The 55,000-nt window shown below is 40.5% G+C and overlaps 2 protein-coding genes across 2 annotated transcripts in view; both read left to right on the forward strand.

Moving 5' to 3' along the window:
• Positions 1-3,828: 3,828 nt before the first annotated feature.
• Positions 3,829-28,102, forward strand: LOC123515462 (TBC1 domain family member 16-like). The gene is given in 15 exon segments (XM_045274049.1): positions 3,829-3,965; positions 6,904-7,094; positions 7,794-7,974; positions 10,054-10,159; positions 10,343-10,965; positions 10,968-11,161; positions 12,322-12,486; positions 13,044-13,263; positions 13,656-13,743; positions 14,104-14,279; positions 15,006-15,191; positions 15,843-15,987; positions 20,481-20,587; positions 22,752-22,968; positions 23,582-28,102. Coding segments are annotated over 14 exon segments (2,712 nt in total). The 5' UTR covers positions 3,829-3,965; positions 6,904-6,994; the 3' UTR covers positions 23,786-28,102.
• Positions 28,103-52,817: 24,715 nt separating this feature from the next.
• LOC123515463 (serine-rich adhesin for platelets-like) overlaps positions 52,818-55,000 on the forward strand; it is a 3,144-nt gene continuing 961 nt past the window's right edge. The window contains exon 1 of the mRNA XM_045274050.1: positions 52,818-54,839. Within this exon, the coding sequence (XP_045129985.1) occupies positions 52,965-54,839 (1,875 nt within the window). The 5' untranslated portion in view covers positions 52,818-52,964. The remainder of the gene's footprint in view (positions 54,840-55,000) is intronic.

Consider the following 55,000-nt stretch of genomic DNA (forward strand, 5'->3'; position numbering starts at 1 on the left):
TGTCGCATCCTCCCTCCCTCCCTTCTTCCCTCCCTCCAGCCTCTTCATCCTTCTCCTTCCCTCCCATATAAGGTTGATTAAGGGCTATGGAAAATCTTACCTGCTCTCTCTCTCTCTCTCTCTCTCTCTCTCTCTCTCTCTCTCTCTCTCTCTCTCTCTCTCTCTCTCTCTCTCTCTCTCTCTCTCGTTCAATCTGAATACTGTACGTTATTTTCACACCACTCCCCAAAATATACACTGAACATAAGAAAACGAGAGAGAGAGAGAGAGAGAGAGAGAGAGAGAGAGAGAGAGAGAGAGAGACTCCAAATTTACTTTTCAGCGTAGCAAAGTGAAATAGAAAATGAGAAATCAAAGAAAACGAATATGAAAGGTCAACTATTCTACACCACATGAAAACAAATGAACCGCAAGGAAGAACAAGCAGACTGGGACAGGGTGTTAACTCTTCATTTATCTAATCTTAAGTACGAGGGATAATGATAAGAATTAATATCTTCCTCTGTGACACTAAGAACGAAGATTTAAAGTTTATAGTGGAAATGAAGTGATTTTAAGAGTATTTAGGATAAGTACGTTGTAAAGTTTTTTTTTTATCAATTCTTTTTTCTTTCCTCTTCTTTTCTTTCTTTTATTCACTCGTTCCACCCTTCTTTATTTTTTTTCTTTTTAATAATGTTGTCTCTCTCTCTCTCTCTCTCTCTCTCTCTCTCTCTCTCTCTCTCTCTCTCTCAGTACTGAAAGAAGAACTAAATCAGCTGAGGAAGGAGAAGGAGGGAGGGACGGGAAGAAGGAGTTGATGGGAGGAGATGGAGGGACAAGGAATGGAGACTGGAAGAGAAAAAAAAAAATGGAGGAAATATGAAGGATTAGGGGAAGATATGGATGGGTCAGAGGAAAAAAGAGAAGGAATAATGATAATAACAATAAGTAATTAGAGCTGAAGGTAGATGGGGAAAGAAATTGAGGAGTGGAGATAGAACAGATGTGGGCAAACTACGGCCCGCCAAAGACAGTTAATAAACAACGCCAAATATTATTGTGAGCACTTCATTTTCTTCCCGTAAGTGTGCACGTGAGTATGAGAATGGCTTTTTTCCTTAGAATCCTTTAATCATGTATTTCAAATATTAATGATTTGGGTTAATATAGTATCCAGCCCTATAAGATTCTGATTTTTTTTAATGTGGCCCTAGCACTGAAAAGTTTGCCCACCGCCGAGATAAAAACCTTTCCACCTCTTCCTTAAACCTGAATTTTTCTTGCTTGAACCCGATATTTCTGGTTCTTTCCTGGCTACTGATCCTTATAATTCTGCTTATGTCCCTTTTGTTTCAACGGTTCAGCTTGCACAGTGATGGTTCGAATATTCCTGCTCTTTGTAGTTTGTAAGCTTGTTCACCTTTTATTTACTGCTCGAGAGAGGCGATTATAGGATGAAGGAAGGACACTACAAACTGATTATTGCCTTCCAGCAGTGTTACTACAACTTCATTATTTAATTGTAAAAAGTATCGAGCAATTAATGTTAGCAATACTCTAAATAATTCCCTCCTAAAAGACGATCGCTAAGTCATACGTACATCTCTCTCTCTCTCTCTCTCTCTCTCTCTCTCTCTCTCTCTCTCTCTCTTGTCACTATTAATTATCGTACCTTGGTGATCATAATTCAGAGTCAAGGGGTATCACGGACTTATCGCGTTCACCGCACAATGCTGCAATCACGCGGTATCACTCCCTTGTAATCAGCAGCGAATCGTTATCTGTAATTAAATCATCTGATGGAAAGATAAACTGGTGCGGTGTTGACATTTCTGCGCCTTCTCTATCACCAGCACCACCACTACCGACACAGCCACAGCCAGCTCTCTTTCTCTCTCTTCTCTTGCATGTCCTCTTTCAAACTGTTTATTTTTCTTTTTACTTTATTCTATTACATTCTAGTGCGTTAGATAGTTCGTTGCTGAGTTTATTTGTTAGTTGGTTATGTAGGCAATCTCACTAAGAAAAGATTAAAACACGTGAGCTAAAACTACTTATTTCTTGATGCTGCCTAGTGCTCCGGGTTTATCCTTCAGAATTACCGTACATATAAACTTGCGCAAGAGAAAGGAAGCCGCATTAAACGGGTTAACCCATTCACCTTTACCAGACGGTTTTCAAGCTTCATAAAGAAGAAAAGAAAAAGAAAGATTAAGGAAAGTTTAAGAGATTAAATTATAGTGGTAAAGTAGTAGTAGTAGTAGTAGTAGTAGTAGTAGTAGTAGTAGTAGTAGACTAGTAATATTAGTAGTAGTAGTAGTAATAGTAGTAGTAATAGCAATAGTAGTAGTAGTAGTAGTAGTAGTAGTAGTAGTAACAATAGTAATAGTAGTGGTGGTAGTAGTAGTAGTAGTAGTAGTAGTAGTAGTAGTAGAGTAGTAGTAGTAGTAGTAGTTGTTGTTGTTATTGTTGTTGTTGTTGTTGTTGTAGTAGTAGTAGCAGTAGTAGTAGCAGTAGTAGTAGTAGTAGTAGTAGTAGTAGTAGTAGTAGTAGTAGTAGAAGTAGTAGCAAGGAAGGCTACATAACTCAGCTTAAAGTTACACAAACTTACCTGATAAAAACATTCACAATCTATAAAAAATAAACATAATGAATCTTAATCTTATCCCCCACTCCAAGTTGATGGCTTCCTATTCATTTGCAACCCTCAGCCAAGCAGTTCAATGAAAATCAAGACCATCACCACCACCAGTACTAGTATACTTGTGCAGCTGGTGAGATAGAGACGTTGTGAGACTAAACATAGCGTGTAAATATGCTGAGGTGTTTATAGGAAGATAAATGTTTACTGCTGTGTGTGTGTGTGTGTGTGTGTGTGTGTGTGTACGCGCGTGTAGTATTCTGTTTCTTTTTCCTCTTCTTCCTCCTCTTCTTACTCATTATTTTCTATAGTTTTACTCTTTTCTTTCTTTATTTTTTTTTCTTTCTTCTTCTTCTTCTTCTTCTTCTTCTTCTTCTTCTTATCTTCACCACCTCATGCTTTCTTTCTTAATTCTTTCCTGTTTCATTTTCCTTCTTTATCTTCATTTTTTTTCTTCATTTCTCTCTCTCTCTCTCTCTCTCTCTCTCTCTCTCTCTCTCTCTCTCTCTCTCTCTCTCTCTCTCTCGTGTTCACTTCTTTTGCATTTCTTGTCTTTCTTTTTTCATATGTTTTGTCCTCTTCTTTCTCCTCCTCATTATTATTAACATTCATATGCACCATCATCTCTCACTCACCGCAACACGCACACAGTGATTTACCACAATCTTCTAACATTTGTCTAGTCTGCGCGTCGCCAGCGTAAAGTTGTGCTTACAGTTATATATCACGGGTTTTTACCACTCCTTACCAGAAGCAGTAAAGCTTTCAGAGAACCTCGATAGTATCTCCGTTGGAAATTTGAGTTTTTATGAAATATATCTTATGCAACTGTAAATAAACAACCTAGGTCGGAAAATTTACGTGGTATAGGAAAACGTGGTATAGGAAATATCTTTGAGGTTCCCCCAGGGATAATGAAATGAGGAAGATCGAGTTCAAAATGTACTGGAAACATGATTAATAGAGGATAAGATGTAGGTACTTAATAAGAAGACACAAATGAATAAAATAACAAAAATAATTAACTGAAATCCTTGACATATTAAGAACAAAAAAAGTTTTCCCTCCTCAAAAATAATACGAAGAAACATTTTAACGTACTGGAAACATGACTGTTACATGATATTACTTAAACATTTGACAAGAACACGGAGATAAGTGATAAAAAGCATGAAAAAAGAGAAAAAATAAAAATGAAAACTGAGAGTGGCGCGGGTAGAGAGTCGGACGGAGAATGTTTTGATGTGACGTCAGGAGTGTGGTGACGCAGGCAGGCAGGAGGCGGTGTGTGGTGGTGCTGGTGGTGGTGTGTGTGTGAGATTGAGTGGCTGCCAGCACGTAGGTGAGTGTTCCTTGCATTCTTACTCCTGAGGGTGAGGGAGAAGAGCGTTGGGGTGTGAAGGAGTGTGGGCGGTGGAGCGTGGTGGCGGTGGTGGGCGGGTCTGTAATACCGCTGTGCCACTTGTCATCTCCACCAGCTGTCATGCCTGGCGTTTAGTAGACATGAGTGGGTGGCTCTCAGGGTATGTCTACACTTACATGCGGGGTATTTGTCTCCTGCGGGATTTAAATAGGGTACTTTGGTTTTATAAGATGAGATTTATGTATTTGGATTTATGCGTAGTATGCAAGTTCATGCCTCGCTGGCTGTCACTTCGGCGTGTTGCGGCCAGCCTCGCTCATAACGGTGTGCTTACCTAACTACGCATCCCTGCCAGTGTGTGCGTGTATATGTATGTGTGTACCATAATATTGGAGGCTTGTTGTGTGTTACATATGTTAGAGTTTTTGTTTACCTAAGTGATTTTTTATAATGCAAGATAGGTTAATTTGAGTTGATCTTAGGGAATTTTGTGAAATGTCTTTTTTATGTTTATTGTAGGCGCTATATATTATTATTATTTTTTTTTTTATCTATCTATTTTATGTATCTGTTATTTCTCCTTGCCAATCCCAAAGCCCAGTCTTCCACCAGTCCTTCAGATTTGTTGGTTAGGATAGGTTAGACAATGTCTCACTGTAAACTCAACTAAAGTAATGGACATGCATGAACTTGTCAGATATTAAGTTCAGTAAGTATCACATGTAATAATGAAATAATGCATAGCTTGTTATAGAGGCATAATTGTGTAGATTTATTTACTCTCAGAACTTAACACATTTTGCACACACACACACACACACACACACACACACACACACACACACACACACACACACACACACATATCATTATCACATATATATCAGCAATAAATTTTGTATGAGGGAAGAACATCAGCCTCATGTGTTCTTTTTTATTTCAAAATATTGCAGATAGATAGACAAAAGTGTTTGCATCAACCAATTATTGTTCATTGTGGTGCACCTCAATGCAGAACTTATGATAAAAAAGCCATTAGTGGAGCCATAACAAAACCACAGCAGGTTTAAAGACACAGACTGTGAAATTATCTTGAGTGAATCCCAGGAAATTATAAAGTGGAGCAAATTTAAGGGTTTTATAGTGCAAGATGAGACCACAGCATTGGACTGAGAGTCACTGAGGAGGAATGAACTCAACACAGAATCTGCCACGCTCCAAACAAGCTGTAATGTGAGACAGCTCAGAGAACGTGTGCTGTAGTGCTTTGGCTCCCACACTAGTAATCAATAAGCTGGTCACTATTTTCTCAAAAGTAAAAATGTTGGATTGTTATGTTCTTCATGTGAACTAAACTGAATTTCCTACATGCTTTTGAGACTCTTACACTGCACTTTATTTTAAGAACAGTTAGTTATTTAGTATGTCTTCCTGTGTGCATGCAAGTATGTGTGTGTAAAAGAGAGAGTGTGCAAATAATCATAATGTATTGCCCACCACACCATGAAAGTACATTAACTTTAAACTTCCAGAGATGTAGACAGACAGCATTGTATACATTGCTTAAAATCTTCACAAGCTTTCATGGTAACTTCATTCTCATGGCAGGCTGAGATTCATGCAGTGGTCAGGTTACCAAGGTTTTTACTGAGCAGTGAGCAATCAGTGTCCTATTGATCACAAGGCTGGAGTATGTGGTGTGTGAAAGGTCACACAGATAAGATTAGATAAACTCATCTCACTGGGAAGATACAGCATCTGATCACAAGTCTGGCACATGATAGGAATTCATAGATTGTCTCATTGCCTGAATGAAGATATAGAGGAGGAAATTCCCTCTCCACTTGCTCTGAGAACTTTAAAAAAAAATGATACTTTTCTTTTTATCTAGGTATGAAGCCAACAATTCCACACAAGGCAGCCCAACCAAACCACAACACACTCACACACATATTATTCACACTCTTAATTAAACAATGATAATGATAGAAATAACAGTAATAATAATAATAATGATAGTAATAGTAATAATAATAGTAATCATAGAAATTAAATTGAAAAGATGATAGATAAATTAATTAAATAAAAGAAAATAAACCATACTACATTTCTTGACAGTTGTGTAGTCTCTCAGTGTATCTTCTTGGACAATCATGTGATCAAGAATCTCAAGTATTAAAAATTTTGACATATTGAAAAATACATGTAATAATTAGTTTAGACCAGTGCACATATACATTTTTTTCATTCTCTGTACCTTTCCTCTCTTTTATTTATCACTGTTAATTTTTCAGTTTTCATTCTTGCTTTTCTTTCTCACTTCTCTTTGTCATCCGTGTAACCTTTTTTTCTCTCACTGTATCTTTAACACTTCTTTTTATCTTTGAATTTCTGAATTTCCCTTCTGCCTTGTCAGCCTTCCTGTGCCCTCCATCCTATCTAACCTTGTTTCCTCTTGCTCTTTTCTCCCTCTTCTCTTTTTACTCAACATTATAAATTTTGTTCTATGTCCAATCCTCACTTTCCTTTATTATTTCCTTCTATCTCTCTTTTTACCACATCCTCTCTTTCTTCCTTTGTTCTGCTTGCATTTTGCATTGTGCTTCTTTTCATCCCTTCATTGTCTCTTTATTCATTGTTTTCATTTATTTCATTGTCATTTACTCTCTCTCTCTCTCTCTCTCTCTCTCTCTCTCTCTCTCTCTCTCTCTCTCTCTCTCTCTCTCTCTCTCTCTCTCTCTCTCTCTGTTACATCATATCTTTTTCAGTATTTCTTTTCAAATCCTTCCTTTCCTTTCCACAAAATACATCCTTTTCCTTCCTGTCCTGGCTTTATCCTTAACCTTTTTCTCTCTCATCATTTCCTCTTACGTTCTTCCTTACCCACTCACTCACTCACCCTCATTCTGTTCAACAGCCGAGGTAAGGATGGCCACAAGGCACTGAGCTCCTGAAGTCACTGATCTGGTCTGCTTCGTGGTCTCTCATCCTAACTCAACTCCTTCAGAATGTCCCTCAATGGCATTATCCGAAGGGCCTCCAGCTTTCTTGGCCTCAGTGGATCCGAGAATTCCAAGCCGACTTATGAAGATGGGGATATTGTGTTCTGTGAGTGTATTATTGTTTGTTTCTTGTCTTGGGTGTTGTATCTGTGTCTGGTTGTGTCTTTTCTCGTGGTTTTTCTCTGGAAGATTTTGTGTGTACATTGTGTTTGTGATTTGTTGTTATGGTACCTTCAAGGAAGTTCACATGTATAGGTTTGTTGTAATTTAATTTGAATCTAATTGTTGTTATTATTATTATTATTATTATTATTATTATTATTATTATTATTATTATTATTATTATTACTAATATTATTATTATTGTTATTAAGTCTAATTGTTATTATTATTTTTTTTATTATTTTGATGTATGTATTCATTTATTCATTTATTTATTTTTTCTTCTTCTTTTTAAGATTGTATTTGTTGTGACTGATTTTGTCACATGTTTCCTGTTATCTGCCATTTATTTATGATGGTTCTTGTGTCTGTTCCTTTGAAGCACAATGCTCCTTAAACTGTAAATTGGAATCTTTGTCACCATGGTTTTTTCCTAATTTCATTTAGATTTCCAGAAATCCAGTGGATTTAGGTCTGCGATATTGAGGGCTCATTGTATATTTATCTACAAATTTGGATGCAGCAGTTCCAAAACTTGCTGCAATAAGCAGTTGTAGCTATAATTAAACATTACTACAACCCACTCAGCTGAATCCAGTACAGCTTTACCTAACTATGCCAAACCTCCCAACCTTACCCACAGGCAAGAACAATGTGTGCGTGCATCCACCATGGCGGTGCCGAGGTGATGGGGAGAAGGTGCATCACCCAGGCTATCTGGTGATCAAGTGCCAGGCAGACCCTTCTTACGGCACTACACTGCACCTCAGCTGGATACCCAATGAGAGGCTCAAGAGGAACCATGACCTTATTTCACAGATCAAGTGAGTGAATGAGTGAATCTATGTGTGTGTGTGTGTGTGTGTGTGTGTGTGTGTGTGTGTGTGTGTGTGTGTGTGTGTGTGTGTGTGTGTGTGTGTGTGTGTGTGTGTGTGTGTGTGTGTGTGTGTGTGTGTGTGTGTGTGTGTGTGTATAATTCACCACAGTCGCCTACTGGCCACCCAGCTAACCTTCCCCATTATGGAGCGAGCTCAGAGCTCATAGTGTGTGTGTGTGTGTGTGTGTGTGTGTGTGTATTAACACTTGTGTATACTTTAGAATCTACAGGGTGCGGCAGAAATAACTCCCATATTTCAAAAAATCTGGGTGCGGTGACCGTTGCAGGCAGAGAGTTGCCGATGGTTCCATTAGCTCGATTATAAAGTATAGTTTTCAGTCGACACTATGCCGGGGTCGGGAGAGCATCGCGGCTTTGCTGTGGAGCACTTCTTAAAAAATAGTGAATCTGTCATTTCAATACAGAGAGCTTTTCACAGGCGGTTTCTACCTTTCTTGCACAGTGAACAAACAAAATTTCCGCTACTGGGCTGCCGAAAACCCTCGAGAACTCCATGCATGACCTCTTCACAGCCCAAAGGTGACTTGTCTGGTGTGCTGTGTCGTCTATAGGCATCATTGGGCCCTACTTTTTTGAAGAAGGTGGAGTCACAGTTACTGTCAATTCCAACCGATACTGTGACATGTTGGAGAATTTTCTATGGCCGAAAATCGAAGAGTATAGGGAGGAACACAACCTAGAGGACTTCTGGTTCCAACAGGACGGAGCCACGGCCCATACAGCACATCATCTTCGCGGAATTTTGCAGGAAATGTTCCCAGGTCAAGTGGTGTCCTTACATGAGGCAGTTCTGTGGCCACCACGCTCGCCAGATTTAAGTCCCTGTGACTTTTTTCTGTGGGGGTACCTCAAAGCGGAGGTTTTCAAACAATGTCCTTGGTCTTTGGACCAACTGAAAGAGACCATTCAAGATGCAATTGAAGGAATCTCGCACGACATGCTAGTGAGAGTGATGGAAAACCTTAAAGAACGGCTCCAAATGTGTATCGCACATCAAGGTCACCACTTGGACAATATGATTTACAAAACCTAATGCAAAAAAATGTTTGTATGTATACATTTGGGAAATGCAATGTCTTTGGTGATAACCCAAACAGTTTTTTTTCGATCATCCTTTGAAATGTGGGAGTTATTTCTGCCGCACCCTGTATTATCATATATTATCCATAGTTAGTTATCAGATTTAACAGTACAGGCAAACCCCGCTTAACGAAGGGGTTACATTTCTAAAAACCTTTGTTAAGCGAAACTTCGTTAATCGAACTGATTGTAACAAGTTTAACCCCTGACTTGAACTTCCATTGAGGGTAAACAAAGCGAGAGTGCATCATAGTACAGTGAAAGGTTTAATGAAAGTAAAAATTATGAAGTTAAACATTTAGGCAGTTTGATTTAAGTCATTATAATGTACACTAATGTATGTATGTACGTAACTTTATAATGTTAATGATCTTAAATTTATGAAGGGAGGGAGGGTGAAACGGGAATGACACTAACCGGCAACCTGTGGAATGTAAACAAAGGGTGCATCATTGTACCGCATACAAAACTTATGTACCACATTTCCACAAGACTTTCCATTTTATCCATTGTAGAGTCACGAGTTCAGGTGGTTCTTTTAGCTTGCAAGGAAGATACGGTCTTACCAGCCTTCTTGATAGAGTCTGCTGACTTGAAAATAGTAGAGACAGTAGATGGAGTCAAGATGGTGGCGAGCAATGCTATTAGTTTTCTCGCCTCTCTCGTATCTGTGAATAATATTTAAAGCGAGTTTGGTGTTCGTTAAATGAGCAGATGGTAGTAAAATGAAACTGTTATAGCGAAATTTCGTTGTGTGAACCTTCGTAAAGCGGGGGTTGCCTGTACTGTTAATTTTTTTGTAATTATCCATTTTGCAGTATGTATAGTGTATTTGCTAGTTATAGATTTGTGTGTGTGTGTGTGTGTGTGTATGGCATGCAGTCACCATTTGAGGAGCATATAGCTTGTGCTTGTGTCTTTGCAGTGGTGAGGGGAACAGCCGCAGCAACTCCCCATATCCTACCTCAGATTCTGAGTCCCTCTCCATGTCCTCACTGGCACTTCATGACAGCAGTGGCACAGTGAGGAAGGTGGGGTGCCACTTACATGATGCACACTTGCCTAAATAACACTGCCTCACGTTTACTAACACAAATTCTGTACATGTCAGAATCAAAATTTGCTTGATGATTTTAAACAACTTATATGAAGAGTATTGTTTAAAGATCAACTCAGTATCTTAACTCCTGATTCTTTCCCTCTCTCCATGACAGACTTCCTTGGACGATGCAGCAATGTCCACTTCTGGCATATCCACCTTGGACACCTCAAGTGATGCAACACATTCCAAGGAGGAGGTGAGCCCTAACAGTGATGGAGGCAGCAGTCACAGTCCTCCCAAGGCAAGCATGGAAGCTGGTAGGGTCACCATAGAGGCAGGCAGTGAAGAGACAGGCAGCAGCGGTGGGTATCTGGTAGAGGGGCAGGATGTAGAAGATGGTGCAAGTACCACAAAGAACACTCCAGTTGGAAGTGTTAGTGAACAGAACTCAGAGGAAAGTGGGAGTTCAGCTGAGGACAGTAAGGAACAGAGTGAGGAACAGAATAATAGTTGTGAGAGTTCAGCAGACAGTGTTGTGAAGGACATGGAGACAGAGAGCCCAGATCTGAACCTTGGCAAAGGCACTACAACGGATGACAGCAGAGAGCACAGTCTGGAGGACCTCAAGGACACCTCACAGGAAAGCAGCAGTGGCTCCAGTAACCAGAACACGGAGGCGAAGGAGAGCATCCCTGTGGTGGAGACTGAGACATCTGACGACACCACTCAACAAGCAGCTTCCCAGGAAACCGCCAGGACAATACACATAGCACTTCAAATACCCAGGCAGAGAGAGTGAAACAAAGACACATATCCTCTTCTGGCAGCAGTAGCTCAGATGAAGACAAGCTGGCAGAAACCCTCACCATCACAGAGACACCAGAGATCTCAGGTACAGGTGGCCACCTCACGAGCGAGGGCGACGAGAGTCTTGAGTCTTCTCCTGAACCTCATGTATGTCCCCCACCTCACTACCTCACTTCCACGAATGGTATGTTGTTGCCTTAATGCATGAGAGAGAGAGAGAGAGAGAGAGAGAGAGAGAGAGAGAGAGAGAGAGAGAGAGAGAGAGAGAGAGAGAGAGAGAGAGAGAGAGAGAGAGATTGTGATTAGAAGAATGCATGAGTATTGAGAGAGCAGGTAGTGGAATGCAGAGAGAGGAGGATACTGCACAATAGGAAAATATTGGATGCACAAAAATTAAAGTCCAATAGAATAGAAATTTTTGAAAGCTGTATATGAAGTGGATATTTATGTTCAGATATTCTCAGCACTGGATAAAGGAGTGGATGAATGATATATGAAAGATGGATCGCTTGGGATTGAGAGCTAACTAATTGAAGGAATGCTGGAAGACAGAAGTGGATGGAATGCATAGACTATAATGAAGGATAGAAATAAAAAGTTTACTTTTCTTCTATATTTCTTTTTTATTTTTTATGTTAAGAAGCTTTCATAGAAGATTGGTAGGTAATTGCAGCATATAGCCGACATACAAAGATGGATGTAAGTGAGGAAGAATATGCTTTGTAGTGTTGCTGTGTTTCCTGCATTTCCCATCCCTATAAAGTTGATTTGATGAAGTATTTTCTTGTGTAATTCCCGTGTTGCATTTGTTGTTTTATTCCTTTGTGTCGCATGAAGTCATTGTTTTGTCCCATATGTTGCTGATCCTCTCCTTTTATTTTGTTCTTTGGCATGAAGGAATAATTTCTGCTTCCCTCCCTTGGGATATTCATATTCAAACTTATGTTTTAATCTCAAATGAATACATACTGTTCTGGTGTGGGCATTTCTCGGTATGAACTTAATGGTGTATATATGCATTTCCAGAATCAGAAATCATAATACTTTAGATAGTGAAAAGCAAAAAATTATGTTCTTATTCCATTTGTGTCAAACTTTGAGGTTCATATTTTAATATATTTTTTTTTATTAATTTGCACAATGTTACATATGTTCATAACTCAACATTCCACTCTCAATATTTCCCCAAAGATGGCTTTCTCTCAATAGATTATGTTATGTTGGGCTTTGGAATATTTGTCCCTAGAGCACATTACTGGTACTATCACATTTAATTTCAGAGTTTTGAGTCCATCCTTTATGTTTGATTCCTTCCCTAATGTGGCTGTGTTTCTGGCATTACAGGGGAGCAGTATTGGTATGAACGCAGCGCTGAGTCAATGGCATACTCGGCCAACCTGGCATTCCCTGACACAGCTTCCCTTAACTCCTTCTGCCCAACTCCGGTTGATGGCGGCTCTTCCCCCATCAGGAGAGAGCACAAGTGTGGCATCTTCAGCATTGATGTCAGTAAGTACAAGCAGAAAACGAAAACATGGAGATAATAACTGGAAGACTTATAGAATTGAATATCTGAGAGAGAGAGGATGGGATATGAGGTCAAAAGTGATGTGCACAGATAGGAACTGATGGAGGCTTGTTGTGGCCATTCTCTTGAAGGAACTCCTAGGAATTGGCATTAGAGTACTTTATATTAGATCTACCATGGAAAACTTGATCAATTTTCTAATTGTATTCATTCTACTCTAAAATCTTTATTTTGAACCTGCAATTAGAGGGAAAGACATATGCTCTGATCTAGTTTTCATTATTTGACTTTGTGAATGGGAATAGTAAAGTTTGTGCTTTACATCATTTGGGTATCTTCACAGTAACTTTCATTGATGTGCCTACAACAACTGGTTCCTGTTAAGTGTGTGATTGAATTTTTATTTATCCTCTTTTACACAACCAAATTTTTAACTAGTGATGTTAGTGTATGCCTTCCCATCCCCCTTTATGTAACTCCATTACACAGAACTAATTACACATGCACTAATGCCACCCACCACTCCTCCCTCTACCAGAACAGAGCAAATCTCTGCGGCTGTTCTTCAGTGACAGGGACAACACGTGTGGCCAGCTAGTCATTGCCAGCCGGGAGAGTCAGTACAAGATCTTCCACTTCCACCACGGTGGCCTGGATAAGCTGGCAGCGGTGTTTGAGGACTGGAATTTCCTGGTAAAGCCGAGGGATGAGGAGAGTCCCACCGGCGACGTCTCCCTCAAGCAGTTCCTTGTCTGCAAGTGAGTCTTTGTGTCTTTGTTAGGCTTTGTATTTATATATATATATATATATATATATATATATATATATATATATATATATATATATATATATATATATATATATATATATATATAGATGAAGTGACTAGGTTTTTTGTTAGTGCACAGTTTCCATTTTCTGTTTGTTTTAATGGATTGTAAGTGTTTTGTTTCTCTTTCTCTGCACATGAACAAATTTTTGCTTTAGTTTTGCTTTAATGGATTGCAAGTTGTTTTGTTACTCCTTTCTTATAGTGCAAAGTTTTTATTTGTATTTACTTTAATGAATAAGATTAATGATGAAGGGAAGGAGAAACAGATAAAGGAAGATGAGAATAACAGATGAAACTATGTGTTCTTTTCTCATATAGGCCTGAAGTGAGTGAGTCTGAACTGCACCCTGAGGAGGGCCAGCATAGGTGTCTGGACGCTGATGCTTGGGTCACCTACTTCAATGAGGTGGGTGGTGGTGGTGGTGGTGGTGGTGGTGGTGGTGGTGGTGGTGGTTTCTCTATGGATTGTTGAGTTTACTGTATGATCATACTCTTAATGGAGCAAAAGATGTATAGTTGTATGTAAGTGACAAACATTGATATAATGAAAATTTGAAATAAAGGATGAGGACTTATGGAAGCATGTTATTAGATGTAATAATTCCTTAACTTGTATAGTTTACCAAAAAAAATCTTACATAAAAACTAAAAGATTAAAGGTGATCAATAGAATTTTGGGGTTCAGTTAGTAGGCAATACTCAAAGAATATCCAAGACCAGAAGAAAGAGTCATTAATCTCTTTGCTTCTACTTTGTTTCACCCCAGGATGGTCAGATTGAGGATGACTTAGCCCTGCGCCAGGCCATCTTCTTTGGAGGTGTGGAGCCTCAGCTGAGAGCCAATGTGTGGCCTTTCCTCCTCCACTATTATGACTTCCGCACCACCTTCCTGGAGCGGCAGGCTATCATGGAGGAGAAGCACCAACTCTACCACAAGATCAAGTGAGTGACTCGATACTAGATTTTGAAGCAGTTCTATACCACATCTACACTACATTCAAAAGCCTATACTTGAAGTTACACAGGTTTTCGTTGGTGCTTTTTGGTTGCAGTGACAGATTAGCAAGATATTTACATAATTAACTGGAGAAACATTGTTAAAACTTGGCATATTATCTCATGGGTTGTGATGATTGCTATGGTTGGAGAGCAAAGTGTTTCTGAATATATAGTGCTTTAAGGGTGAGCATGGCAGGAGTGGTGCTGGACTTAACATTTTAAATAGATACATAACATTATATTTATACTACTATGCCTTGCCATTATCAATTGATATTATCTTTTGTGTCCTGCAGTGCTTTGAGAGAATATGTCAGGAGAGGGTCTGTACTGACTTCATTCAAAATAAAAACTTATACACAAACAGGTACTTAACTTGATAATATCTACTTCAAATCATCCCTCTGTCCTGTGCCTTTGTCATTGCATTGAGGGAGAGTATGTCAGCTGTACTGACTTCATTCAAAACATGAACATACACACGAACATCTACATACCTTAATAATATCTACTTAAAATCATCCCTCTGTCTTGTGCCTCTGTCATTGTGTTGAGGGAGAGTACCTATGTCAGGGGAAGAATTGTATTGACTTCATTCAAAACATATACATATAAACATGCTAAAATCACGCTTCAAATCATATTCCTGTCTTCTTGTGCCTTCGTCAGTGCGTTGAGGGAGAGCATGTCGGGGGAGGAGCTTGACTGGTTCCGCCGCAATGTGCAGTGTACGGTGGAGAAGGATGTGGTACGTACTGACCGCTCCAACCCTTGCTTTGCCGGCAACGACAACCCCAACCTGGAGAAGATGAAAAGGATCCTACTCAACTTTGCCGTACACAATCCTGTCATGGGGTGAGTGGTGTGGTGGTGGTGGTGGTGTTGGTGGTGGTGGTGGTGGTGATGGTGGTGGTGGTGGTGAAGTGATGAGCAGGTGTTTTTCTAGTGATTACTCTTTTTGTACCTTGCTGTTATTTTTCCTTTTAATGTAGATCTCTCTTCATATTTTTCGTATTTGTTCTTATTTGTCTTTTTCTGATTAGTCTTTTGTGTTGTATTCTCTCTTTTCCTTTTCTTCTTTCTCCACCTCTTGTTCTTTCATATTCCTTCTTAGTTTCCATCTTTGTGCTTGTTACTCTTTCATAGATATTTTTCGTATTTGTCTCACTATTTTCTTACTTCTGTACTCATTTCTTCATATTTGTCATGCTTCTCTCTCTCTCTCTCTCTCTCTCTCTCTCTCTCTCTCTCTCTCTCTCTCTCTCTCTCTCTCTCTCTCTCTCTCTCTCTCTCTCTCTCTCTCTCTCTCTCTCTCTCTAGGTCCTCACTTCCTTGTACTATTCATTTACTTCTTTGTCTATATCATACTTTCGACCATTGTATTCTTTACATTTGTCTTTCTTATTGTTAATCTTGTCCTTGCATTTACTTTTTTTGTCTTTAACATATTTTTAGTTATTACATTCTTCATGTTTGTCTCTCTTATTGTTGATGTGTTCCCTGCAGGTACACACAAGGCATGTCGGACATCCTGGCACCCATCCTGGCTGAGGTGCGCAATGAGGCTGATGTGTTTTGGTGCTTCACAGGTCTCATGAGCAAGACCATCTTCGTCACTTCACCCAAGGATGAGGACATGGAGAAGAACCTGGTAATGAGGGGGTGGGCAGAGTAGAAGGCTGTGGAGATGAGGAAACAAGTGACCTGAAATGGAGATAGAATATGGAGTGCTGAGGAAATTGGAATACTAAAATGAATTGGGTATACCTTAGGCTTAGTGTTCTAAAGATACAGGATAGAGTCTTAAGAACATTGAAATGAAGCAAGTAGGAATAAATGTACACTAGTTTCAAGAAAATAAATGTTGACTCTGTATTGAAAGGTAGGCCATTAGAAAGTTAATTAATTCCCATAAGAATACAAATGAATACTACACACACACACACACACACACACACACACACACACACACACACACACACACACACACACACACACACACACACACACACACACACACACACACACGTATGTTTGTCCCGTCTCCATATAGTCATGTTAACTGTTGATTAGCAAAATAATGTCCAGTGAAGGTAAATATAAACTGTAGCCTGCGTTTGAGCCATCAGCTGGTTTGTTTACGTCTGCGCAACATGGCGGCCGTGAACTCGAAAGAGGAATCAGACTTCACAGGGTTTCAAGGAATAATGGAGAAGAGCGCTTATGTGAAGAAAATTCTGGAGTTAGAAGGTAAAATTGAAAAACTGTTTGAAAAGTATGAGGGCCTGGAAACGAGTTATGACAATGTAAAGAGAGACTGTGCCGATATGAAGAAGGAAAATGCAGCACTGAAAGAGGAAGTTAAGCTAATTAAAGTGAATTGCGAAAAATGTGGAGAATCTCTAGGAAAAGTGATGGAGAAGCAGGCTGAATGGAAAAAAAGTCAGGAAGTGGAAAGAAAGGAGGTAAATTACAAAGTTGCAAGTCTGGAAAAGGAAATCAAAGAGTCAGGGAGAAAACTTTGGGCCTTGCTGAAATTATAGATCAACAGATCATAGAAGAGAAGATAGCTGAGAAAGTGGTGAAGGTTATTAAGTCAAATGAGACATTGGTGAGGGAAACTGTAGACAAAAAGAGATGTGTGGTGATATTTGGTGTGGAGGAGGATAAGACACCGAGTAAAATGGAGAGAGAAAAACATAAAAAGGTGATAAATAATATCATTAATGTGGTGCAAGAGGAGGAAAAGACCTAGTACAAGAAATAGAGGACTTCCATAGAATTGGAAAGTTCACAAGAGAAGGTATGAGGCCAATAAGAATCAAACTTAAGTCACAAAAGGATGTAGATGAATTGGTGGAGAAGTCATGGAGGCTAGCCCAGCAGGAAACAACAAGGAAGATTTGGTTGAGAAGAGATCTCGGTGAAAAGGAAAGAGAAATGTTAAATGAGTTGAGAAAGGAGGCTTTGAAAAAAATGAAGAGAGGACAGAAGAAGAGAAGAAAGAGTTTTTCTGGAGAATCTTGGATATGAGACTGAGGAAGTGGTTCATAACCCAGAAAAGTACAGCAAGAAAGGACTAAAGAAACTTACATATGAGCGAAATGTAATGTATTCCAACATAAATGGAGTGATATCGGGATTTTAGAACTCAACGATTACTTGAGGGACAAGAACCCAGATATTGTGGGTCTTACTGAAACAAAACTGAGAGAGGGAGAAGACCTGATGAAGGTTGGAGAAGGGAAATATAACGTTTGGAAAAGAAATAGAGTAGGTAAGATGGGAGGAGGAGTGATGTTGCTGGTTAAAAAAGATATAAAGGTGGATCAAGTGAAAAAGGTATGGGAAAGGCAGAAGTGCTAAAGATCAGAGCAGAAACTAATGAAGGAAAAAAGAGGCACTACATAGTGGTGTACGTACCACCTAAGACAAATGCATGGTCAGTACAGGAATATGAAGAAATGATAAGTGATACAGGAACATGTCTGGAAGAAATGTTGGGTGGCTGTGAACGAACTATAATGATGGGAGATTTTAATTGTAAAGAGGTGTGTTGGGAGGACTGGTCAATGGAAGGATCAGAGACAACATGGGAAATACACTATTGACACTGGCAATGGAAAATGTGTTAACTCAGTGGGTCAAAGAAGATACTAGGTTTGGAGGAGAGGAGCATCGTCAAGACTGGACTTGGTCTTTAGTACAGAGCCAATGGTCATTGAGGAGATGAGGGTGGAGTGCCCTTTAGCAAAGAGTGATCATGCAGTTTTGGAGTTCAAGGTGATAGACGAAGAGAAATCTAGAAGAAATGAAGAATATAAAGTGGGAAGATGGAATTATGCCAAGACAGATTTTGGAAACCTAAAGAAATTCTTTCAAGAGACAAATTGGATGAAATTCAAGAGTGCTAAGGAGCAAATGAAAAGTGGAAGGAATTTATAAAAATATACAAAGAAGGTGAGAAAAATTTGTACCAATAAGACAACATAGAGAAGTTGGAAAGCAGGACTGGTTTAACGATAGATGTGAAAAGGCTAGAACAAGAAAAGAGGATGCATGGAAGAGGTGGAGAAGGAAAAGACGGATTAAGCAGTGGGAAAGTTACAAAAGAGCAAGAAATGAATATGTGTTGATTAGAAGAGAAGAAAGAAAGAAACAAGAAAAGGATATAATTGATAAATGTAAAGACCAACCAAGGCTTTTTTACAGACATGTGAACAACAACATCAAAAATAGAGAAAGTATTGAAAGTTTAGAAGTAAATGGAGTATACAGTGAAGATCCCAGGAAATGGCAGAGGCTATGAATGGATGCTTTCGGAAGGTATTCACAAAGGAGACTGCTTTTGACAAACCACTGGTAATGGAACAGAAAGGGATTATGAAGGAGTTTCAAGTAACGGTGGAGGAGATCAAGAACATGATGGGGAGTTTAGAAGTGAGAAAAGCTGTGGGACCTGATGGGGTATCAGGATGGATTTTAAGAGAATGCAGGGAGCAATTGGCAGAAAAAGTTTGTGAAGTAATTGATGCCTCATTAAGGGAAGGCGTAGTGCCCCAAGACTGGAAAAGAGCTAACATTGTCCCAATCTATAAATCAGGTAACAAGAGAGACCCATTGAACTATAGACCAGTGTCACTTACAAGTGTGGTAGCTAAGATGTGTGAGAGGGTGGTGAAGACTAGATGGACAGACTTCTTGGAGAAAAATGACATACTTTGTGAGTGTCAATTTGGTTTTAGGAAAGGGCGTTCATGCACGACAAACCTGATATGTTACTATTCGAGGGTGATAGATGTAATACAGGAAAGAGATGGTTGGGCTGATGGAATATATCTGGATTTAAAAAAGGCCTTTGATAAGGTACCACACCAGAGACTGATCTGGAAACTTGAAATGGTAGGAGGAGTGCATGGCAGTTTACTAAAATGGATGGAAGACTTTTGGTAGGAAGAGAAATGAGAACAATAATTAAGGACAGACCATCAGAATGGGGATTGGTGGAGAGTGGAGTTCCACAGGGATCAGTGTTGGCACCAGTAATGTTCGCAGTCTACATAAATGACATGGTGGATGGGGTGTCCAGTTATGTGAGCCTATTTGCAGACGATGCAAAATTGTTAAGAAAAGTGAGATGTGACAAAGATTGCGAACTACTCCAGGAAGACTTGGACAGAATATGGAAATGGAGCTGTACATGGCAAATGGAGTTCAACACGACAAAATGCAAGAAAATAGAGTTTGGCAAGAGTGAAAGAAGAATCAGGAGTATGTACAAGATAGGAAATGAAGACATAAAACCAGTCATGAAGAAAAAGACCTTGGGGTGACAATTACCAATGACCTATCGCCAGAGAGACATATAAACAAAATAATTGGAGAAGTATTGAACTTATTGAGGAACATAAGAGTGGCGTTCGTATATCTAGATGAAGAAATGATGAAGAAAATAATTACTGCAATGATAAGACCGAGGCTTGAATATGCAACAATACAGTGGGCTCGAACTTAAAGAAACACATAAGGAAACTAGAGAAAGTACAGAGGGCTGCAACGAAAATGGTGCCTGACTTAAGAGATTTGACTTATGAAGACAGACTGAAAAGAATGCAACTTCCAACCCTGGAAAACAGAAGAGAAAGGGGAGACCTGATAGCAATATACAGAGTGATGATTGGCATGGAAAAATGGATAGGGAAGATCTGTGTATGTGGAATGGAAGAATGTCGAGAGGGCATGGGAAAAACTAAAATGGCCACTTATAGGAGAGATGTGAAAAATATAGCTTCCCTCATAGAAGGGTGGAAGCATGGAATAGTTTAGACGTGGAAGTGGTCAACGCAAGGAATATTCATGATTTTAAGAAAAAGCTGGACATTAATAGATATGGAGACGGGACAACACGAGCATAGCTCTTTTCCCGTATGTTACAATTAGGTAAATACAATTAGGTAAATACACACACACACACACACACACACACACACACACACACACACACACACACACACACACACACACACACACACACACACACACACACACACACATTATTAAACATATATCTATAGTTACATAACCAAGCAAGCCCCAACACAGTAGACACAAACATCAAAGGCCTCTCTCATTCTCTTCCCCCAGAGTTACCTTAGAGAGCTGCTGCGACTCATGAGTCCTCGGTTCTTCAATCACATGGACAACCAGCAGGATGGGATGGACTTGCTCTTCTGCCACCGATGGATCTTGTTGTGAGTCTGAGTTTGCTTCTTTTGTATTGTTTTCTTTATGCATCCTCCAGACTCCCTTTCCAGCTTGAGGATGATTTTATGTGTTGTTTTTATATATTTATACACAAAATGTTATTTCCACCAGCGGATGATACAAGTAAGATTGTGAATGATGTGTGTGTGTGTGTGTTTCACTGTTTGATCTGCTGCAGTCTCTGACGAGACAGCCAGACGTTACCCTATGGAACGAGCTCAGAGCTCATTATTTCCGATCTTCGGATAGGTCTGAGACCAGGCACACAACACACACCGGGACAACAAGGTCACAACTCCTCAATTTACATCCCGTACCTACTCACTGCTAGGTGAACAGGGGCTACACGTGAAAGGAGACACACCCAAATATCTCCACCCGGCCGGTGAATCGAACCCCGGTCATCTGGCTTGTGAAGCCAGCGCTCTAACCACTGAGCTACCGGGTGTGTGTGTGTGTGTGTGTGTGTGTGTGTGTGTGTGTGTGTGTGTGTGTGTGTGTGTGTGTGTGTGTGCTTAGACTGGGTCCCCCTGTATAGGATTGCCAGTTTGGTATTTTGACAGGTTATGTGTTGCCGGAGTGTCACTGCTTCTTGTCAGACTATGCATTGTCTTTCTTGTTGATTTCCATTCTCTTGGTTTGTTTTTTGTTTTTTTGCAGGGATATGTATACAGGGGATCCTCGTGATTTGACTGTTCGCAGTTCGAATTATCGCCAATTCGAACTCAGTTAATTGATACCCAATCCTCAAGGTTTGATTGACTGACTCGCCAATTCGACATTCATATCTTGCGTGCCACCCACCCGGTCAAATTCGCCACAAATCTGCCAGGCGGAAGTGTAAACTGATGCTACCCTGTGTGTCGCAGGTGGCGTCACACTAGCACTCTTCTGTCAACTTTTTCTGTCAACTTTCTGAAGACTGTCAACTTTTGTCGATGCTGGTCATCACACACAAGTTCGCTTCCGTCTTTGTCACGTTTCTCAACTGTAAACAAACATGGCGGCCCCTTCACCCCCAGCAAGCCGTTGCTATATTTTTTCGTTGTTATTTTTTTACCTTTAATGCTCCCTATGAGAAACTCTTCAAACAGCTTTGTCCACTCTTAAACAACAGAGCTGCTCATCTTGGCCAGTTGTTCCTTGGAAGAGAAGCCTTGGAACGTCACAGTGCCAGAGAAATGTAAGCAAACAACTGAACTACTTTTCACTGTTAGGCTAGGACAAAAAATATATATATACAAATATATTTACATCTACTTTTCAAGATTCTATTGATTTGAGATTATAGCATCATTCCAATCAACAGGAAAATTAATTTTATTATAAAAGTGTTAATTAGAATCTATAGATCTTAATTTAACTAAAATTTTTGTTTTGTCTGACTAAAGACAACGGAAAGCCACCTCCAGTCCCAGCCCTAAGAAGCACATTTACGTGCCTTTCAAAGATAAGCTTGAGCTTATAAGAAAGTGTGAGGCAGTTATGGCGCACAGTGTCGTTGTAGCGCAAATAAGTGTCCCTAGATCAACAGTATTAACAATTTGGAAGAACAGGCACGAGTACCGCAAGACCACTGCAAGTGTTTTTATTTCCAAAAATGTACTGTACAGCACCCTAATGTGTTTAATGAAAAAAAGTTTGATATAAGTGAAGCCTTTAATAGTACTGATTTAGTCTAAGTTAGTGTTTTTAGAGGTTATAGTGATGTATTGAGGGAGTCAAGGTTGGTCCCTATGCCCCCTAATTCTTAAATATCTTATGGGAAAAATTGCTTCATGATTAAATAAACGCTGATTCAACCGATGAAAAACTGCCTTAACCCCGTCGCATTGCGAGGATCCCCTGTACTGTACTTGTTCTTATTATGACATTTATTGGGTAATTTCTTTATATGAGGATTGATTATGTATGAAGTCTCATTCGCTGTTTCTCTTATTACCTGTAGAACTTGACAGTCTTTACAGCCATGGTTATAGTTTCCGAATTTTAGATTATTCTGTTTTATTTATGTTAAATTTACCTTAGTTTTGCTTTGCTTATTATGTTGTGTGCCTTTGCTCACTGCACAGAGAGTGGGAAGCATGCAGATGATGATGCTTCTTCTCTTCTCATTTATCATTTTGCCTCACCTCACCTCCCTTTCAACAGATGCTTCAAGCGAGAGTTTCCAGAGGATGAGGCGCTGGCAATGTGGGAGGCATGCTGGAGTAACTACCAAACCGATTACTTCCATCTCTTCCTGTCTGTGGCCATTGTTAGCATCTATGGGGCTGATGTGGTGGACCAGAATCTGCGGCCGGATGAGACTCTGCTTTACTTCACCTCCCTGGCTGGCCATATGCAAGGCCAGATGGTGCTCAAGAAGGTGTGTTGGGCTGTCCTGGTTTGGTGTGTTGTGTTATGTTGTGTGCAGGGAAAGAGTTTGGTTGTCTCGATTTAGTCTAGCTTTCATTCACTTTTCTCTAGTTTGTTTTTACTTATATTGTTTTTTATTCTTTAGTTGATGGATGTTTCTTGTTCTATTGTCTTTTTCTAGTCCAATTATATTTTTGTTGGTGTCATTTCTTGGTATCATTGAAGTGTTTCTCTCTCTGTTTTTGTTCTCTTTATCTAGTCTTTTGCACATGTGTGTGTGGATGTGTGAGTGTTTTATAATTGTTGTGTATGTATAATGTAAGTTACTCACATGCATACTTCAGACTTGTTGTTTTTCTGTCTCTAACCCAAAACATTCTCTTTTTTTGTAAGTATTTATATTGTGTTCTTTGTGATATATCCTGCACATTTCAGACTCATTGCTTCTTTATGTCTCCATTCAAATACTCCTTTTATCTTTCAATATCTGTTACATTCTTTATGATAAGCATTACTTTATCCTGCACACTTAGGATTTATTATTTCTTTCTGTAACCTCTTTTCCTTAAGTATTTAGGTTTTGTTCCTTATACTAAGCATTACTTTTGTCCCACTCACTCCAGGCTCGCGGTCTCCTGCACCAGTACCGCAGCATGAGTCACCTGCCGTGCACGCTGGTGGGACTGTGTGAGCTGTGTGGGCCAGGCATGTGGGACTCAGGGCATGTGCCGGTGGTGGCATGTGTGGGGCACCCAGATGACCAGGCCTGCCCCCTCACCCAGTCTTCCTCCACACAAGGCACCACCCCAGCCTCCTCCGCTTCTTGACACGCTACCAGGAAAGTTCTCCACCAGCTGGTTATGTGTAAGTAGGTGGAGCTAACAGGTGGTCACTTGGCAGGCTTGGAGTGTGCTGAGAGGTGGAGGAGAAGGAAAATAATCATGGTCAGTAGTGAAGTAACTGGCCTCATATTTCCATTGTGTTTTCCCTTATGTTTCTTTTGTCCTGAATCATCTAATGTGCTACCAGTTGTCAGGTTTTGTAAGATTCTTTGCACTTAAGAATTAAGATTGAGGGAAATGCAAACGTTGGAAGTGAGTATGGCGAGTCAGCTGACTTCTGACCTTGATTTTTACCTTTTGCATTGCAGTGTTGAAATGTGATGTGATGTGTTTCAGTCAGTGTGTTGGGAAGTGGTGTTATTCAGTCTTGAACACAGAGCCCAACGCCATGGTTATGTAATGTTGTGTTTTGTTTTTAATGATGCGCTGTGTGGATTGGAGTGATATTTTATTCATAAGTGAGAAGATTTCATGCATCCATCTTTTATAGTGATGTGTTGTATTGCAGTCATTATGTTTCACAATGATGCTGTTTAAATTGTAATCAAAGTGTTTTCTGTCATTTAATTGAGATTTATATCACTTGACTGAAGATCTTCATAACATAGAATGGTATAGCTTTCTACAGTTTGCCTTTGATGCACATTACTGTTGTAATACCATGTGAAGTTGATGTTTTCTGTGACACAATGAACATTTCACTCGACACAGTCAAGATGTGAAGGCTGTCTTTTTTAGGGTTATGATTGATGAGGCAGAGTTATGCTACTCTCCCCATACTGTTGTCTGAAGTGTCATATTATTGGATCAAGGCATCTTGTGTATGACAGCAAGGTTGGATCAGAAAATTGTCATAAATTTGACACTTGAAGAACACCATAACAAAGGTTCAGCATTATGTGAGGCATTGATTGTCACTGTGTTGTGCTCAGGTAGGAGATGGTGTGCCTGACAGAACACTACAGCAAAGAGGATTTTAATAGTTAAGCATTATGAGCAGCTGAACACTATAATTTTTAGACCAATATTGATATAAACAATTCAAACAAGAGTGAGATCATGCATGTACAGCATATGATAGGTTTTACCATATTCTCAGTTAGCATTAAGAGTGATGGAGTCATATCCTTGTCTGATGTGTGGTCATTGAATTCCCAAACTGCCATTCTTTTTTTTAGTTAGTTATACTTGACTTTGGAGTGGCTGGAGAACACTGAGAAATTGGTATGACGGCAAAATGGATTGGCCAAGAGAGCCCCTTGCAAAGAACTTGTGGCAAATATTTGGGTCACCTATTGGTCTGAAAGTGATCACCAAGACTGACGCTTTTGCTGTCCTTGACTGTCCCATCTTTGCACTGCCATCACTTCCCTCAGGCACAGCAGCTCAGGTGTGCTGCATCATTCTTTATAGGACAGCTTTATTTAAGGTGATAGAAGAAAATTATGATTATCCTCTCTGTTGTTATTTGAAATGTCAATTTGGGAATTTATTGAGCACATCTCATAAGGGAGAGTAAAAGAAAAGAATAGGAATTTGTATGGTGCTTTTGTGGCTTTGTTGTGTCAAGACTCTGTGGAATGTGATAATTGACATTAAGACAAAGGCTTTGTTCATTTTGATCATTAGGATGGGTTTGCCATGCATTTATTTATCTTTGTGATATTATGTAACATAAGAAGTGAAGGCATTTGAAGGGCATTAATTATCTGATGATTTATGTTTGTGAGTATGTGTGTGTGTGTGTGTGTGTGTGTGTGTGTGTGTGTGTGTGTGTGTGTGTGTGTGTGTGTGTGTGTTGATTAGTGATGACCATTCTAGCAATACTAAATGTTTGTGTGTGTGTGTGTGTGTGTGTGTGTGTGTGTGTGTGTGTGTGTGTGTGTTTGTGTGGTGGCCAGCAGCAGCATTGATTGCCATAAGTGTGATATGATAATGAAAGTTGTCTTCTTGTGCTTTGTGTAAGTTTTATTTTGTGATTTTACTCTCATTTGAGTTTATCTTTTATTCTCATTTGAGTTAATCTTTCACCTCTGTGCATTTTATTTATAAATGAGAGACAAATTATGTTCTTAGACAGACATTTGCATGCCTAAGCATTTAATTTTTTTTTTTTTTTTATTTATTTTTATTTTTAGATTGTAGAGATGAAGCAGCACCACATGTTTTTATATTCTAGACACCAGTACACAGTAGCTGCCAACCCATGGCAAACAAAACTATTTTAGGCTTTATATTCACCAAAGATTTGGAGATTTCTCATGACTTTTTTTTAGTGAGACACTAATGTGTATGTATCTATTTGTTTTAAGTCTTCCAAAGATCAAATACTATTGCATTTGCAGTTTATATAAGTATGTATAATTTTAAATAAGATAGTAAACTTCCACAATAATGCATGGAGAAAAGAGAGAGAAGGAGTGTAGGGAAACCTTACATAAAGAGTCTTTCATGGAGGCAATAACATTTAGAGCCTGTAACTTGCATTAGAGGTCTGCATTTATGGTTGTGTGTGTCACTGAACCTCCAGATGCCGTGGAGGCCTCAGCAGCTTCATGGCATCTGATAATCTCTTGGAGCAAAGTATGTATCATAAGATTGTTATCTCTGAAGTTGGGTTTCCAGTTGACTTGTGCAGGTCTTGCATCCTTTCTTGGATATCAATGAAAGTAGGTCTGTTCATGGTATCACATCCTGGATCCTCTTTCTTGCTTTCCTTCAGCAAGAACCATGAAGGCTGTTATGATTATTCCCTATTAGTCCTCTTCTCTGTTTCACCAAGAGTTGCTCCAACACCAGGGTAGTGGCAGCACCCACCATTCCCCTTGTTCCACAGTCCCACAGTGGCCAAGTTGTGATTATTGACTGCCCTTTACTACCCTTGACTTCCCCTGCTGAGTGATGCAGTGGCACTTAAGTTGGTGTAGGTCAGTGATGTAAATAAATATTTGTGATGCACTTGATGCAAAATTATTTACTCTATAGTCACTAAGTAAAGGCATGTGTGGAGTTTTGTGTGATGCTTACCATTTTCCAGTTTTTGGTGATGGTGGATGTAGGTTGAGGCCTCGTGTTGTTGTAGGTTTTGGGGATTTTTTTTTATAATCCCACCTGACAATAACATTTTCTTGATATTGTAGGATTTTGTTGGGATTAGGTTCCATTGATATGCTAGTCATGCCCTGTGTGTGTGTGTGTGTGTGTGTGTGTGTGTGTGTGTGTGAGGGGAGCATATGTGTGGGATGATTCAGAGACACTTGTTCCTTTGCATACAGTTAGCATCAGCATACAGGCATCTGTTAGAGAACAGAAAGAATGAATACTTTTAGGCTCCTCTTCTCTGTGCACAATAGTCATAATTTGTTTCCACACCACTGTATTGCACATTCTAGCCTTTCAACTTGTTTGCACCACTCAGCTGCACGTACTACCATATTAAATTAGAGTATCATCATTTACTCATTCTGCACTATTTCATCTCTAATTTCTTACTGTATTTTCCTTTATTCTTGTAGCTTTCATTATGTGCTGTTTTATCTCAAGTTCTGCTTTTTCCATCGCTGCAGTTCTTATACTGTATATACTGTTCTTTCACTGCTGTTTTCATTCTGTCTTAGCATTTTATTCACAGTAGTTCCTGAGTTTCCCTCATTACTGCAGCATTATTTTCTCAGTGTTAGCATTATTGCAATGGATCCATGTAATACAGTTGTGGATCAGTATTTTTTTTTTATAATTTACTCCTGTTAATCATTAATCTTACACAAAGAGAAGCACATGAGTAATGCTTCCTCATTTTTAGTTATTCAGCTTTTGCACCTCACCTGAATGTGACATCACTAGGACTGTTTTCCCATGAAGATGGACCACCTCTTTCCGTGTAGGGTTTAGCACACCGTAAGTTTCCATGAAAGATAGCAATGTATACTTGCACCACAACAGTCACTGAGTCTGTAGAGGCACTTTGTGTATAGGATTGGTGTTGTGGTTTGTCAGCATAATAGTAATTGTGGTGCTGGAGAGTATTGCTCCATATTATTTATGTTACCAAGCACAACAGTTGCACTAAGATCTGTTCTTCAGCTTGGCCATCCTCCATTCCACACTTTCTTCTACAGCCTATGTTACTCTCCTCTCAGTCTTCCAAACATGTGAAGAACAAGTTTCTGACAGTTTACCTTATCAAGGTTTTCATATAAGTAATGTTATTTTTCTTTCACTCTTTCATGTGTTATTTTCATATTTGTGTTGTGAGGCAGTTTTTGTCAAAGACATTTTTTTATTAAATACCAGAGAAGCTTTTCACTTTTCTTATTATCACGGCCCTTCATCCTTTCTGTCCTTGAAGTTGGATTCTGTGTCATGGTGTTATTACATCAGTAGGAGCAACTTCAGTCACTTTCCACAGTTATATGCAATGAAATAATATTAATTTTCCATAAGTTGCATATTGAAAAGTTATAATTGCAATAATGATGGATGAGGTGGTGGGTACATCATTACATGGTTGATGGGTTGAGTCCTGTGTTAAGTCACACAGTTGCTTGGCTATTATTTCCACATTACTATACAGTTTGTGGTGAATTTTGGTCATTAACTCAGCTTGAACTTACATAGAATACTAGTTGTTATTGCTAATCAGTCTTGGTATCAGTCTTTGTTTCTCATCAGGACCTTGAGGTGGTGATACTTGTCTTACTCTTTTCTGGCTGTGCTTCATCAGTTACTGCTGTCTGTGGTTTCATTCATTATTGTGAACAAAAGAAGCAGGTTTGAGATAACAGCACAAAGTATGGTGATAATCCACCTATCCATTAAGCACCAGCCTTTGGTCTAGTAACCTCTGTGTAAGTCTGCCTTGTATGTTATCTGTGGTTGTAGTGTAATAAGAGTACATGATTCCGTGATTTCTTAGGATATTCCAGTGCGTGTCACTGTTCATCCTAGTGAGTAAGAAGACAATCTTTATGGTGATGATAGACTACTGCCTTCCTGTATCAAACATGAGGACAGTATCACAGAACTGATTAAATGTTTCAGGGAAATATTGACAATAAGTTGATTTTTCTGTATAAATAGAATAAGATAATATTATTAATTGAAAACTCACATAATAGCTTCTTGTGAGACTACTTTTGCAAAAACTGACTAAACACATGTTAGGGTATGTGGAGCCATTGCACCAGAGTGGCCAAGGTGCCTGACACGGGGCAAGGGGCATGATGCTTGGTTTAGGAGTCATGGAGGTTAGTTAGATGCTACATGAATCAACATCTCTTTCTCCAAGTCATTAGTAATGCATTAAACTACAGAGACAAGGAAATTTGTCAACTATTTTCTAAATTACATGTATATTGTTTGAAGAATGAACATGCTACCAACAAGATTGAAGTCATGAATTGATAACTCTCTAAATTTGAATTCAAATAGATAGTAAATGATTTGCTAAGAATGTACTACATTTCATGAGCCAGGGGATTCTTGCAGTGTGTACAATGCAACACTAATTCAAGTCTTAGTGAACCTTTATGAGTCATAATTTAGTTCTAATCTCTTTCTATATCTAGTACAAGTGAAAGTTTACACAAAGGTTTCCCTTTTCTTTTGTACCAAATAATTGTATTGTGTTCATTTAATTGTGATATTTTGTGTTCTGTATGTACAAATGATGTGTACCAAGCTTGCACACAACTGTAATATTCGTTGTGAACTTTATAACAATGTAAGGTTTGATGAGATTGTTCCAGATGCTTTGTTTTCCTCTGTACCTGAGATGTTTTTGTTTTCAGTGTGAACTTGCTACAGACTTTTCCCTTCATGTGTTGTGATTGTATTTGTACCAGTTACCTGTAGCTTAAGTGTGCCCTGAGAGAGGAAGTAAGATATGGAAGGCTGGCAGCCACTGCACTGCCCTCCACCATATCAGCAGTACAAAGTGTCTCTAACATATCATGTGCTATCACTCCAACACACTTGCATACACAGGTGCTGAGCTCGCCACTGTTTGTGTAGCAGCTCATCTTGGAATTACTCATCACATTTAATATCACATCATAAGTATACTTGTTAGAGGAGAGTATAGTGCATTACAACATAAGACTCATGTAGCTTCATGAGTTAACCAGTCTTTGTATGTTAGATGCAGGAACAATCATCAACATCATGATACAAAGTAAGGTCATCTAAGGTCTCCAGTTGTGGGGTTGAATTATTTGAAAGTGTGGTGTTGATCTGTGAAGCCATATTGATGTGTCATGCAGTAGACTTTGTTACAAGTTTTCTTTTTCAACACTTAATACCAGCAGGCCCTTTTTGAATATCATTGTCTTAGAAAAAAATGTACTTTTACAAAAGCACATTTTCTCTGGAATCACTGTTACATTAATGATGATGCTGGCATTGTATAGAAAATGTTATGATGAAAGACTAGGACAAGGACTTGAGTGTCAGAAAGTGTACTTGTATCTCCTGACATGGTGAAGGAATAAGACCAGTATGTAAATGGCTTGCCATAAAACCCTGTTGTGGGCATTGTTCTCAGGAGTCACTGTTCACAACTGTTTCAGCACACACATGTAGCTTTGGAGAGGCACAGATCACTGCATAGCCACCTTTTCATAGATGCTTGCTTGTGCTATATGAATTTGGTATCAACCTTCATGTTTGTGGTATTTCCCCACATCAAAATCTTCAAGTGTGTAGAGGTAGAGTAGTGCAATCTTCTTTAAATGAAAGCATTGAGAAGTATAAATTTAGGATTGTATTTATGTGTGGAAAGTTTACCAGCTGTATTTTTTGGATGTGTGTGATTGAGTGTGTGTGTGTGTGTGTGTGTGTGTGTGTGTGTGTGTGTGTGTGTGTGTGTGTGTGTGTGTGTGTATTTACCTAGTTTACCTAGTTGTAGTTTTACAGGGCCTGGGCTTTATGCTCATGTGGCCCCGTCTCCATATCTACACTTATCCAATTTTACTTTAAAAGTATGCACACTCATTGCAGACACTACTTTTTCATTCAAACTGTTCCACGTCTCAATATATCTTTGCGGGAAACTATATTTTTAACGTCTCTCAGACATCTTCCCTTTCTCAGCTTTTTATTATGCAATCTTGTGCTTCGAATGTCATATTCTTCTCTCAGGATCAGTTTCTCATTATCCACTTGGTCCATTCTGTTGATCAATTTGTAAACTTGTGTCAGATCCCCTCTCTCCCTTCTTTGTTCTAGGGTTGGTAGATCCATAGCCTTTAGTCTCTCCTCATATGTCATCCATTCAAATTCTGGAACCATTCTTGTAGCCATTTTTTGTAGTCTCCAACTTTCTTATGTGTTTCTTTTTATGAGGGGTCCACACTACTCCTGCATATTCCAATCTGGGTCTTATTATAGTACTTATCAATTTCTTCATCATTTCTTTGTCCATGTAGTGAAATGCTACTCCAATATTCCTTAGCAAATTATATGTCTCTCTGAAAATTCTATCAGTATGGCTTACTGGTTGATTGTTTTCTTCCATCGTCACTCCTAAGTCCTTTTCCTTTTTTTACTTTCTCCAGTTCTACTCCATCTCCCATCTTATAGATTCCCATGGGTCGTCTTTCACTCTTTCCCATTTCCATGTATTTACCTAGTTTTACCTAGTTGTAGTTTTACATGTGTGTTTGTGTGTGTGTGTGTTTGCATATGCATGTGTATGTGTTGCTGGGCTTTTGGCTTCAATATTGTGCCTGTAGTCTGTATTTAAATCCCCAATTGTTCTTTAGGGAACATTTAGATTTGAAGACTTTGAAGGTTTAACACACACATACCCTGCCTCTGTGTGTAGCTACTGACAGAGTGCAGTCATCATGTGTTAGCTTTGCACACACTACTGGAATTGATTGCTGGTGGACAGTGGTCATCAACTCACTCCTCAGGGACACAAAAGATAGGTCATAGTCATCTGTAAAGAAACTGTCACATTATGTATCCATTTTGTCTTGTGTTATTGTTGTGTAAAGTCAGTGTAACTTGCCAGTCAGTCAAGCCAGTGTATCTTCAGCATTCAGGGATGCCAGCCAAGCCACATCCATATTAAGGTCAGGATTGGTAACAAGTGCCAGTAACTTTATCCTGTTCTTTTATATTAGCTCCACTCCCTATAAAATACAATGAAAAGACAAAACTGACATATAGAACAGTTCACGTTTCCTGAATGATGATGTGAACTGTATAGTATTTCTTACTCAGACAATCTTTAAAAGTTCCTCGAGATTCAAGTCTAGATGCTGCAGTGTCATTTCCTGCAGCAAGATTAGCATTCAGTGTGATTAAGTAGGTGTGTTTACCATGTGATTAGTGTTTTAACATTCCATGCATATAACATCCATTGTCTCTCTAAATAGCAAAAGAAAGTATAGAACATGTAAAGCCAGACTAACAAGGAAGAATTAAGGCTTTGTTTATAGTATATCATACTTCTTAGGTCTTAGCATACTCCTAGTCAGATTTGCCATGCCAGCTCCAGTCATCCTGGGACAGTGCAGCACTTACAGACTCAAACCATTCAGGATGTGCGTGCGTGCGTGTGTGTGTGTGTGTGTGTGTATTTACCTAATTGTTTACCTAATTGTAACATACGGGAAAAGAGCTATGCTCGTGTTGTCCCGTCTCCATATCTATTAATGTCCAGCTTTTTCTTAAAATCATGAATATTCCTTGCGTTGACCACTTCCACGTCTAAACTATTCCATGCTTCCACCCTTCTATGAGGAAGCTATATTTTTCACATCTCTCCTATAAGTGGCCATTTTAGTTTTTCCCATGCCCTCTCGACATTCTTCCATTCCACATACACAGATCTTCCCTATCCATTTTTCCATGCCAATCATCACTCTGTATATTGCTATCAGGTCTCCCCTTTCTCTTCTGTTTTCCAGGGTTGGAAGTTGCATTCTTTTCAGTCTGTCTTCATAAGTCAAATCTCTTAAGTCAGGCACCATTTTCGTTGCAGCCCTCTGTACTTTCTCTAGTTTCCTTATGTGTTTCTTTAAGTTCGGAGCCCACTGTATTGTTGCATATTCAAGCCTCGGTCTTATCATTGCAGTAATTATTTTCTTCATCATTTCTTCATCTAGATATCTGAACGCCACTCTTATGTTCCTCAATAAGTTCAATACTTCTCCAATTATTTTGTTTATATGTCTCTCTGGCGATAGGTCATTGGTAATTGTCACCCCAAGGTCTTTTTCTTCATGACTGGTTTTATGTCTTCATTTCCTATCTTGTACATACTCCTGATTCTTCTTTCACTCTTGCCAAACTCTATTTTCTTGCATTTTGTCGTGTTGAACTCCATTTGCCATGTACAGCTCCATTTCCATATTCTGTCCAAGTCTTCCTGGAGTAGTTCGCAATCTTTGTCACATCTCACTTTTCTTAACAATTTTGCATCGTCTGCAAATAGGCTCACATAACTGGACACCCCATCCACCATGTCATTTATGTAGACTGCGAACATTACTGGTGCCAACACTGATCCCTGTGGAACTCCACTCTCCACCAATCCCCATTCTGATGGTCTGTCCTTAATTATTGTTCTCATTTCTCTTCCTACCAAAAGTCTTCCATCCATTTTAGTAAACTGCCATGCACTCCTCCTACCATTTCAAGTTTCCAGATCAGTCTCTGGTGTGGTACCTTATCAAAGGCCTTTTTTAAATCCAGATATATTCCATCAGCCCAACCATCTCTTTCCTGTATTACATCTATCACCCTCGAATAGTAACATATCAGGTTTGTCGTGCATGAACGCCCTTTCTAAAACCAAATTGACACTCACAAAGTATGTCATTTTCTCCAAGAAGTCTGTCCATCTAGTCTTCACCACCCTCTCACACATCTTAGCTACCACACTTGTAAGTGACACTGGTCTATAGTTCAATGGGTCTCTCTTGTTACCTGATTTATAGATTGGGACAATGTTAGCTCTTTTCCAGTCTTGGGGCACTACACCTTCCCTTAATGAGGCATCAATTACTTCACAAACTTTTTCTGCCAATTGCTCCCTGCATTCTCTTAAAATCCATCCTGATACCCCATCAGGTCCCACAGCTTTTCTCACTTCTAAACTCCCCATCATGTTCTTGATCTCCTCCACAGTTACTTGAAACTCCTTCATAATCCCTTTCTGTTCCATTACCAGTGGTTTGTCAAAAGCAGTCTCCTTTGTGAATACCTTCCGAAAGCATCCATTCATAGCCTCTGCCATTTCCTGGGATCTTCACTGCATACTCCATTTACTTCTAAACTTTCAATACTTTCTCTATTTTTGATGTTGTTGTTCACATGTCTGTAAAAAGCCTTGGTTGGTCTTTACATTTATCAATTATATCCTTTTCTTGTTTCTTTCTTTCTTCTCTTCTAATCAACACATATTCATTTCTTGCTCTTTTGTAACTTTCCACTGCTTAATCCGTCTTTTCCTTCTCCACCTCTTCCATGCATCCTCTTTTCTTGTTCTAGCCTTTTCACATCTATCGTTAAACCAGTCCTGCTTTCCAACTTCTCTATGTTGTCTTATTGGTACAAATTTTTCTCACCTTCTTTGTATATTTTTATAAATTCCTTCCACTTTTCATTTGCTCCTTAGCACTCTTGAATTTCATCAATTTGTCTCTTGAAAGAATTTCTTTAGGTTTCCAAAATCTGTCTTGGCATAATTCCATCTTCCCACTTTATATTCTTCATTTCTTCTAGATTTCTCTTCGTCTATCACCTTGAACTCCAAAACTGCATGATCACTCTTTGCTAAAGGGCACTCCACCCTCATCTCCTCAATGACCATTGGCTCTGTACTAAAGACCAAGTCCAGTCTTGACGTTGCTCCCTCTCCTCCAAACCTAGTATCTTCTTTGACCCACTGAGTTAACACATTTTCCATTGCCAGTGTCAATAGTGTATTTCCCCATGTTGTCTCTGATCCTTCCATTGACCAGTCCTCCCAACACACCTCTTTACAATTAAAATCTCCCATCATTATAGTTCGTTCACAACCACCCAACATTTCTTCCAGACATGTTCCTGTATCACTTATCATTTCTTCATATTCCTGTACTGACCATGCATTTGTCTTAGGTGGTACGTACACCACTATGTAGTGCCTCTTTTTTCCTTCATTAGTTTCTGCTCTGATCTTTAGCACTTCTGCTGTGTGTGTGTGTGTGTGTGTGTGTGTGTGTGTGTGTGTATGTGTGTGTGTGTGTGTGTGTAAGTTAGGGCAAGCCTGGAGCAAACAGACAGCTAGGTGAAGGAACATAAGAGGATATGATATAATTTTCCTCCTTAAGTTTGTAAAGTTGGATTACCAAGTTTTGGCTCTAATGTTGTGACCCCAAATATGTTGATCAAGGATGATGATTATTTGCATTACCACTTCTTTCTTTAGAATAACAGTTTTAGATGGCTATTGGTATTGTGAAAGGTAACCAAAGAATGAACCAGTAAAACTAGTGATCTATTCCTCTTATCTTTAATCCAACATGTTTTTTATCTCATCTGAGTTTCTCCTTTATACGTATTGTTATTACATATTACATTCATTTATTTATCGCTGCATTTTACTGTTATATGAGTACTCTGGTATAATCTCTAGTATTTTCATGGGAATATTGCCAAACTTTCTATTACATCTTAACATGTGTAATCAACATACTAACATTTTATTGGACATATTTTTAATGTAGACACTTTCTAGACCCTAGGAATGTCTTGGAGTTGTCACGTAATCCGTGTAATTTCCATACTTAGTAATCTTTTGTGATGTTTTTGTGTATATTTCTCTCTCTCTCTCTCTCTCTCTCTCTCTCTCTCTCTCTCTCTCTCTCTCTCTCTCTCTCTCTCTCTCTCTCTCTCTCTCTCTCTCTCTCTCTCTCTCTCTCTCTCTCTCTCTCTCTCTCTCTCTCTCTCTCTCTCTCTCTCTCTCTCTCTCTCTTCCTTTCCTTTCCTTTTCTTTCCTTTGTAAAATGTTCCCAACTTTGTAACTTGAAGATGGGAGGCACTAATTCTCTCTCTCTCTCTCTCTCTCTCTCTCTCTCTCTCTCTCTCTCTCTCTCTCTCTCTCTCTCTCTCTCTCTCTCTCTCTCTCTCTCTCTCTCTCTTTTTGTGATTGTGTGATGGAAGTGTTGTGCAGAGCTCAGTCACCAGTGCTGGCGGTGGGTGGCTGGTGATCCATGACCTCTGGGGGCTGCTCCGTGTATAAGTCCTTCCTCAGTAGCTGCGCCAGGAAGGACAGAGGGTGGAAGGCATGCATGTGTAATTACTGCTATTCATGATGGCACTTGTGTTTTCTGCATAGCTTATCAGTATGTATTATTGTTATGTTCTCATTACTCTGCCACAAGTTTTCATGTTTTGATGCACTGTGTTTACCTGGTGATATTATTTTTTTCCAGTATCTATTTAGTGTTTACCTGGTGATATTATTGTTTTCCAGTATCTATCTAGTGTTTACCTGGTAATATTATTGTTTTTCAGTATTTACTAGTGTGTATTCAGTGCTTACAGTAATCTATATTATGTATACTGCACCATTTTGAGCTTTTCTGATGTTTTCCTGAAGCTGCATTGCAATGTGGTGCCATCCATATTCGAGTAATAAGCCCAATCATGTGCTATTCCTGTATATTTTGAATACTGCCTATGATTTAGCATTGATTTGATTGCATCATCTCTGTCTCTCATTCATGTCACCAAAAGGATTGACTGGTTGGTTGGTTGGTCTTCAGCACAACAATAGCAGGATTTTATGGAGTAACTAAGATTCATTTGCCTGAATGATACAGTATAATAATTTGTTTCTTGCAATTCTTTATTACAGTGTAACCAGTATGTTTCAAAGCTGTTATTGTGATGCTATAAATAAGTTATCTGATGTATGGAGTTACAGAACATTTTAAGTATCCACACACACAGTATTAATATTTAGGAGCCATTGTACTTCGTATCAATCATAATGCATTAGGATGTAGAAGGAAGTCATAATGTTTTCATAAGTTTATGAATCATGATTCATGACTTGAAATTTCACTCAGTAAAGGAAGGGAGGAGTAATGTTGTAGTTCATGAAGCTGTAATTCCTCTCCTGCCCTCTTTGATCAGAAAAGGATTGTCTAACGTAACTCAAAAGAAAAGGAAAAAGACTTGAATTACAGAGACCAGTACACTTGCACAGTTGGACTTGTTTCAAAATAAAGGGAGCTGTTCACTGGCCTGGATTCAGAGAAGCAACAAAAACAGCTTATTAAATCAGGGTACCTGGTACCCATAGTGCTATAGTACTAAGGTGTCTTGCCAGTTTCCAAAGCCAGTTGTGACACCTTGTTTGTGGTGATCATAAAACATACCTGCTTGAAAAGAATGTGAAAGCAGTGCCAAAGTTGTTTGATCTATACAAAACCTATGGAACAAATGATATAGCTGGAACACCTCCAGAGTAGACAATGTGATTTGATTTAAGTCACTTAACTGTTACTCAGTCTTGTGGCAACCAAAGGTGTACCATCAGATGCTGAGAATTGCATCTAGTAGTTCATCCCTTGATAGTAATGAAAATGAAAGAAGTAAAAGATAGAAGAGATAAATATTTCCCATGATATGCATGACAATAGAATTGTTCAAGCTGGTTCACAGCAAGGCAGCAGCTGTGAACCATATTGAATACATTTGGCTGCAGACTGACTTTTCTTGCTCACTTCCACACTATTCCTGATCCTCTTCTGGACTGCCACAGCAAGGCCAAGCAGCAAGTGAGAAAGATGCTGTCCCAAGGTGTCATCAAAACTGCTCACTGGCACTCTGATGTTCATGGTTCCCACTCCAGCAGTGGCAGCAACAAGAAGCTCAACTTGTATTCCTTCAAGACCAAAATATTTAGATCTGATATACATTAACCTTCAACACTTTTGATATATTACTGTAATTTCCTGATCACTGTGTGTTTTAAAATCTTGATTGTCACTATGGCTAACTTGTGCACCTCCCACGCCCCTCCCTTGCTGTCCCTGTAAAGTTGAAGTGTTAAGATCCTGCATGCCACTAGTTTCATTCCTGTTAATCACTCTTGGCTGACAGAGTACCCCATCCAATCCTCCATCCCCATCCCCATCCATGTGAAATGACTGCCACTGTAATTGTTTATTTTCCCAGTATGTTTGGCTGGAGGGTGTTTAGTGCACATGGCAGGACTCGCCATCCTGTCATGCACTACCAGCTTAAGGCCTTCCCTGGCTTATACTTGTCAAAAATACCTTACAGTCTCTCTAGCAAGGTGTATCAATAAATGTTTTACCAGCTGCATTATTAGAGGGATGGATGGGCTGTTCTTAGCACTGTATATAGTTTTAAGTATAGCTATTAGTCTTATTCAAGTAAATGTGTGGAGTGGAGAACATGCCACACATAAGTATAAACCATGTAAGAATCCACCACCCCAGGGAACCCACCTGTCAGTGTTTTTATATAGGGATTGTGTGGCATTCAGTGATCAAAGAGGTTTTCCAAGCTTTCATTTTCAATATCTTAGTGTGTAGGGTTGCCCTGATGAGGTTGGGCTATGTGATTAACAATAGATGTGTGTGTGTGTGTGTGTGTGTGTGTGTGTGTGTGTGTGTGTGTGTGTGTGTGTGTGTGTGTGTGTGTGTGTGTGTGTGTGTGTGTGTGTGTGTGTGTGTGCGTATGTCCAGCAGCAGTAGCAGCAGAAACAGAACTGTTTGCTATACATCAGTATTCAGACCCCATCTAGAATTTACAGGATCTTATGTTGATTCATGAACACTTATGCAAAATTTTTATTTTTTGCATATAGCAATGATTATAAAAAAATTAGAAATGTACACATGTATGAAGAAATTCCATGAATTATAAATGATTATCACATTTTAAGTGTTTGACGTTACAATGACACTGTTCTACAGAATGAAGACTTGTACTGAATACAGTAGTACTGTAAACAGTCGGCATTACAGTGTTGCATAATAAAGAAGGTGCAGTGTTGAGGAGGGCACTGCTGTATGAGTGTCTGTTTTGTTGTGCTGCTGGTGGGAGTGTGTGGTAGCGACTCTTTGTCGTTCACTTATGTATATATTATACATATCAATAAAAACGATGCGTGAAAAGAATATTTTGTAGTTCATCAACCTTAGTCTTTCTTGCATTTTCATTGGACAATCAGCTAGGTAAGTGTGGATTAATTAAATTAATTAAATTCACATTTCACAGATTCCTTCATCATATTGATCACAATTAAAAAAAATCATGATTTTGTTTGGAAATTTATAGTTACTGCCACAAAATTAGTGGGTGAAGGTTTCCTTCTTGAGCTTTATATTGTTTCAAGTCAACAAGTCTTACCGTATAAAAGATACTGTGATAAATATAGCTCCATGACTTGGGTAGAGAATGTTTGGGATCTCTCCCAGTCTATTTGTACAATCGGCTGATGAAGCAATTTTCCTACATAGAATTTTAACAAAAGGGACATATGTCAGTTTTTTTTCTCCGTGGTAGCAGTCACTGGTTAAAGCTAAGCTGCCTCTGATGTGAATCATAGGCCTCCCTTTACTCTTCCCTCCACAGCACCTTCCATGTCCCTTCATCCCCCCCCCCCTCCGTGCTTTTCATATGACATGAGAATGTAGGTGAAGAAGGTATGAGTCATACCTTTTTCACCTACATCTCTCTCTCTCTCTCTCTCTCTCTCTCTCTCTCTCTCTCTCTCTCAACCTTGACATCACAAAGATGGTGCCAGAACTAAAGGACCGAACATCTGAAGAACGACTAAGTCGACTAGAGGAAATGGGACTACCAACCTTACAAGATACAAGAGAACGTGGGGACGTAATAACAATGTACGTACAAGATAGTCAATGGCATTGAAAAGATAGACAAGGAAGACCTGGTGCTGGTGACAGAAGATGGAAGGACAAGAGAACATGTAAAGAAGATTAGGATGAGGCAGTGTGTAAAGGATATTGGAAAATACAGTTGTCCACACAGAACAGTGAAGTGGAATACGTTGAATAATGAAGTTGTTACAGCACATAATGTGCATAACTTTAAATATATTCTTATTTTCCTGTTCTTACGTGCAATAATTACAAGTATACAGATTAGCTAAACACTGCTTTGAAATCATGGCAGTCTACGACAGGGGCCGCCGTGGTACAGTAGAACCATGCGTGCTTTGGGATCCGAGGGGTCTCCAAGCGCACGGGTTCGAATCCTGTCCACGGTCCGAGTGTAGGTTGGGCTTACTCACTCGGGGCAACGGTTTCCTAGCGGGTGGGCTTTGAGATACGGGGTACCCAAAAAGTATCCCCTTTAGCCCATAAATTTCCGTGAAAAGCCCACATGGTATAAAAAAAAAAAAAAAACTGTTACTGTGGTCCGGCGTGTATCGCGATGATGATGCTGCGCCGCCTGCATGGTACTACGGAACTGCCTGCCAACTTCTCTATCTCGAACTCCTTATGTACTCTGGAACTCCCTGCCTACTTCTGTACCTACAACTCTCTATGTATTCTGGAACTCCCTGCCTGCTTCTGTGTCTACAACTTCCTGTGACTTAACTTCATTTAACCTCTGCAGTTCTGGGATGCATTTTTATCTTGAGTTTAACATGAGTTTTGGGTGTGATAAGACGGTTTTATTGACATTAGGAAACGTCTATGGAGGTCAGAAGATTAATGGCCATTGTCTTTACTATTCTAATCCCTACACAAGTTCCTGAAGCTGTATAAAATCACCAGATAGTAACTAGAATGAATATGAAAATGTGTCCTGGTACTGAAAGGATTAATAAGAGGAAAGTTTTAAGACTTCTATATATGTTATGGTATTGTGTATGAGAATCAGATACCAGTTACAAAATTGTATGTATTATTAGTGTTAAACTTTTAACATTCACCGTGTGTGTGTGTGTGTGTGTTTCACTGTTTCACTGTTTGATCTGGTGCACTGTGCAGTCTCTGACGAGACAGCCAGACGTTACCCTACGGAACGAGCTCAGAGCTCATTGTTTCCGATCTTCGGATAGGCCTGAGACCAGGCACACACCACACACCGCGACAACTAGGTCACAACTCCTCGATTTACATCCTGTACCTACTCACTGCTAGGTGAACAGCACCTACACGTGAAAGGAGACACACCCAAATATCTCCACCCGGCCGGGGAATCGAACCCCCGTCCTCTGGCTTGTGAAGCCAGCGCTCTAACCACTGAGCTACCGTGTGTGTGTGTGTGTGTGTGTGTGTGTGTGTGTGTGTGTGTGTAATAATAATAATAATTATAATTATAATTATAATAAAAGGTTTATTAAAATTGCAGTATAGACATACTGAAAATTTACATAGGAGATGGGGAAGGCTTACAATTACAATAAAAAAAGAAAAACACCAGGACGAGACAAATACTAACAACGCACGAAAAAAAAAAAAAAAAAAAAAAAATATATATATATATATATATATATATATATATATATATATATATATATATATATATATATATATATATATATATATATATATATAAGGGACGGGGAAAGGGCTGTTCGTGAGTCGAGTGCATGATATACGTATATATATATATATATATATATATATATATATATATATATATATATATATATATATATATATATATATATATATATATATATATATATATATATATATATATATAGAGAGAGAGAGAGAGAGAGAGAGAGAGAGAGAGAGATCACATCCTTCCCATGTATATACCTAGTTTACCTAGTTGTATTGTACAGGGTTCTAGCGGGGCTCATAGTGTCCTGTCTCCAAGTCTCCATTTATCTAACTTTTCCTAAAATCGTCTCACATTTATCTATTCATATTTATTATTATTATTATTATTATTATTATTATTATTATTATTATTATTATTATTATTATTATTATTATTATTATTATTATTATTATTATTATTATTATTATTACATCAAACCTTCAGCCATTTACATAAGAGTTTTGGCTACAATGAATGGAAGGACAGTGCAGCGAGTAAGTGAAGATTTGAGTGAGATAAGAGCAAAGGTAAAACTGCAATAAATAAAGAAGACAGAGCAGCGAGGGACGAGAGATAACGTGGATAGATTACCATTAACGAATGAAGAAAAAAGAAAACAATAAGATAAGGAGCTGCATCTAGGAAAATTGAAAACTAAAAGCATAAGAAAATCGAGAGAAATTTGAGAAAACAGATAAGAATTCTAGAGCAGAGAGCTCAGGAACACCAAGGCTCCAATGCACCAAGGCTCCAGTTAAGGCACCAAGGCTGTTAATCCAATTCACCAAGGCTCCAGTTAAGGCACCAAGGTTGATAATCCAGTTCACCAAGGCTCCAGTTAAGGCACCAAGGCTTTTAATCCAATTCACCAAGGCTCCAGTTAAGGCACCAAGGCTCTGATGATCCAATTCACCAAGGCTCCAGTTAAGGCACCAAGGCTGTTAATCCAATTCACCAAGGCTCCAGTTAAGGCACCAAGGCTCTGATCCAATTCACCAAGGCTCCAGTTAAGGCACCAAGGTTCTGATGATCCATTGCACCAAGGCTCCAGTTAAGGCACCAAGGTTCTGATGATCCAATGCACCAAGGCTCCAGTTAAGGCACCAAGGCTCTGATGATCCAATGCACCAAGGCTCCAGTTAAGGCACCAAGGTTCTGATAATCCAATGCACCAAGGCTCCAGTTAAGGCACCAAGGCTGTTAATCCAATTCACCAAGGCTCCAGTTAAGGCACCAAGGTTGATAATCCAGTTCACCAAGGCTCCAGTTAAGGCACCAAGGCTGATAATCCAATTCACCAAGGCTCCAGTTAATGCACCAAGGCTGTTAATCCAATGCACCAAGGCTCCAGTTAAGGCACCAAGGCTGTTAATCCAATTTACCAAGGCTCCAGTTAAGGCACCAAGGTTGATAATCCAGTTCACCAAGGCTCCAGTTAAGGCACCAAGGTTCTGATGATCCAATGCACCAAGGCTCCAGTTAAGGCACCAAGGCTGTTAATCCAGTTCACCAAGGCTCCAGTTAAGGCACCAAGGCTGATAATCCAGTTCACCAAGGCTCCAGTTAAGGCACCAAGGCTGTTAATCCAGTTCACCAAGGCTCCAGTTAAGGCACCAAGGCTTTTAATCCAGTTCACCAAGGCTCCAGTTAAGGCACCAAGGCTGATAATCCAGTTCACCAAGGCTCCAGTTAAGGCACCAAGGCTGTTAATCCAATTCACCAAGGCTCCAGTTAAGGCACCAAGGCTGATAATCCAGTTCACCAAGGCTCCAGTTAAGGCACCAAGGTTGATAATCCAGTTCACCAAGGCTCCAGTTAAGGCACCAAGGTTGATAATCCAGTTCACCAAGGCTCCAGTTAAGGCACCAAGGCTCCAATTCACCAAGGCTCCAGTTAAGGCACCAAGGCTGATAATCCAGTTCACCAAGGCTCCAGTTAAGGCACCAAGGTTGATAATCCAGTTCACCAAGGCTCCAGTTAAGGCACCAAGGCTCCAATTCACCAAGGCTCCAGTTAAGGCACCAAGGCTGTTAATCCAATTCACCAAGGCTCCAGTTAAGGCACCAAGGTTGATAATCCAGTTCACCAAGGCTCCAGTTAAGGCACCAAGGCTCCAATTCACCAAGGCTCCAGTTAAGGCACCAAGGTTGATAATCCAGTTCACCAAGGCTCCAGTTAAGGCACCAAGGCTTTTAATCCAATTCACCAAGGCTCCAGTTAAGGCACCAAGGCTCTGATGATCCAATTCACCAAGGCTCCAGTTAAGGCACCAAGGCTGTTAATCCAATTCACCAAGGCTCCAGTTAAGGCACCAAGGCTCTGATGATCCATTGCACCAAGGCTCCAGTTAAGGCACCAAGGCTGATAATCTAATTCACCAAGGCTCCAGTTAAGGCACCAAGGCTGTTAATCCAATTCACCAAGGCTCCAGTTAAGGCACCAAGGCTCTGATGATCCAATTCACCAAGGCTCCAGTTAAGGCACCAAGGCTGTTAATCCAGTTCACCAAGGCTCCAGTTAAGGCACCAAGGCTCTGATCCAATTCACCAAGGCTCCAGTTAAGGCACCAAGGCTGTTAATCCAGTTCACCAAGGCTCCAGTTAAGGCACCAAGGCTCTGATGATCCATTGCACCAAGGCTCCAGTTAAGGCACCAAGGCTCTGATGATCCATTGCACCAAGGCTCCAGTTAAGGCACCAAGGTTCTGATGATCCATTGCACCAAGGCTCCAGTTAAGGCACCAAGGTTCTGATGATCCAATGCACCAAGGCTCCAGTTAAGGCACCAAGGCTCTGATGATCCAATGCACCAAGGCTCCAGTTAAGGCACCAAGGCTGTTAATCCAATTCACCAAGGCTCCAGTTAAGGCACCAAGGTTGATAATCCAGTTCACCAAGGCTCCAGTTAAGGCACCAAGGGTCCAATTCACCAAGGCTCCAGTTAATGCACCAAGGCTGTTAATCCAATGCACCAAGGCTCCAGTTAAGGCACCAAGGTTGATAATCCAGTTCACCAAGGCTCCAGTTAAGGCACCAAGGTTCTGATGATCCAATGCACCAAGGCTCCAGTTAAGGCACCAAGGCTGTTAATCCAGTTCACCAAGGCTCCAGTTAAGGCACCAAGGCTGTTAATCCAATTCACCAAGGCTCCAGTTAAGGCACCAAGGTTGATAATCCAGTTCACCAAGGCTCCAGTTAAGGCACCAAGGCTCTGATGATCCAATGCACCAAGGCTCCAGTTAAGGCACCAAGGCTGTTAATCCAGTTCACCAAGGCTCCAGTTAAGGCACCAAGGCTGTTAATCCAGTTCACCAAGGCTCCAGTTAAGGCACCAAGGCTCTGATGATCCATTGCACCAAGGCTCCAGTTAAGGCACCAAGGCTCTGATGATCCAATGCACCAAGGCTCCAGTTAAGGCACCAAGGCTCTGATGATCCAATGCACCAAGGCTCCAGTTAAGGCACCAAGGTTCTGATGATCCAATGCACCAAGGCTCCAGTTAAGGCACCAAGGCTCTGATGATCCAATGCACCAAGGCTCCAGTTAAGGCACCAAGGCTCTGATGATCCAATGCACCAAGGCTCCAGTTAAGGCACCAAGGTTCTGATGATCCAATGCACCAAGGCTCCAGTTAAGGCACCAAGGCTCTGATGATCCAGTTAAAGCACCAAGGCTCCAGTTAAGGCACCAAGGCTCTGATGATCCAGTTAAAGCACCAAGGCTCCATGGGTCCAAGTTTCTAAGGCACTAAGTCTCCAAGGCTGATTGACAGTTGCCAAGGCTCCTGAGCTTTAAGGTTCCACTCAAGGTTCCTGAGCACCAAGGCTCCAAGGCTCTGAGGCACCACGCTCTGGGCTCCAAGGCACCTGGACACCATGCTTCCAAGACTCCTGGGCTCAAGGCTCCAATAAAGGCTCCTGAGCTCCAAGGCCAAGGCTCATATGCTCCAAGTCTCCAGGCTCCTGGGCTCCCAGGCTCGGCGCCTCAGTCGTCACTCAGCGATGGGCGCGGCGAATCAGCGCCATGGATCGCTCCAGGTACTGATCCACTCTAGTGAGGCACCAGCACACCCCACACGGTGACGCTCCTGCCACAGGGCGACCTCCGTCACCGGCAGCAGGGGTGACCGTCATCTCCTGCACGGACCCGCTGGAGCAGGATGGGCCTCTCGTCCTCCACCGAAGGAAAGTCCTCCTCGGGGTCCTCCAGAGCCACGTGCGGCCTCTTGGCTGCCGCCTCCCTGGTCTGCACCAGGCGCTTGTGGCAGGCGGTCAGGATCACACTCCCCTACACGAACTGCTCGCCATAAATCATCATCTTTGCAGTTCAAGTTCGGAACAGATTCCGAAATGTAATAAAAATCCTTGGTGCGACCAAAAGTCTGAATTCCTGCATCACAGCTGCTGCTGTCCCTGGTGTCTGTAGAGCGGCGCGCGCGCACACACACACACACACACACACACACACACACACACACACACACACACGCCCGGTAGCTCAGTGCTTAGAGCGCTGGCTTCACAAGCCAGAGGACCGGGGTTCGATTCCCCGGCTGGGTGGAGATATTTGGGTGTGTCTCCTTTCACGTGTAGGTGCTGTTCACCTAGCAGTGAGTAGGTACGGGATGTAAATCGAGGAGTTGTGACCTTGTTGTCCCGGTGTGTGGTCTATGCCTGGTCTCAGGCCTATCCGAAGACCGGAAATAATGAGCTCTGAGCTCGTTCCGTAGGGTAACGTCTGGCTGTCTCGTCAGAGACTGCAGTAGATCAAACAGTGAAACACACACACACACACACACACACACACACACACACACACACAGTTTATATACATTGTCATAATTGTAGATACTACTTATTATACCTGTATACATACATACATACACATACACAGAGATATACGTACACATAAACAGGAGCACACATGCAGCATACACTTAAGTATACATATACTATACGCTTATTTACATACTACCTATATAACACTTTAACGCAATTCACACACACACACACACACACACACACACACAGCGTGGAATATAATTCTCTATTAATTTTTAGGTGTTAAAACCAGAACTCGCAGAAATCCTGAAGTAATATTAGAGTTATATTTGTCGCTGGCCAGACGGCATCTAGATTATGGTGTGCGGTTCTGGCCCCCACATTATAGTAAGGAGATACTAACCAACGGCATCACCCATCCCTTGGCGCCCCGGTGGTGAGTCTCCTTGGCAGTCTTGACACCCAACCCAGCCCAGTGAACACCCACCAGCTTTTTCCTGCTTTTCTCTCCTAATTAAGGCAAATTTGATAGTTTTGCAAGTGTTTCCATGCAACTCAAAGGCCCACTGTGTTGGAGTAGGTGCCAGATGGAGGAGATGGGGATGGAAGGGAGAGGACTCAGAGGAGGAGTACGTGCGAACAGCAGGGGAGAGATGGACAAATTGTTAAAAGGTGCAAGAAATTTTTTTCTGCTTTATATCAGTTATTTTTTTCTTTTTCAATATTTGAGCTTGCATTGGTTTTGGTATTTAATTTATTGATAGAAATGCACATCAAGTTACAATCAGTAATAATATCTTATCTAGCTGTGTATTTCGTCTCTCATTAAAATAACACTTTCGTCATCCTATTATTTCAATGTTTTTAATTAACACATCTAGGATTGTTCTAGTGCTTGATATAAGACTTGGAAAATCTGAGAAACTTAAATAAAGCGATGATATCCAATGAAATTTTGTTGGATCATTTGATTTTGACTTTTTTTCTAATAAAGAAAAATTACGGCATCAAAATAGAAAATAAAAATCTTTGTAGGATGCGGAATCTGTGTTTTCGTTATTTGGCTAGAAAACAAAAATTTTTCGTATTCAGAAAATATAACTATGTGGTGTGGCTGTTTTTCTTCTCGAATTATGATGTTTGTGGCGCCGTTAGTGAGAAATAAAGGCAGTTTGGTGGACTTTGCTCTGTAAACATTAAACTCGCTGATGTTATCACATATTAGTTATTAATTAAAGTATTTATCATGTCTAAAAATGTAGCGTATTCCAGTCTGAGCGTCTTCTTTCTTCTCATGATTTTTTAAATGAATTGCGTATGTAAATATTGGGCCAAAGGGGACATCACCAGTGTCTTTCTCCCATGTCATTACATAAATGTTTATCTACACTCCCTTGTATTTTCAGACCCAGAGATTGAAGTAAAGGTCAGAATTAGCAACCAAAATATACAAATAACCCATAACCCCAGATGTCTTTAAATAAGGCAAATGGTTACATCTACTTCCAGACCACCGACCATTAAGGCAGCAAACCCAGACCAACACCCTTCCTTTCTTCTCTCCTTGTCAACTTGTAAATATTTCCTTCAGTTTTCAGTGTTTCCTTGAATTTTCAGGGGTTTTTTTCTGTCTGAAATGCACATATTACAGATGAAGGAGAAAGTAATGTGTAATGGAGTAATTATTGCGTGAGGGAGTGTTGTTGTAGTGGTGGGGGGATGGTGGTGGTGGTAGATGTAGTAACAGTAGTAACAGTAGCAGCACTATTATTATTACCATTAGTGTGTGTGTGTGTGTGTGTGTGTGTGTGTGTGTGTGTGTGTGTGTGTGTGTGTGTGTGTGTGTGTGCGATTCACTTATGGTTGTCTGGTGGTTAGCCAGTCGCTAACCTACGGAGGGCTCAGAGCTCGTAATTACCGATCTTTGTGTACAACAACAACAACAACAACAACAACAACAACAACTACTACTACTACTACTACTACTACTACTACTACTACTACTACTACTACTACCACCACTACTACGTACTACTATTACTACTGCTTCTGCTTCTGCTGCTGCTGTTGCTGCTGCTACTACTGCTGCCTTTTTTGCTGCTATTATTGCTGCTGCTGCTGGTGTTACTACTATTACTACTACTACTACTACTACTACTACTACTACTACTACTATTATTATTATTATTATTATTATTATTATTATTATTATTATTATTATTATCATTATTTTTACTATTATTATTATTACCATTATTATTATCATTATTATCATTATTATTATTATTATTATCATTGTTAATAATAATGATAATAATAATAATAATAATAATAATAATAATAACAATGATATTAGTAATGACAATAATCCGATCTTTGTGTGTGTGTGTGTGTGTGTGTGTGTGTGTGTGTGAGAGAGAGAGAGAGAGAGAGAGAGAGAGAGAGAGAGAGAGAGAGAGAGGTTATGACAAATGTAGAATGGAGAGTGGGGATGTGGAGGTGGACAGAAGTGAGGTTGAGAAAGGAGATGTGACAATAAATTATACGTCACGACTTTTGGTTAATAATATTTACGATGTTTAAGTTATCATATCGTTCACGGTAAAGGTAAAGGTAGGATAGCTGTTTCATGAAGAAGGGAGCCGTCTCACCTATTCCCCACTATCATCGTCGTCTTTGATCTTATGGTGTTACTCATACAACTTCAGGAAAATATTTACACCATTTGTTTCTCCTCGGTCACGCTCTGCACTGGATGAGTTCAGCCCGGGATAGGAAATGATTAGCGTCACTTCCCCACCCTACCGTCATCGTCCTCATTAACCTTGCGGTGTTACTCATACTACTTCAGGAAAATATTTAAACCATCTGCTACTCGTTCGCCACGCTCTGCACTGAATCCGCCCAGGGTAGGAAATAACTGGCGCCACTTCTCTATCACCATTTGAACACAGTGCTCCCGTAATGTCCGGATCGGTGTTTGGCTTCAGGAAAATTTACTGGCTACCGTAACTGACGACGCTGAACCAACACCCTCTTAATGGCGTCATTTCCACTTCTCATTTTATAGCCTTGTGTCCGGGAAAAGTTTTATCCTCCCTTCTTGCCAACATGCTCACGTTTTTTTTTTTTTTTCCTCACATCCAACGTCATGCTTGGGAAATGCTACAGTCATGTATTCTAAAACGTTGTGCGCCACACCTCCACTACTCTTATAATGTTCTAATTACAGTTGCACGGTTGTTTTGATGGTTTTAGTTACAGACCAACAAGATGTCTACATTATTAACAGAAAACACTCTTGAGGACACTGGTAACCATCTTTGTGGCCTTTGTAAATTGTAGGTGGGAGAGAAAAACCTTAAATCGAAAGAAGGAAATGTGATATCTAAATCAAACACATAACGCTAGAAAATAAAATCATGTAACGAATAGAAAGGAATGCTCCATTAAGATAATGTAAGAAAATTGTTTGTCCCTGAACCTCAATGGAGCTAATTAACCACTCAGCCTCATTAAGCCACAGGGGCGGACGGACACTATATGAACGAGAACGGGAAGAAAGACAGGGAAGAGAAGGGAGAGAGGGGATAAATGGATGCAAGGAAAAGGAATGGGAAGATATAAAATTATAAAAAAGGAAGGGAGAAGTGCGGAAAGAGAAGATAAGGAATAGAAGGGCGGGGTAAGAGGAAAGGGGGAAGAGAAAGACAGAGAGGGAAGGGAGGGAAGGCATAATGCAAACCAGATCTGTGACCGCCTCTCATTCTGATACGTGACCCAGCGGTGTTATATGACTGCGCGTGTATGTGCCCCGGCAATGATACACACACACACACACACACACACACACACACACACACACATACACACACACTATGTAGTCCTCTCGATGACTCCCAGCTAAACAAAAGCCTCGCGCCGTATCGTGTATGTCCACCAGTCAGTGTTTCATATCTCATCACAATCTGTAGCAAACTTGACTTGTTAAACTTACTAGTATACTAAAACCTAACAGAAACTCGTGTAAAAATGAAGAATAACAAGCTACACGCCAAACCATGATTATATAGTGGCTACAGTTAAATGACTCTGCATCTTCAACCCAATCAGGAAAGAGTTCAAAGCGCACCCTGCCACCACCACTACCACAACCACTGCCACCGCGAGCATAGGCCTGAGAGGTGGTGCTGTGCCTCGCCTCACCGGGAGATGCCACGGGATTGTTTCACGTGGAGGAGACATGACTTGCCTTCCCCTCAGTTGGCTCCTCCTCCTCATCGTCGCCTCGGAATCTCAGACAGCGGCCATTGCTGTCAAACCAGGCATGTATGGGGATGTGGAAATAGGTTATGGTGTGGAGGGGTATAGAGTATAGGGTAGGCAAGGTGTTGGCTGGTAGGAATGAACAGTGCTTGTGTGTGAAATACGATTGGTGTTTATGCAAAGAGAATGTGATAATCTATCGTATTTCAGCTAAGGATTAGAGTAGACAATTATGTAGCGTAGGGGAAAGACTGTTACAGATTTATCACTTATTGGTTGCTATAAGCTGTCATTCCACTGTATTGTTTCTTATTAATACAGGACCGTGTTAAACTCTCCGTGTAGTACTATTTCGATTATTCAATTTCTTACTTTTTTTTGTCTCTTTCAATCTAGCAGCGCAGTGAGCTCTCATATTTATGTAACATCTTTACTAATTCGCCCTTATTATGTCTGTCTCTCCGTCCGTCTATTGCAATGTCTCACTGCGTCCATTTATTTGTGTTCTTTCTATTCTTTCTGTCTGTCTGTTATTCTGTCTGTATCTCTGTTTGTGTGTGTGTGTGTGTGTGTGTGTGTGTGTGTGTGTGTGTGTGTGTGTGTGTGTGTGTGTGTGTGTATGTGTGTGTGTCTGTCTCACCCGCAGGCAATGGAAGTCTCAGCATCCTAGAGGACCTTGCTGTCGCTCTGCACCGCCTGGCAGCCTCCGTTGAAAGACTCACCAACTTTCTGGCCGCCCTCGCCTCCGTCACGCCCCCTTCCTCCTCCACGCCTTCTTCTTCCTCCTCCTCTATCTCCCCCACCGCCTCATCTTGTGACTGATAAGAGCGTTTACGCCACAAATACTACCACTTCTGCTGCCATTACTACTACTACTCCTGTTACTGCTGCTGCTACCACTACTACTACTACTGCTACTACTACTACTACTCCTACTACTACTGCTGCTGCTGCTACTACTACTACTACTGCTACTACTACTACCACTACTACTACTACCACTACTACTACCACAGCAACCACTACCACTACTGCTACTACTGCTACTACTACTGCTACTACTACCACTACTACTGCACTACTACTCACTACCACTACTCACTGCACTACCACTCCTCACCACCACTCACCACTACTGCCACTACACTGCTGCACTACCACCACTACCACCACACACTACCACCACAACACTGCTGCCACTACCACCACTGCACCACACCACAACCACTGCCACACTGCTCACCACAACACCACTCACTACCACCACCACTCACCACCACAACAACACTACTCACACCATACCACTGCTCACTACTGCTACTACCATCACCACCACCACCACTGCAACTACCACCACTGCCACTCACCACTACTACTACTACTACTACTGCACTACCACCACTGCTACTACCACTACTACTACTGACTGACCACTGCTACTACTACTCTGCTACTACAACTGCTGCTACCACTGCTCCTCCTACTACTACTATTATTACTACTACTAGTACTCCTACTACTACTACTACTACTACTACTACTACTGCTACTACTACTACAACTACTACTACTACTCCGCCTCCTACTACTACTACTATTACTACTACTACTCCTACTCCTACAACAACAACTACCGCTACTACTCACACTACTAATATTACCACTACTACTCCTCCTCCTCCTCCTCCTCCTCCTACTACTACTACTACTACTACTACTACCACTACTACTACTTCTACTCCTACTACTACTATTACTACTCCTACTACTACACCTACTTCAGTTTCTTCAACCTTCCCTACTTCAGTAACGGATATTCTTACTACTGCTACTGCTGCTGCTACTATTACTACTACCTCGTCATTATCCTCCTCTACTACAAGTACTATTGCAACAACTATTACTACAACTCTTCCTAAAGCGACTACAACAACTGATAGTACTCCATTCCCCACAACTGCTTCTACTTCTACTACTACCACTACTACTTCGATTCCTATCACCACCATCTCTACCTCTCCATCGACAGAAGCTACTACTACTACTACTATTACTACTACTACTACACCGGATACTACAGCCACCATTCCAGTAACTTCTAATACTACTGCCACAAATACTGCTACTATTATCACACCGTTCACTATTCCTACCACCCCCACCACTACTACTACTACTACTACTACTACTACTTCTACGCCTACTACTGCTACCACTATTGTTTTACCCACTACTACTCCCACACAATCTACAAGTATTTCTGCTACTACTAATGCCACTACTACTACTAGCATCCCCACTACCACCACCACTGCACTGCCAACCACCACCACCGCTACTACTACTACTTCTGTTGCTACCCCCACCGCCACAACTACTACTACACAACCCACTACCATACTACCCACCACCACCAACACCACTGCCACCTCGACTGTTGCTCCAACCTCATCTACCACCACCACCACTACTCCAGCTGCCACAGAACCACCCACCACCACCATCGCCACCGTCACACCCATTACTGTTACTACCATCTCCACCAACACTGCCCGTATGGATAATGTCACCACCACAAGTACATCCACTGCAATCACCACTCCATCTTCCACCACCACGACCACCACCACCAACAACAACAATCCATTCACCACTATTAGTATGCCCATCACTTCTACAACCACAATCTCGTCACATATTCCTACTACTACTACTGCCACTACTACCACAATTAATGAATCTCTACCTGTTACTTCCTTAACTGATTCTGCTTCCTTGAGACGTGAAACTACCACTACTACAAACATTACTGATTCAACTAGTGGTGAGCCAATCGAAACAACGACTACTACAACTATTACTTCACTAAACAGCACTACTTCTTTCTCTACCACAACTGCTACTACTGCTGATACCACCACGCCACTAACTGAAACTGCATCACCTAACACCACCAATACCACCACAACAATTGGTATTACGACTGACAATACAACACCGTTCTCTACCACGATTACTAATATCACGACTACACCATTTAATATCACTAACACCACACCCACGACCACCACACAAGCTTCTACCACGATTCCATTGCTCCACACCCATTTCACTATCACACCAACCACTACTAACACCATTAACACCACCGTCACTCCATCAACAACCTCTGAATTAATCTACAACACCACCATCATGCAAACCAACATTCTCACCACAAACACCACACCAACCACTATCACCAGTACTCCTATCATCACATCTACGACTGATACTACCACCACCACCTCCACCACCACACCTACTACTAATACCATACCAACCACTAGTCCTTCCATTATCACTACCAGCCCTGCACCTACTACTACCACTACTACTCCTACTACAACCACCACTGCTGCTACTACTACTTCCACTACCACCACAACTGAACCCAACTTCCACGCTGAAACCACAAGAAACACGAAAGAAGAGAGCGTAGAGACGAGAGATGAGTATGAGGGAGGATGGGAAGATACGAGAGGTGATGACTCCACGAAATTTGTCGATGACCACTACTTAAGAAGACGCAGAAGAGCTGACAATGTAGACGAGAAAGAGAAGATGTTAAAAGGACAGGGAACGGACTCAAGACGGAATGAGAACACGGCAACATTGAACTACCGCAATGCTAAGTCTTACAAACGCGACTTGAGATACAGACGAGCTAGCGAGACGGAAAAGGGAAAGTTTGAGAAGAGACAGGGAGAGGATTCGAGACGGAATGACAACACAGCGAAGGTAATCACTGCGAAGACCTACGAACATTACTTGAGGAGATACAAACGGACTGATGATGCAGAAAAGGAGAAAAAGAAGAAGAGAGTACTTGAGGAAAGACAGCGAGAGAATTCAAGACGCAATGAGAAGAGGATGAAGACTAACTATTTTCGAAGAACACAACGAACAAGTGATGAAGAAGGGAAAGAGAAGGATGAACGAGCATTTGAAGAACGCTTAGAAAATTCAACACCCAACAACAACACAAAGTCTAGAAACCGAATGGCGACGACGAAAAAACACTATATCAGAAAACGCAGAGAAATCGAGGATGAAGAAGACACAGAAGAGGAAGAAAACGGAGAAACAGAAAACGAACTAGCCACATCTTTCAACACAACATGGTGGCAGCGACTCGGCACTTGTCTAACTTCCGTGCAAATTATTCTAATGGAAGTGGATGTGACTGTGACCCATGAAGTCCACGTGGCCAGCCTGTGGAACGTTGCAGAGGCCTTGGACGCGTTAGTGGAGGAGGGCGCTGCGTTGAGAGTACTTGAAGGGGATGTTATGAGCGTTGAATTGCGAGAGGCGACGGAAAATGTGAATCAGCTTAGAGAGAATCTGGTGAACGTGACGCAGGTTGTGGAGACTGCCATCTCTAGTGCCAAGGTGAGTGAGAGAGAGAGAGAGAGAGAGAGAGAGAGAGAGAGAGATAATTCAGCTCTTTATCTTAAGCAATCAGTCAAATAATCAGTCAAACGTTCTAGTACTTGATTTATCTATCTATCTCTATCTACCTATCTACCAATCAATTAATCAATCTATCTATC

This window comes from Portunus trituberculatus, chromosome 39 (genome assembly GCF_017591435.1).
Source record: "Portunus trituberculatus isolate SZX2019 chromosome 39, ASM1759143v1, whole genome shotgun sequence".
In the NCBI taxonomy this organism is placed as follows: Eukaryota; Metazoa; Arthropoda; class Malacostraca; order Decapoda; family Portunidae; genus Portunus; species Portunus trituberculatus.